At 38.6% G+C, this 72,089-nt stretch overlaps 1 long non-coding RNA gene across 1 annotated transcript; it reads right to left on the bottom strand.

The window, feature by feature from the left end:
* Positions 1 to 37,081: 37,081 nt before the first annotated feature.
* On the bottom strand, positions 37,082 to 59,548 carry LOC122205303. Its single transcript, XR_006195993.1, has 4 exons — positions 59,510 to 59,548; positions 42,958 to 43,203; positions 39,362 to 39,536; positions 37,082 to 37,572 (listed from the first exon to the last, which is right to left on the bottom strand). It is a non-coding gene; the product is annotated as an uncharacterized LOC122205303 (long non-coding RNA).
* Between the last annotated feature and the right edge of the window lie 12,541 nt (positions 59,549 to 72,089).

The following is a 72,089-nucleotide window of genomic DNA, read 5'->3' as shown; positions in this document are numbered from 1 at the left end:
TTCTGAAGGTCAGTCTTCTGGGGATGGTACTGGCTAGGGCTGTGATCATCTGACTGGGACTGGAATCCACTTCCATGATAGCTCACTCTCATGGCTGTGGGTGGGAAGTCTCAGCTCCTCACCACACAGGCCTCTTCAAAGGACTGAGTGTCCTCACAATGTGATGGTTGGCTTTCTCCAGAGAGTGATTTGAGAGAGAGGACAAGTCTGCAGTGCCTTTCATTACCTAGTATTGGAAGTCAGACAGTGTCACTGCCACATTCTGTGCAAAAAAGGAAGTCATTCACACTCCAGTCATACAGAAAGATAGGGATTAATAAGATCAATTTCTCCAAGGGAGGAATATCAAAGTATTTGTGGACATACTTAAAATCACCATAAATTTTATAGAAAGCCTACTATAAACAAAAGTACTTGCAACATATATGAAGCAGAAGACTATTAGAAACAAGGACAAAGACCCAATATGCATACCGACAAAGGACATAAAACACATTCTAGGGAAGATATAAAAGAAACTATCAAGAAAAATTGCTAATAAAAAAAATCTGGGGGCGCCTGGGTGGCTTCAGTCAGTCGAGTGGCCGGCTCTTGGTTTTGGCTCAGGTTATGATCTCATGGTTCCTGGGTTTGAGGCCCACATCGGGCTCTGTGCTGATAGTGTGGAGCCTGCTTGGGATTCTCTCACTCCCTCTCTGTTCTACCCCCACTTGCACATACATGTGCATGCATGCTCTCTATCTCAAATAAATAAACTTAAAAAAATTTAGAGTCTCTTGTGGTTTGTTTACTTCTGTCCTTGATTCGCCTCCCTTCCCATATGTTCATCTTTTCTTTCTTAAATTCCACATATGAGTGAAATCATATGGTATTTGTCTTTTTCTGATTGACTTATTTCGGTTAGCACAATACATTCTAGCTCCATCCATGTTGTTGCAAATGGCAAGATTTTATTCTTTTTTTTTAAAAATTTTTTAACGTTTATTTATTTTTGAGACAGAGAGAGACAGAGCATGAACAGGGGAGGGGCAGAGAGAGAGGGAGACACAGAATCTGAAACAGGCTTCAGGCTCTGAGCTGTCAGCACAGCACAGAGCCTGACGCGGGGCTCGAACTCATAGACTGTGAGATCATGACCTGAGCCGAAGTCGGATGCTTAACTGACCAAGCCACCCAGGTGCCTCAAGATTTTATTCTTTTTGATAACTGAGTAAAAGATTCCATAGTGTGTGTGTATACACACACACACACACACACACACACACACACACACTACATCTTCTTTATCTATAAGTTGATGAACCTTTGGGCTCTCTCCATATTTTGTTTATTGTTGATAATGCTGTTATAAACATTGGGGTTCATATACCCCTTCGAATCTGTATTTTTGTATCCCTTGGATAAATACCTAATAGTGTAATTTCTGAATCATAGGGTAGTTCTATATTTGGTTTCTTGAGGAACCTCCATACTGTTTTCCAGAGTGGGTGCACCAGTTTGCATTCCCACCAACAGTGCAAAAGGGTTCCCCTTTCTCTGAATCCTCACCAACATCTGTTGTTTCTTGTGTTAATTTTAGCCATTCTGACAGGTGTGAGGTGATATCTCATGGTTGTTTTGATTTGTGTTTCCCTGACAATGAGTGATGTTGAGCATCTTTTAATGTGCCTGTTAGCCATCTGGATGTCTTCTTTTGAAAAGTGTCTATTCATGTCTCCTGCCAGTTTCTTAACTGGGTTGTTTGTTTTCTGGGTGTTGAGTTTGATAAATTCTTTATAGATTTTGGATATGAACCCTTTATCCGATATATCATTTGCAATTATCTTCTATTCTGTAGGCTGCCTTTTAGTTTTGTTGTTTCTTTCACTTTCACATCTTTATCTTGATGAAGTCCCAATAGTTCATGTTTGCTTTTGTTTCCCTTGCCTTTGGCAACTTGTCTAGTAAGAAGTTGCTATGGCTGAGGTCAGGAGATGCTGCAAGTCCTCTCCTCTAGTACCTTGAATGTTTCCTGTCTCATATTTAGGCCTTTCATCCATTTTGAATTTATTTTTGTGTATGGTGTAAGAAAGTGGCCTAGTTTCATTCTTCTGGATGTTGCTGTCCAGTTTTCCCAGCATCATTTGTGGAAGTGACTGTCTTTTTTCCATTGGATACTCTTTCTTGCTTTGTCAAAGATGAGTTGGCCATATAGTTGTGGGTCCATTTCTGGATTTTCTTTTCTGTTCTGTTGATCTTTGTGTCTATTTTTGTGCCAGTACCATCCTGTCTTGATGACTACAGCTTTGTAGTATAGCTTGAAATCCAGAATCGTGATGCCTCCAGTTTTGTTTTTCTTTTTCAGGATTGCTTTGGCTATTCAGGGTCTTTTGCGGTACCATAAAAGTTTTAGGATTGTTTATTCTAGCTCTGTGAAAAATGCTGGTGGTATTCTGATAGGGATTGAATTCAATGTATAGATTGTTTGGGGGTAGTACAGACATTTTAACAATGTTTGTTCTTCCAATCCGTGAGCATGGAATGCTTTTCTATTTCTTTGTGTCCTCTTAAATTTCTTTCGTAAGTGATCTATAGTTTTCAGAGTACAGATCTTTTACCTCTTTGGTTAGGTTTGTTCCTAGGTATCTAATTGCTTTTGGTGAAATTGCAAATTGGATCTATTCTTTGATTTCTTTTTCTGCTGCTTAATTATTGGTGTATACAAATGCAACAGATTTCTGTACATTGATTTTATATCTTGTGACTTTGCTGAATTCATGTATTCTTGCAGGTTTTTTTTGGTAGGGATTTTCAGGTTTTATACATAAGCTTTCATGTCATCTGAATAGTGAAAGTTTGAATTCTTCCTTGCTGATTTGGATGCCTTTAATTTCTTTTTGTCTGATTCCTGAGGCTAAGATTTCCAGTACCGTGTTAAAAAGTAATGGTGAGAGTGGAAATCTGTGTCTTGTTCCTGACCATAGGGGAAAAGCTCTCAGTTTCAGTTTTTCCCTGTTGAGGATTATATGAGCTGTGGGTCTTTCGTATATGGTGTTTTTGATGTTGAGGTATGTTCCATCTATCTCTCCTTTGTTTGTTTTTAATCAATAATGGAGCTGTATTTCTCAAATGCTTTTTCTGTATCCAGCGACAGAATCATATATATGGTTCTTATCCTTTCTTTTATTAATGTAGTGTATCACGTTGATTGATTTGTGAATACTGAACCATCCCTGCAGCCCAGAAATAAGTCCCACTTAATCATGGTGAATAGTTCTTTTAATGTACTGTTGAATTTGATGTGCTAGTATCCTGTTGAGAATTTTTGCATCCATGTTCATTAGGAATATTGGCCTGTAATTCTCCTTTTTAGTGGGGTCTTTGGTTTTGGAATCAAGGTAATGTTTGCCATATAGAATGAATTTGAAATTTCTATTTTTTGGAACAGTTTGAAAAGAATAGGTATTAACTCTTCTTTAAATATCTGGTAGGGGAGCCTGGGTGGCTCAGTCGGTTAAGTCTCCAACTCTTGGTTTTGGCTCAGGTCATGATCTAACAGTTCATGGAATCAAGCCCTGAGTCAGGCTCTGTGCTGACAGTGCAGAGCTGGCTTGGGATTCTCTCCCACTCTCTCCCTCCCCCACACATTCTCTTTCTCTCTCTCTCAAAATGAATAAATACACAATAGATATATAGATATATATAGATATAGATATATAGATACATATAGATATAGATATATAAATATATAGATATATCTGGTAGAATTCCCCTGGGAAGCCATCTAGCCCAGGACTCTTTGTGGGAGTTTTTTGATGATGGATTCAATTTCTTTGTTGGTTATAGGTCTGTTCAGATTTGTTTCTTCCTGTTTCAGTTTTGACAGTGCATCAGTTTCTAGGAATTTGTGCATTTATTCCAGATTGCCCAGTTTGTTGGCATATAGTTTTTCATAGTATTCTCTTATAATTGTATTTCTGTGGGATTGATTGTAATCTATCCTCTTTTGTGATTTTATCTATTTGTGTCTTTTCTCTTTTCTTTTTGATAAGTCTGGCTAAGGGTTTATCAATTTGTTTATTCCTTCAAAGAACCAGTTCTTAGTTTCATTGATCTTTTCTACTGTTTGTTGTTGTTGTTTGTATATCATTATTTCTGCTCTAATCTTTATTATTTCCATTCTTCTTCTGGCTTTAGGCTTTATTTGCTTTTCCTGTTCTAGCTCCTTTAGGTGTAAGGTTAGGTTGTGTACTGGGGACTTTTTTGCTTCTTGATATAGGCCTGCATTGCAATATACTTGCCTCTTAGGACTGCCTTTGATGCATGCCAAAGGATTTGGATTGTCATGTTTTGTTTTCATGTGCTTCCATGTATTTTTTTAATTCCTTTTTAATTTCCTGGTTAACCCATTCATTCTTTAATAGAATGTTCTTTAACCTCTCGACAGTGTTGATAGTACACATCTGTGTCTTACTCCTGACCATAGAGGAAAAGCTCTCACTTATACCCTACTGAGGATGATATTAACTTTGGGTTTTTCATATATGGCCTTTATGATGTTGAGGTATGTTTCCCTCTATCTGTACTTTGTTGAGGATTTTTATCAAGAATGGATGCCATATTTTGTCAAATGCTATTTCTGCATCTGTTGACAAGATCATATGATTCTTATCCTTTATTTTATTAATGTGGTGTATCATGTTTGATTTGCAAATATTGAATCACTATTGCAACCCAGGAATAAATCCCACTTGATCATGGTGAATGATTCTTTTTTTTAAGTTTATTTTATTTTGAGAGAGAGAGGGAGAGTAGGGGAGGGGAGGGGAGAGAGAGAGAAAGAGAGAAAGAGAGAGAGAGAGAATATATCTCAAGCAGACTCCACACAGTCAGCACAAAGCCCAACGTGAACTCACAAACCTTGAGATCATGACCTGAGCCAAAATCAAGAGTCAGACACTTAACTACTGAGCCACCCAGGGTCCTCATGGTGAATGATTCTTTTAATGTATGGTTGGATTTGATATCCTAGTATTTTGTTGAGATTTTTTTGTGTCCATGTTCATCAGGGATATTGGTCTGTAGTTTTCTTTTTTACTTGAGTCTTTATCTGGTTTTGGAATCAGGGTAATGCTAGTCTTATACAATGACTTTGGAAGTTTTCCTTCCATTTCTATATTTTGGAATAGTTTGAGAAGAATAGGTATTAACTCTTCTTTAAATGTTTGGTCGAATTCCCCTGTGAAGCCACCTGGCCCTGGACTTTTGTTTTTTGGGAGGCTTTTTAATTAATGATTCAGTTTCATTGTTGATTATCAGTCTGTTAAGTTTTTCTATTTCTTCCTGTTTCAGTTTTGGTAGTTTATATGTTTCTAGGAATTTATCCATTTCTTCCAGATTTTCCAATTTTTTGCCATATAATTTTTCATAATATTTTCTTATATTTGTTTGTATTTCTGTGGTGTTGGTTGTGATTTCTCTCACATTTGTGATTTTATTTTCCAGTTCCTTTCTCTTTTTGGTAAGTCTGGCCAGAAATTTATAAATTTTACTAATTTATAAACAGCTTTGGTTTCACTGCTCTGTTTTATTGTTTTCTGGGTTTTGTTGTTGTTGTCGTTGTTTCTATATCATTTATTTCTGCTCTAATTATTTACCTTCTCCTGATGGCTTTAGGCTTCATTTGTTGTTCTTTTTCTAACTCCTTTATGTGTAAAGTTAGGTTGTGTATTTGAGATTTTTCTTGCTACTTGAGGTAGGCCTATATTGCTATATATTTCTCTCTTCTGACCATTTTTGCTGCATCTCAAAGGTTTTGGACTGTCATGTTTTCATTTCCATTGATTTCCATGTAATTTTCAATTTCTTCTTTAATTTCTATTTATTCTTTAGTAGAATGTTCTTTCTTTTTTTTTTATTGAGGAGAGACAGGATGCAAGTGAATGAGGGAAGAGAGAGAGAGTCTAACGAAGGTCAGAGAGAGAGAGAGAGAAGCGGAGTTCACCCAATGCAGGGCTCCTGTGCACCCGATATGGAGCTCAGGTCACCCAAAGCAGGAGCTCACCTGATGTGGGACTTGAACTCACAAACCATGAGATCATGACCTGAGCCAAAGTCAGGTGTTTAACCAACTGAGCCACCCTAGTAGAATGTTCTTTAACCTCCAGGTATTTGTGGTCTTTTCTAATTTTTCTTGTGGCTGAATTCAAGTTTCATAACATTGTGTTCTGAAAATATGCATAGTATAATCTCAATCTTTTTGTATTTGTTGAGGCCTGATTTGTGACCTAGTATGTGATCTGTTGTGGAGAATGTCCCATATGCACTTGAAAAGAATGTGCATCCTGCTGCTTTAGGACGAAATGTTCTGAATATATCTGTTAAGTCCATCTGGTCCAGTGTGTCATTTAAAGCCACTGTTTCCTTGTTGATTTTCTGCTTAGATGATCTGTCCATTGTTGTAAGTGGGGTGTTAAAGTCTCCTAATATCATTGTATTATTACCAATAAGTTTCTTTAAGTTTGCAATTAATCGTTTTATATATTTAGGTTCTTTCAAGTTGGGGGCATATATATTTACAATTGCTAGATCTTGTTGGAAAGACCTCTTTATTATGATATAATGCCCCTTTTCAGCTCTTGTTATTGTCTTTGATTTAAAATCCTGTTTGTCTGATGTAACTATGGCTACTTTGGCTTTCCTCTGATATCCTTTTGCATGGTAAATGTTTCTCCATCCCCTCATTTTCAGTCTGCAGGTGTATTTGTGTCTAAAGTGAATTAAACAATTCTCTTATAGGCAGCATTTAGATGGGTCTTTTAAAAAATCTATTCTGACATCCTATGTCTTTTTTTAAGTTTTATTTATTTATTTTGAGAGAGAGAGAGAGGAAGAGAGAATCTCAATCAGGCTATGTGCTATCAGCATAGAGCCATTTGCAGAGCTCAATCTCACCATGAGGTCATGACCTGAGCTGAAACCAAGACTCAGGTGCTTAACCAACTGAGCCACAAAGGCGCCCTCACCTTGTGTCTTCTGATTGGAGCATTAAGTCCATTTACATTCAGAGTAATTATCGATAGATATATATTTAGTGCCATTTTATTACTTGTTTCGTCATTGTTTCTGGAGATTTTCTCCCTTCCTTTCTAATCTTTGTCACTTTTGGTCTTTCCCACTGAAAGAGACCCCTTTAATATTTTTTGCAGGTGGGTTTAATAGTCATGAACTCCTTTAATTTGTGTTTGTCTGGGAAACTCTTTATCTCTCCTCTATTATGAATAATAGCCTTGCTGGATAGAGTATTCTTGGTTGCAGATTTTTCCCATTCAGCACATTTTCTATATCATGCCACTCCCTTCTGGCTTGCCAAGTTTCTGTGGAGAGATCTACTGCTAAACTTACAGGTTTTTCCTTGTAAGTTAAGGACTTCTTTTGTCTTGCTGTGTTTAGGATTTTTTCTTTATATTCTGCAAATTTAACTACAATATGTCTTTTGTTTATTAGCCTGATTTTGTTGATTTTTCTGAGTTCTCTGTGCCTCCTGGATTTGGATATCTGTTTCCTTTCCAAAATTAGGAAAGTTTTCAGCTATAATTTCCTCAAATAAACCTTCTCCCCCCTTTTCTCTCTCTCCTCCTGGGAATCCTATGATCTGAATGCTATTACATTTGATGGAGTCACTGAGTTCCCTAAGTATATTTTTGTGATCCCAAGATTTTTCTTTCCCTTTTTTGCTCAGCTTCATCATTTTCCATAATTCTATTTTCTGTATCATTCATTCCTCTCCTTCTTCTGCCCTCATGGTCTTTCCATCCAGTCAGTTTCAAATGTTGGTTATTTTTTATTTCATTCTGATTGGTTTTAAGCTCTTTTATCTCTGCAGTAAGGGAATCCCTGATGACTTCTATGCTTTTCTCAAGCCCAGCTAGTATCCTTATAATTGTTGCTTTAAATTCTGGATCAGGCATATTACTTATATCTGTTTCAGTTAGATCCCTGGCTGTGACCTTTTCTTGTTTTTTTCTTTTAGGATGGATTCCTCCATTTTGGCATTTTGTTTAGGTCTCTGCCTTCTTCTCTGTGTTAGGAAAGCCTGTTATGTTTCCTGCTCCTGAGTAATAGCTTTATGAAGAAGAGGTCATATACTATCCAGAGCCTGGAACTTCAGGGAGTGTCTCTGGTGTGTGCTACATGCACTCTGCTGATATTACAGCTGCTCTTTTCCACAGGCCAGTGGCTCTGCAGAGTTTCTTCTTGTCTGCAATGCAGAGCGTTTGGACCTTGGACTCATGGTGGTGAGTTTTAATTAGGTGTGCTTTGAGCTGCTTTCAAAGAGACCTGATGCTCTTCCAGTAGAACTGAAGCTTTGCAGAACTCTGTGACCAGTAGACATGGTGTTGTGCAGGGGTTTGTGCTGGTCTTCTAGGAAAGAGGCCTGCTGCACTCGTCCTAAGGTACACCTGCCAGAGAAAAGCAGCACTAGCAGAGCACAGGGGGGGTGGGACTTGGTGTAATCAGGCAGCCAGTGTTGGCTTTGTGCTGTTTACTGAAGTTTGTCTATGTGGGGTAGTGGGTAGGGGGAGGATGGGAGGGAAATGGCGCCAGCCATCTCCTTTGTCCCTGGAGAGGGGAGTTCATGCTTACTGTGGTCAGGGAGGCCCTCCCAGAAGAGTGAATAATTTCCCCTTGTTCTTCCTAGACATTTTTAAGATTGCTCTTTTCACATTGTGTCCAGTTTGCTTGCCTGCCTGAAGCAGCTCAGTGCACCTTGGGCTCTATCCCAACCAGGCCAGCTAACTTTAAAAACTCCAAACTTTAGGGACCTAGTATGGTGGGGACCTGTGCTGGTCTTCTGGGAAAGGGTCTCACTCAGCTGGGACTGATACAGTCTGATCAAACTGATCAGACTGATAAAGACCCAGAAGATCTGTTGCATCAGAGCACAGAGGCATGGGATTTGGAGCAAGCAGCCAGTGTCCAGGTTAGCCCCTCTCAGCAGGTGTCTCTGCACCTATACTGAGGGTTGGGGAAGGGAAATGGCACCCACTGACTCTTTTGTCCCCAAAGAGGCAATGCTATCTCTCTCAGATGTGCTGTAAGAAGGAACAATCTCTCCCAGTGTATCTTAAGTGATCCTGATTGTGCCATCTGTCCCTGGGTTACTTACCTGCCTCCTCTGCTGGAGCACTGCAGCACCCTCAGGGCTATATGCCAGCCACACTGCAGGCCTCTTAAACTCCAGTCTTTGAGCCCTGCTAGTTGCAAAAACTCATGAAAATAAGCCCCTCTCATTTTCCCAGTTAATGACTTTGGTGAAGTGTTCTCCTTGTATGTTCCCCTATATGTTCTCTCTCTCACCTTTCTCTGTGATCAGGGCTCCTTCCCCCCCACAGCACCAGTGATCCATTTCTTCCCCAAACCACGCCTCCACACCTACCTTCCACAATGTGGCCTCTTCTCTCCCTTTAGTTGTGCAGTTTGCTCCATAAGTCCTCAGCTTGATTTCTTGGGTATTCAGAATGATTGGATATTTATCTAGCTGTGTTTAAGGGATGAGGAAAGACTAGGGTCCTCCTATTCCTGTACCATCTTTTCTCCTCTTCCAGGATATGCCTGAACTTTAATGACCAAGGTAAGGAGTACCTTGTGGATATTCTCAGAATCTCCAAAGTTCACATGCTGTGATTGGTTGAATATAATATCTAATAAACTTTAACACAATGTGCTTTGCAAGGAACCTTATTTTGTGACAGACACCATACTGAGTGTTGACTGTATGTTATTGTCTTCATGAAATTTATTATATTAGTTATTTATTTATGAACTGGATAATTCATGGATTATGCATATTTGCTTTATAATCTTTATAATCTGTGATAATCTTTCCTCTCAGAGCAAAAATTGTGTCAAAGCAGCCTTGGTTACATTAGATTCCTGTAGAAATACTCAATAATGATAATCCTCTATCAGATGGGAGTATTCTCACTAACTCCTATTGTGAAATATTCACATTTTATATCAATATAAAGTGTGTGTGTATGTGTGTGTGAGAGAGAGAGACAGAGACAGAGACAGAGAGAGAAAGACAAACAGGGAGGGAGAGGGAGAGAGAAATTGGCTTTCAACTTCCGCAAGTGACCTAGGTTTGTTTTCATGTGCTTATTTTGTATTATAGAACTCTGAGTCATTGTAAAATATTTTATTTTAAAGTGAAAATAAGATGATAGTGATTATGAGGCTCAAGATGATTCAGGGATGATGTTTTACCAAATACCTTTTACATTAACAGGTTTGGAAAATTGCTCCATGTAAATTTATGTCAGTCTTCAATTTTCCCTACAAATGTAGAGCTTTGAATTCCAGTATACAAGATAATTTATTAAATTCTCTTTTTTCATATTTGAATAATCACAGAGGTTGGTAGTGTCATATTTTTGAAGCCCTGACATTAATGTAAGAAACTGAGCTGAAAGGATATTCATTATGTTTACTGTGTCAGGAAATTTCAGGCAAAGTGACACCCACAATTAAGATTTAATTTATCACTTGTTTGCATTCTGCCCAGATAGAGAAACTCTCCACATGGCCCTTCATTGGTGGTTATAGTAAAGCAATTTATTTGAATTTGATGCCATAAAGTCAGTGAACAGTTTATACAAACTTTAAGTATTGGTCATTTGAAAGAATCCTCTTGTTTCTGAGTATTGCTCCTTTTTGTTTTGTATTTCTGATGATACTTATAACTCCCCACCCACGTAGTTATTTTTATTTTTGAAGGTTCTAAAGTATGTAATAGAGTATGGGATAGGCATATGGTATGAAGTTTGTTATTTAACTTTCTTCATTAAAGTGCATTTGTATACACTTCTTAGCAATTATTCTGAATCAGAGTGTTTCATTTGTACACTGCCTTTGCCATTATTTTGGAAATGCACTCTGTCTTATTGCCATTATTATCCCTGAAATTCTTCAAGAATTTATATTCTTTCTTAGGTTTAGCTGTTCATATTTTGTTTTTATAATTTTATGTGGGCAGAAAAGCCACTTTTATTCCTGTCATGAAATTTACCCAGCCCACAGATATATAAATTTTCATGAGATTTTTTTTCAAAGAAAAAAGCTAATAATACACATCTTTCCTTTTTTTCCCCAGAAGTTCCTGAGCCATGACCATTCCATTTTGAAGGAGGATTAGTATACTGAAGAAGAGAGTAATGATGATGACAGGTGTTTTCCTTGCTAAACTTGAGAGAAAAAAAATAAAGGAATGAAGAACAGGTTAGTGAGGTGAGATTGTATTTTTGTATGTTATTTCCATAGTACTGAATCTCAATATTAAAAATACTTGGCATTAAAGCATTATATTCCTTATGGGAGGGATTATACTATCCTTGTGAATGTTTTATTGTACCTTTAATATTAAATTTTTAATGTTTATTCTTTTTTTTTTTTTTTTTGAGAGAGAGAGAGAGAGAGAGAGAGAGAGAGAACGAACGAGTTGGGGAGGGATAGAGAGAGAGGGAGACACAGACTGAAGCAGGCTCCAGGCTCTGAGCTTGTCAGCACAGAACCCAATGCAGGGCTCAAACTCACTAATTGTGAGACCATGACCTGAGTTGAAGTTTGACGCTCAACGACACCCAGGTGCCCCTTTATTGTACCTTTGGAACTATAGATCTGAGATTATAATTTCCCTGTCATGATAGGAATTACTTATCTCTACTTTTGTCTGAATCTCCCACTTTGCTACCATGTTTCTTATTTTCCATTAATTTTCAGGAGTTGTTTATATATACTTGCAAAGAGCCCTTTGTGACTTAATATGTGTTATTAATATTTCTTACAGTGTGGACTGCTGATAACCTTCTTATGGTGGTTTTTGGTACACATAGTATTTAAGTACTTCAAATATCAATATTATACTTAAAACTTAGAACTATTCATTCATTTTTTGGTGACATATTACAATTTTTCTTTTCTCTTTTTTCATTCATATATATATATATATATATATATATATATATATATCATTCCATTATATATATATATTTATATATATATAAAATTTAAATTCAAGTTAGTTAATATACAGGCATCAGGATTAGAACCCAGTGATTCTTCACTTACATATGACACCCAGTGCTCATCCCTAATGATGAGCATTTAGGGCATCCCTAAAAAGTGCCCTCCTTAATGCCTATCACCCATGTATCCCACCCCTTACCCACACCCCTCCAGCAACCCTCAGTTTGTTCTTTATATTTAAGAGTCTCTTATGGTTTGCCTCCCTCTCTGTTTTTATCTTATTTTTCCTTCACTTCCCCTATGTTTCTCAAATTCCACGTATGAGTGAAATCATATATTTGTCTTTTTCTGACTTATTTCACTTAGCATAATACACTCTAGCCCATCTACGTTGTTGTAAATGGCAAGATATCATTCTTTTTCATTGCCGAGTAGCATTCCATTGTATATATCTACCACATCTTTATCCATTCATTAGTCAATGGACATTTGGGCTGTTTCCATAGTTTGGCTATTGTTGACAGTGCTACTATAAACACTGGCATCAATGTGCCCCTTCAAATCAGCATTTTTATATCCTTTGGATAAATACCAAGTAGTTCAATTCCTGTGTCATAGCGTAGTTCTATTTTTAATTTTTTGATGAATCTCCATACTGTTTTCCAGAGTGGCTGCACCAGTTTGCATTCCCAATGGTGCAAAAGGGTTCTCCTTTCTCTGCATCCTCACCAGCATCTGTTGTTTCCTGAGTTAATTTTAGCCATTTTGACAGGTGTGAGGTGGTATCTCATGGTGGTTTTGATTTGTATTTCCCTGATGATGAATGATGTTGAATATCTTTTCATGTGTCTGTTAGCCATCTGGATGTCTTCTTTGGAAAAGTGTCTATTCATGTCTTCTGCCCATTTCTTCACTGGATTATTTGTTTTTTGAGTGTTGGATTTGGTAAGTTCTTTATAGATTTTGGATATGAACCCTTTATCCAATATGCCATTTGCAAGTATCTTCTCCCATTTAGTTGACTGTTTCCTTCACTGTGCAGAAGTTTTTTTATCTTGATGAGGTCCCAATAGTTCATTTTTGCTTTTGTTTCCCTTGCCTCTAGCGACATATCAAGTAAGAAGTTGCTATAGCCTAGATCAAAGAGGTTGCTGCCTCTTTTCTCCTGTAGGATTTTGATAGTTTCCTGTCTCACATTTAGGTCTTTCATCCATTTTGAATTTATTTTTGAGTATGGTGTAAGAGTGTGGTCCAGTTTCATTCTTCTGCATGCCACTGTCCAGATCTCCCAGCACCATTTGCTAAAGAGATGGTCTTCTTTCCATTGGATGTTATTTCCTGATTTGTCAAAGATTAGTTGGCCATATATTTGTGGGTCCTTCTCTGGGTTCTTTATTCCATTGATCAATTTGTCTGCTTTTGTGTGCCAATACCATACTGTCTTGATTACATCTTTGTAATACAGCTTGAAGTCCAGGATTGTGATGCCTCCAGCTTTGGTTTTCTTTTTCAACATTACTTTGGCTATTCAGGTATTTTGTGGTTCCATACAAATTTTATGATTGTTTGTTCTAATTCTGTGAAGAGTGCTGGTGTTATTTTGATAGGGATTGCATTGAATGTGTAGATTACTTTTAGTAGTATCAACATTTTAACAATATTTGTTCTTCCAATTCATGAGCATGGAATGTTTTTCCATTTCTTTCAGTCTTCTTCAATTTCTTTCATAAGCTTTCTGTAGTTTTCAGTGTACAGATTTTTCACTGGTTTAGTGGTTAGGTTTATTCCTAGGTATGTTATGGGTTTTGGTGCATTTGTAAATAGAATCAATTTCTTGATGTCTCTTTCTGTTGCTTCATTACTGGTGTATATAAATGCAATGGATTTCTGTACATTGATTTTATATCCTGTGACTTTACTGAATTCATGTATCAGCTCTAGCAGTTTATTGGTAGAGTCTTTTGGGTTTTCCATGTAGAGTATCATATCATCTATGAAGAGTGAAAGTTTGACTTCCTCATTGCCGATTGGATGCCTTTTCTTTTTGTTTTCTGATTGCTGAGGCTAGCTAGGACTTTATGTTGAACAACAGTGGTGAGAGTGGACATCTCTGTCATGTTCCTGACCTTAGGGGGAAAACTCTCAGGTTTTCCTCATTGAGGATGATATTAGTTGTGGGTCTTTCATATATAGCCTTTATGATTTTGAGATATGTTTATTCTATTCCTAATTTTGAGGGTTTTAATTAAGAAAAGATTCTGTATTTTGTCAAATTCTTTTTCTTCATCTATTGACAGGATCATATGGCTCTTATACTTTCTTTTATGAATGTGGTGTATCATGTTGATTGATTTGTGAATATTGAACCATCCCTGCAGCCCAGAAATAAATCCCACTTCATCATGGTGAATAATTATTCTAATGTATTGTTGAATTTGATGTGTTAGTATCCTGTTGAGAATGTTTGCATCCATGTTCATCAGGGTTATTGGCCTGGTTTTGGAATCAAGGTAATGTTGGCTTCATAGAATAAGTTTGGAAGCTTTCCTTCCATTTCTTTCCTTTTTTTTTTTTTTTTTTTTTTGGAACAGTTTGAGAAGAATAGGTATTAACTCTCCTTTAAATAACTGGTAGAATTCCCCTGAGAAATCATCTGGCCCAAGACTCTTGTTTGTTGGGAGATTTTTAATAACCAGTTCAATTTCTTTGTTGATTATGGGCCTGTTCAAATTTTATATTTATTCTTGTTTAAGTTTTGGTAGTATGTGAGTGTCTAGAAATTTGTTCATTTCTTCCAGTTTGTTGGCATATAATTTTTCATAGTACTCTCAAAATTATTTATATTTCTGTGGTGTTGGTTGTAATCTCTCCTCTTTCATTTGTTATTGTATCTATTTGGTTCCTCACTTATTTTTGAGAAGTCTGGTAAGAGGTTTATCAATTTTGTTTATTCTTTCAAAAAGCAATCACTTTGTTTCTTTTTTTTTATTCTATATCACTTACTTCTGCTCTAATCTTTATTATTTCCCTTCTTCTGCTGGCTTTGGGTTTTATTTTCTGCTCCCTTTTTAGCTCCTTAAGGTGTAAAGTTAGGTTGTGTATTTGGGACTTTCTTGGTTCTTGAGATAGGCCTGAATTGCAATGTATCTTCCTCTTAGGACTGACTTTGCTGCATCACAAAAGGTTTGGGCTGTCGTGTTTTCATTTTCATTTGCTTCCATGTATTTTGAAATTTACTCAATTTCCTGATTAATCCATTAATTCTTTAGTAGGATATTCTTTAACTTCCATGTATTTGAAGGCTTTCCAAATTTCTTCTTGTGGTTGATTTCAAGTTTCATAACATTGTGGTTTGACAATATGGTATGATCTCAATTTTTTTGCACCGGTTGAGGCCTGACTTGTGACCCAATATGTGATCTATTTTGGAGAATGTTCCATGTGCACTTGAGAATGTGTATTCTGCTATTTTAGCATGTAATGTTCTGAATATATCTGTTATGTCCATCTGGTAAAGTGTGTCATTCAGAGCCATTGTTTTCTTGTTGATTTTTTGCTTAGATGATCTGTCCGTTTCTATAAGTGAAGTATTAAAGTCTCCTACAATAATGGTATTATCAATAAGTTTGCTTATGTTTGTGATTAATTGATTTATATATTTGGATGCTCTCAAGTTGGGGGCATAAACATTTCCAATCGTTATCTCTTTTTGATGCATAGACCCCTTCATTATGACATAATGCCCTTCTTCATCTCTTATTATAGTCTTTGTTTTAAAATCTAGTTTGTTAGATATAAGTATGGCTACTCCAGCTTTCTTTTGACATCCAGTAGTATGATGCGATGGTTCTCTATCCCCTCACTTTCAATCTGCTGGTATCCTCAGGTCTAAAATGAGTCTCTTGTAGGCAGCACATACATGGATCTCGTTTTTTATCCATTCTGATACCCTATGTCTTTTGATTGGAGAGTCTAGTCCATTTACATTCAGAGTGGTTACTGAAAGATATGAATTTAGTGCCACTGTGTTACCTGAAGATTTTGTGTTTCTGACAATGTTCTCTGCTCCTTGTAGTTTTGCTGCTTTCCACTCAGAGTCCCCCCTTAAAATTTCTTGCAGGGTTGGCTTAGTGGTCACGAAATGCTTTAGTTCTGGTTTGTCTGGGAAAGTCTTTATCTCACCTTCTATTCTAAATGGCAGCCTCACTGGTTAAAGGATATTGGGCTGCATATTTTTCGTATTTAGTATATTGAATATTTCCTGCCATCCCCTTCTGTTCTGCCAGGTTTCAGTGGACAGGTCTACTACTAACCTACATGTCTACCCTTGTAGATTAAGGACCTTTAGTCCCTAGCTGCTTTCAGAATTCTCTCTTTATCTTTGTATTTTGCAAGTTTCACTTTGATATGTCTTGGTGTTGACCTGTTTTTGTTGATTTTAAAGGGAGTTCTCTGTGTCCCTTGGACTTGGATGCCTATTTCTTTCCCCAGATTAAGGAAGTTCTCAGCTATAATTTGTTCTAATAAACCATCTGCCCCTTTTTCTTGCTCTTCTTCTGGACCTCCTATAATACAGATATTGTTTTGTTTCATACCATCGCTTAGTTCTTTAATTCTCCCCTTGTGATCTAGTAAATCCTTTTCCCTTTTTTTTCAGCTTCATCACTTTCCATAATTTTATCTTCTGTTTCATCTGTTCTCTCCCCTGCTTCTTCTATCCTCGCTGTCACTGTATCTAGTTAATTTTGCATCTCAGTTACCGCGTTTTTAAATTAATCCTGACTAGTTCTTACATCTTGGATCTCTGCAGCAAGGGTTTCTCTGGGGTCTTCTATGCTTTTTTCAAGCCTGGCTGTTAGTCTTATAACTGTTGTTCTAAATTCTTGTTCAGATATATTGTTTATATCTGTTTTGGGCAATTCCCTGGCTATGATTTTTTTTCTCGACCTTTCTTTTGGAGAGAATTCCTCCATCTTGTCATTTTGACGAAGTTTCTGTCTTTTGCATATTTCAAAAGCTTGTTATGTGTCCTGCACCTGAGAGTACTACTTTGTTAAAAAGGTGTCATACAGTGTCCGGGGCCTGGTGCTCCAGAAATTGTTTCTGTTGTATGTTGCATGCACTCTGCTTTTGCATTTGGCTGCTCAATCGCACTGCAGTCTTCTGCAGAGTTCCTCCTTGCTTGCAATGGTGGAGTGTTTGGACCTTTATCTAGGTGTGCTTTGATTTGTTGAAGTAACCCTAGAAAAAAAAAGGTGGGGGGGGGGATGGGAAGCCTGATCCCATAAAAAGAGAAAAAGGAATGGGAGAAAAGAAAACCAGAGAATCAAAAAACTGTAAGGCTAATTAAAAGGAAAGAAAAAGAAGAATAAAAGCAGAAGAAAAAAGATTGAACGTGAATAGAAGTAAAAAGCCTGATCAAAAAAAAATTACATGTATATATATATATAACAAAAAAATCAGAAACTATGAGCCTGATTAAAAGAAAAAAAAGAAAAGGGAAGAAAGAAAGAAAAGAGGAAAAAAATTGTCTGTTGGTGCCTGGGGATTGGTGGTTGTGCTGGTCAGGAGAAGCCAGCTGCCTTGGGTCAGTCAGTCTTGCTCTAGTAAATAAGCACTTGCTTGGCATGGAGGGGTGGGGTTTGATATAAATGGGTCCCACCTTCACTGGGGGCCGCTGTGCTGCTCTCTGAAGGCCCACTGTGTTGGTGATGGGAGGAAAAATGACCATCACTCCAATCTCTCCTCCCTGGACTGGGACTCTCAACCCACGTTGTTCAGGAAGCCTTCACAGAATAGTGAGGGCGGTCAGCTTGCCCCATGCTACAGTTCTCCTGAGATTTCCTTTTGGTGCTTGACTAGGATTCAATACCAGATGTCTTAATAGACCCAGCACCACATGGATCTGCTCCTGTCTTCCGGAGTAGAACCTTTACACTGTGCTGATGAAATGCTTTTGGCTGGCACCTGCAGGGTCTTTTGTCCTTGGGGAGGCAATAACTTCTCTTCCCAAAGTACTCTGGGAAGAGGACTGTTCTCTCCCAGTGTGTCCTGGAGATTGCTACACCACGCTATGCACTCTGGGGCCAGCTCCCTCTTCCCGGGAGTGCATGCCATGGCTCTGCTCCAGACAAAGTTGCCCACTTCCAAAACCTCCAAGTTTCAGCTCCCAAGGCTGTTTACAAAAAAGAACTGGCAATCTCTGTACTTCTCGTTCCCCAGTATGTGGTCCAGAGAGGTTTTCTTCTTGTGCTAGCTCGATGCTGCACTTTCACAACCCCTCTCTTTCTCTTCTGTCTCTTCACAGAAACGGTTCCTTCCCTCTGTGGCTATGCCATATCATCTCCCCCAATTCACATACATACACCTCTATCCTGCCAAGCTATCTCCCTTCAACTGTGGAGATCCTTATGCTGCTCCACACATCACTTTCCTGGATATTCCAAGTGATCTGGCCTCAAAACAGCTGTGTTTGAGGGATCAGGAAAATTCTGGTCCCACTACTTCTCCACCGTCTTAACTTAGGATTGATATATTTCAGTGTTATTTCACTTTCCTTTAAAAACTGAGGTGAAATACACGCATACACTCATGCACACACAATCATCTTTATCAGTTTATCTATTTGTCTATTGATGGACATTAGATTGTAACCATATTTTGTCTATTGTAAATAATGCTGTAGTAAGCATAAGGGTGCATATATCCTTTCAAATTAATGTTTTCATTTTCTTTTTTTAATTTTTTAAATGTTTATTTATTTTTGAAGGAAAGAGAGACAGCGTGAGCAGGGGAGGGGCAGAGACAGAGGGAGACACAGAATCCGAAACAGGCTCCAGGCTCCAGGCTCCAAGCTGTCAGCGCAGAGCCCACCTCGGGGCTCGAACTCACAAACTGTGAAATCATGACCTGAGCCGAAGTTGGTCATTTAACCGACTGAGCCACCCAGGCGCCCCGATGTTTTCATTTTCTTTAGGTAAGTGCCAAGTAGTGGGATTATTGGATTATATGGTATTTCTATTTTTAATTTTTTGAGGAATATCAGTGCTATTTTACACAATGGCTGTATCAAATTACATTCTGACAGTGCACTAAGTGCACTAAGATTCCCTTTTCTCCACATCCTTGCCAACATTTGTTATTTTTTGTCTTTTGACACGAGCCATTCTGACAGGTGTGAGATATCTCATTGTGGTTTTGATTTGCATTTCCTTGATGATGAGTGATGTTGAGCATATTTTCATGAGCCTGTTGGAGAAATAGCTATTTCAGGTCCTCTACCCATTTTGAATCATATGATGGTGATGTTGGTGATGATGATGTTGATGATGATGAGTTTGCTAATGAGTTGTATTCTGGATACTAACCCTTATCAGATATATCATTTGCAAACGTCTTCCCCAATTCCAAGGTTGTCTTTTTATTTTGTTGGCTTCCCTCACTATGCAAAAGCTTTTTATTTTGATGTAGTCCCAATAGTTCATTTTTGCTTTTGTTTATCTCACTAACTATAGCCAATGTCTGAGAAATTACTATGTTCTCCTCTAGGACTTTTATGGTTTCAGGTCTCACATTTAGGTTTTTAATCCATTTTAAGTTTATTTTTGTGTATGATGTTAGCAAATTGTTTAATTCTTTTGCATGTAGCTGTCCAGATTCCCGAACCATTTGTAAAAGAGACTGTCTTTTCCCCATTGTATATTCTTGCCTCTTTTGTGATAGATTAATTGACCATATAAGTGTGGGTTTATGTCTGGGATTTTTATTCTGTTCCATTGATCTACATGTTTGTTTTTATGCCAATACCATACAGCTTTGATTACTACAGTTCTGTAGTATATCTTGAAACCTGGGGCTGTGATACCTCCAGCTTTGTTTTTAATTAAGATTGCTTTGGTTATTCAGGGTCTTTTGTGCTTCCATGCAAATTTTAGGATTATTTCCAGTTCTGAGAAAAAAATACTATTGGTAGTTTGATAGGGATTGCATTGAATCTGTATATTGCTTTGGATAGCGTGGAATTTCAACAATATTAATTCTTCCAATCTTTGAGCATGGAATATCTTTCCATTTCTTTGTGTCAGCTTCAATTTATTTCATATATATATGTTGTATTTTTCAGAATACAAGTCTTTTAATTCTTTGGTCAAATTTATTCCTAGGTATTCTTTTTGGTACAAATGTAAATGGATTTTTAGAAATTTTTCTTTCTGATTTGTTATTAGTGTACATATTTCTGGATATTAATTTTGCATCCTGCAAGTTTACTGGATGTATTTATTCTAGAAGTTTTTTGGTGGAATGTTTAGGGTTTTCTGTGTATAGCATCATGATGTATGCAAATAATGACATTTTAACATCTTCTTTATCAATAATAATGTGTCTTATTTCTTTTTCTTGTCTGATTTCTGAGTGTAAGATGTCCAGTACTATGTTGACTAAAAGTGGCAAGAGTGGACATCTTTGTCTTCTTCCTGATCCTAAAGAAAACCTCTGTTTTTACAGAGTACATATGGTGTTAGCTATGTTTTTTTTTAATGTTGATTTATTTGGAGAGAGCACAAGTAAGGGAGAGGCAGAGAGAGGGGCAGAGGATCCGAAGGAGGCTCTGTGCCAACAGCTTTGGTGCTTATGGCAGTGAGCCTGATATGAGGCTTGAACTCATGATCCATGAGACCATGACCTGAGCCAAAGTCAGACACTCAACCGACTAAGCCACCCAAGCACCCCAATGGGTTTTTCATATATGGCCTTAATATGTTATGTTCCCTTAAGCCCACTTTGTCATTATCATGGATGTTGAATTTTGTCAAATTCTTTTTCTGCATTTATTGAGATTATATATACTTTTCCTTTGTTTTATTGATGTAGTGTATCATGTTGATTGAGGGGCAAATCACTATCATCCTTGCATTCCCAGAATACATCCTACTTGATCATGGTGAAGTATCCTTTTAGTATATTCTTTTTTTTCTGACTAACATTCTCTTTTTTTCTTCCAACATATTACTTAAATTCACTTAGTTCACATATAGTGTAGTACTGAATTCAGAAGTAGAATTTAGTGATTCATCACTTACATATAACACTCAGTGCTCATCACAAGTGCTCTCCTTAGTGCCCATCACTCATTTAGCCCATCCCCCCACCCACCTCTCCTCTAGCAACCCTCAGTTTGTTCTCTATAGTTAAGAGTTTGTTATGGTTTCTCTCCTTCTCTGTTTTTATCTTATTTTTCCTTCCCTTCAACAGTGTTCATCTGTTTTGTTTCTCGAATTCCACATGGGTGAAATCATATATTTGTCTTTTTCTGCCTGACTTACTTTGCTTTGCATAATACACTCTAGTTCCATCCCCATCACCGCAAATGACAAGATTTCATTCTTTTTGATGGCTGAGTAATATTCCATTGTAAATATACACCACATCTTTATTCATTAATCAGTCGATGGACATTTGGGCTTTCTCCACAGTATGGCTATTTTTAAATGTTTATTTATTTATTTATTTATTTATTTATTTATTTATTTATTTTTGAGAGAGAGAGCACAAGTGGGGGAGGGGAGGAGAGAGAGATGGAGACACAGAATCCAAAGAAGGCTCCAGGCTCTGAGCTGTCAGCACAGAGCCTGACGCAGGGCTCAAACCCACAAACCATGAGATCATGACTTGAGCCAAAGTTGGACACTTAACTGACTCAGCCACCCATGCTCCCCTGGCTATTGTTGATAATGCTGCTATAAACATCGAGGTGTATGTGTCCCTTCAAATCTTTATTTTTCTATCATTCGGTAAATACTTAGTAATGCAATTGCTGGGTTGTAGGGTAGCTCTATTTTTAATTTTTTGAGGAACCTCCATATTCTCCAGAGTGGCTGCACCAGTTTGCATTACCATCAAAAGTGTAAGAGAGTTTCCTTTTTCCACATCCTTGCCAATATCTATTGTTTAATGAGTTGTTCATTTTTGCCATTCTGACAGGTTTGAGGTGTTATCTCATTGTGGTTTTGATGTGTATTTCCCTGATGATGAGTGATGAGCATTTTTTCATGCCAGCCATTTGTATGTCTTCTTCGGAGAAATGTCTGTTCACGTCTGTTGCCTATTTCTTAACTGGATTACTTATTTTTGGGGTGTTGAGTTTGATAAGTTCCTTACAGATTTTATCAGATACATAATTTGAAAGTATCTTCTCCCATTCTGTAGGCTGCCTTTTAGTTTTGTTGATTGTTCCCTTCACTGTTAAGAAGTTTTTCATATTGATGAGGTCCAAATAGTTCATGTTTGCTTTTGCTTCCCCTGCCTCTGGAGACGTGTCTACTAAGACATTGCTCTGGCCAAAGTCAAAGAGGTTACTGCCTGTGTTGTCTTCCAGGATTTTGATGGTTTCCTGTCTCACATTTAGGCCTTTCATCCATTTTGAATTTATTTTTGTGTATGGTGTAAGAAAGTGGCCTAGTTTCATTCTTCTGCATGTTGCTGTCCAGTTTTCCTAGCATCATTTGTGGAAGAGACTTTTTTCCATTGGATACTCTTTCTTGCTTTGTCAAAGATGAGTTGACCATATAGTTGTGGGTCCATTTCTGGATTTTCTATGCTGTTCCGTTGATCTATCTGTTTTTGTGCCAGTACCATGCTGTCTTGATTACTACAACTTTGTTGTATAGCTTGAAATCCAGAATCATGATGCTTCCAGTTTTGTTTTGTTTTTTCAGGATTGCTTTGGCTATTCAGGATCCTTCATGGTACCATAAAAGTTTTAGGGTTGTTTATTCTAGCTCTGTGAAAAACGCTGGTGGTATTTTGGTAGGAATTGCATTAAGTGTGTAGGTTATTTTGGGTAGAACAGACATTTTGACAATGTTTTTTCTTCCAATCCATGAGCATAGAATGCTTTTCCATTTCTTTGTGTCATCTTCTATAAGTTTTCAGAGTACAGATTTTTTCCTTTTGGTTGGGTTTATTCCTAGGTATCTAATTGCTTTTGGTGCAGTTATAAATGGGATCTATTCCTTGATTTTTTTTCTATTGCTTCATTACTGATTTATAGAAATGCACGAGATTTCTGTACATTGATTTTATATCCTGCGACTTTGCTAAATTCATGTATTAGTTGTAGCAATTTTTTGGTGGAGTCTTTTGGGTTTTATAAAATATCATGTCATATGCACATAGTGAAGGTTTGACTTCTTCTTTGCTGATTTAGATGCCTTTTATTTCTTTTGTTGTCTGCTAAGGCTAGTATTTCTAGTGCTATGTTAAATAGTAATGGTGAGAGTAGACATCTGTGTCTTGTTTCTGACCATAGGGGAAAAGCTTTGTTTTTCCCCATTGAGGATATTAGCTGTGGGTCTTTTGTATATAGCCTTTTTGATGTTGAGGTATGTTCTATCTATTCCTACTTTGTTGAGGGTTTTAATAAGAATGGATCCTGTATTCTGTCAAATACTTTTTCTGCTTCCATTGAGAGGATCATATAATTCTTATTCGTTCTTTTAGTAGGGTGATGTATCACAATGATTTGCAAATCACCCTTGCAGCCCAGAAATAAATCCCACTTGATTTTGGTGAATCATTCTTTTAATGTACTGTTGGAGTCGTTTTGCACTTGTTGACAACTTTTGCATCTGTGTATATCAGGGATATTGGCCTGTAATTCTCCTTTTCAGTGGGGTATTTGCTTTTGGAATCAAGGTAATGCTGGCCTCGTACAATGAGTTTGGAAGTTTTCATTTCTATTTTTTGGAAAAGTTTGAGGATAGGTATTAACTCTTTTTTAAATTGAAGGGCACCTGGGTGGCTCAGTTGGTTGGGCATCTGACTTTGGCTCAGGTCATGATCTCATGGTCCATGGAATTGAGTCCTGCGTTGGGCTCTGTGCTGACAGCTCAGAGTCTGGAGCCTGCTTCAGGTTCTGTGTCTCCTTCTATCTGCCCCTCCCCACTCACACTCTGTCTCTCAAAAATAAATAAATGTTAAAAAGAAAAAATTTATTTATTTTTTTTTTTATTTTATTTTATTTTTTTAATATATGAAATTTACTGTCAAATTGGTTTCCATACAACACCCAGTGCTCATCCCAAAAGGTGCCCTCCTCAATACCCATCACCCACCCTGCCCTCCCTCCCACCCCCCATCAACCCTCAGTTTGTTCTCAGTTTTTAACAGTCTCTTATGCTTTGGCTCTCTCCCACTCTAACCTCTTTTTTTTTTTTTTTTTTTTTCCTTCCCCTCCCCCATGGGTTTCTGTTATGTTTCTCAGGATCCACATAAGAGTGAAACCATATGGTATCTGTCTTTCTCTGTATGGCTTATTTCACTTAGCATCACACTCTCCAGTTCCATCCACGTTGCTACAAAAGGCCGTATTTCATTTTTTCTCATTGCCACGTAGTATTCCATTGTGTATATAAACCACAATTTCTTTATCCATTCATCAGTTGATGGACATTTAGGCTCTTTCCATAATTTGGCTATTGTTGAGAGTGCCGCTATAAACATTGGGGTACAGGTGCCCCTATGCATCAGTACTCCTGTATCCCTTGGATAAATTCCTAGCAGTGCTATTGCTGGGTCATAGGGTAGGTCTATTTTTAATTTTCTGAGGAACCTCCACACTGCTTTCCAGAAAAAAGAAAAAATTTAAATGTCTGGTAGTATTCCCCTAGGAAGCCATCTGTCCCTAGATTGTTTGTCCCAACAAACAAAAATTTGATTTTTGATTACTGTTTCAATTTCTTTGCTGCTTATGGTCTATTCAAATTTTCTATTTCTTCCTCTTTCAGTTTTGGTAGTTTGTTTCTAGAAATTTATCCATGTCCTCCAGGTTGCCCTTTTTGTGGGCATATAGTTTTTCCTGATATTCTTGTAATTGTATTTCTGAAGTGTTGGTTTTGATCTCTCCTCTTTCATTTGTGATTTTTGAGTCATTTTTCTTTTTGATAAGTCTGGTTAAGAGTTTATCAATTTTATTAATTCTTTCAAGAACCAGCTCCCAGTTTCATTGATCTATTCTTGTCTGTTTCTGCATTGTTTATTTCTGTTCCAGTCTTTATTATTTCCCTTCTGCTGGCTTTACGCTTTATTTGCTGTTCCTTTTCTAGCTCCTTTAGGTGTAAGGGCAGATTGTGTTTTTGAGAACTTTCTTGCTTCTTGAGATAGGCCTGTATTTCAATATACTTCCCTCCTAGGACTGTCTTTTCTGCCTCCCCAAAGTCTCAACTGTTGTGTTTTCATTTTCATTGGCTTCCATGTACTTTTTCTTAATTTCCTGGTTAACTGATTGGTTCTTTAGTAAGTTGTTTTTAACCTCCATGTATTTGTGATCTTTCCAAATTTTTTTCTTGTGGTTTACTTCAATTCTCATAGTGTTGTGATCCAAATATATGCATGCTATGATCTCAATCTTTTTGTAGATGTTGAGGCCTGATTTGTGACCCTGTATATAATTTATTCTGGAGATCATGTGCACTCAAAAAGAGTGTGTATTTTGCTGATTGAGGATGGAATGTTCTGAATATATCTGTTAAGTCCATCAGGTCCAGTGTCATTCAAAACCATTGTTTCCTTGTGGATTTTCTGCTTATTTAATTTGTAAGGGGGTGTTAAATTCCCCTCATATTATTATCAATGATTTTCTTTGTTAGTAATGATTTATATATTTGAGTGCTTTCATGTTGGGGGTATAAATATTTATAATTGGTAGATCTTGTTGAGGGACAGAGCCCTTAAGTATGATATATAATGCCCTTCTTAATCTCTTGTTATAGCCTTTGTTTCTAAATTTTTTTTAACACTTATTCACTCTTGAGAGAGAGACACAAAGTGTGAGTGGGGAGGGGCAGAGAGAGAGGGAGACACAGAATCTGAAGCAGGCTCCTGGCCTTGAGCTGTCAGCACAGAGCCCGATGCAAAGCTCGAACCCATGAACAGCGAGATCATGACCTGAGCCCAAATCGGATGCTTAACCAACTGAGACACCCAAGCACCCTTATAGTCTTTCTTTTAAAACCTAGTTTATCTAATATAATAAGTATAGCTACTCTTTCTTTGGCATCCATTAGCATGAAATCTGGTTCTGCATCCCCTCACTTTCAATCTGCTGATGTCTTTAGTTCTAAAATGAGTCTCCTGGGGGTGCCTGGGTGGCTCAGTCGGTTAAGCGTCTGACTGGCTCAGGTCATGATCTCACGGTCCGTGAGTTCGAGCCCCGTGTCGGGCTCTGTGCTGACAGCTCAGAGCCTGCAGTCTGCTTCCTATTCTGTGTCTCCCTCTCTCTCTGACCCTCCCCCGTTCCTGCTCTGTCTCTGTCTCAAAAATAAATAAACATTAAAAAAATTTTTTAAATGAGTCCCTTATATGCAGCATATAGATGGGTCTTGTGGGTTTTTTTTAATTTTTTTAAAAATTTACATCCAAATTAGCATATAGTGCAACAATGATTTCAGTAGATTCCTTAGTGCCCCTTACCCATTTACCCATCCCCCCTCCCACAACCCCTCCAGTAAACCCTGTTTGTTCTCCATATTAATGAGTCTCTTCTGTTTTGTCCCCCTCCCTGTTTTTATATTATTTTTGTTTTCCTTCCCTAACGTTCATGTTTTCCCTTACAGTCCTCATATGAGTGAAGTCATATGATATTTGTCTTTCTCTAATTTCACGTAGCATAATACCCTCCAGTCCCATCCATGTAGTTGCAAATGGCAAGATTTTATTCTTTTTGATTGCTGGGTAATACTCCATTGTGTGTGTGTGTGTGTATAGCACATCTTCTTTATCCATTCATCCATCAATGGACATTTGGGCTCCTTCCATACTTTGGCTATTGTTGACAGTGCTGCTATAAACATGGGGGTGCAGTGTCCCTTCGAAACAGCACACCTGTATCCCGTGGATAAATGCCTAGTAGTGCAATTGCTGAGTCATAGGGCAGTTCTACTTTTAGTTTTTTGAGGAAACTCCATACTGTTTTCCAGAGTGGCTGTACCAGCTTGCATTCCCAGGGTCTTGTGGTTTTTTTAATCTGATATCCTGTGTATTTTGGTTGGAACATTTAGTCCAGTTACATTCAGAGTGATTACTGAAAGATATGACTTTAGTGCCATTGTGTTATGTCTAAAGTTGGTATTTCTGGTGATGTTCTCTGTTCCCTTCTAGTTTTTGTTGCTTTTAGGGTTTTTTTTTTTTTTGTCCCACTCTAAGAGTCCCCCTTACTATTTCTTGAAGAGCTGGTTTAGTGCTCACTAAATTCTTTTAGTTTTTGTCAGAGAAACTCTTATCTCTCCTCTTAGGAATGACAGCCTTGCTGGATAAAGTATTCTGGCTGTGTATTTTTCCCATTTAGAATGTTGAATATATCCTGCCCCTCCCTTCAGGCATGCTAAGTTTCTGTGGACAGATCTGTGAATCTTCTCTTCCCTTTTAGATTAAGGACTTTTTTCCTTTGCTGCGTTTAGGGTTCTTTCCTTGTCTGTGTATTTTGTGAATTTGACTGATATGCCTTGGTGATGACCAGCTTTTCTTAAATTTAATGGGACATCTCTGTGCTTTTCGGATTTTGATGTCTATCTTTCCCCAGATTAGGGAAGTTTTTAGGTACGGTTTGTTCAAATAAACCTTCTGCCCCTGTTTCTCTCTCTTCATCCTCTGGGATTCTTATGATCAAATGTTATTCCACTTTAATAAGTTGCTGAGTTTCCTAAGTCTACCTTCATGATGCCTTTTGTTTCCTCCTTATTTTCAGTTTATTTTCCATAATTTTATCTTCCATATCACTAATTGTTCCTCTGCTTCATCCATCCTCACTGTTGTGGCACCCATTCAGGTTTGCAGCTCAGTTATACATTTATAATTTGTGCCTGACTAGACTTTGCTTTTATTTGTACAGGAAAGGATTCTCTAGGTTCTTCTATGCTTTTTTGAAGCCCACTAGAATCCTTGTAATTGTTTTAAATACTACTTCAGACAACTTACTTGTATCTGTAATGATTAAATCCCTGGCCATGATTCCTTCCTATTCTTTCTTCTGGGATGAATTCCTCTGTTTTGTCGTTTTGGAGACAAAAAAATAATAAAATTTAAAAAGCTAAAAACATAAATAAATAAAGGAAGCTAGATTCTAGGTTTTAGTCTGCTTGATAGAAAAAGGAAGAAAAAGATAAAGTAAAATTAAACAAAGAAAATAAAAATTCGCTCTTTCTGTATCCAGGAAAAAAAAAAATCCAGAGACATAAAAACAAACCCAAAGGAAGCTAGATACTGTTTCCCCTAAAACTGATGCTTTGCAGCACTCTATGACTATAGACTTGGTAAAAAGTCAAATTTTAAGTGAAATGGTAAGGTTCTTGTCTTTCTCTGACTTAGTTCACTTAACACAATACTCTCTAGGTCCGTCCATATTGTCACAAATGGCAGAGTCTCATTCTTTATATAGCAATGTGTATATATACACCACATCTTTTTTATCCATTCATCTATTGATGTAGGTTGCTTAACATATCTTGGCTATTGTACATAACACTGCAGTTCTCCCATCACCATTTGCTAAAGAAACACTGTTACACGGAACCCGCACTACTGGGAACACATAACCTTGGATTGGCCAAAGACGTTCAGATGTGAGCCAGATAGAGGCAGCCTCCATCATTGTGTCCTGTGTCCCTATGCATCTGCAAATCCTCGGCATCATCCAGCTAGCTTGCTTGCTTTTTTTTTTTTGGCCAGCCTAATAGTGCAAAGCGATAGGTCATTATTGTTTTATTTTGTTGTGATTACTAATGATTTTGAGCACTTTATCCTGTACTTTAGGATTTGGTTTCTTCTGCAAATTGTTTCCTCTTTGCTCAATTTAGGGGTTGCTGTCAACAGCATGTCTTAATTTTGGTTATGGTGTCACTTGTACAAAAGATTTAAATCTTTATATAGACTATTTTGCTGTAAGTTTTGCTTTTGTATTATTTAATCCTGCTTTAAAAGCCTACTCTTTTCTAATTTTTTCCCTATAACTTAAAAAAAAGTTTAGATCCTTCACACATAAAAAACTTATTTTTGTGCACAGTATGAGGAAAGAATCTGCTTCATTCCATGTGGATAGCCGGTCCTTCCAAGATCACTTACTGAAGCATCATTTCTCCATTATGATTTGAAATGTCACCTATTGTATACCAAATTTCAAAATATACATAGGTCTGTTTCTTGATCCTCTATTGTCTATTCATGCACTGATGCTGCTGGTCTCAATGATAAAATTTAACTTTGTCTTCATAATTCACAGGGCAGGTCTACCCCTTCCTCTGCCTTTTTGTTTCTGCAAGATTGTCTTGACTACTCTTGTACTTGTACAGATGCATATAAGCCAGATAATCATCTTTTTACATTCTATTTTTTAAACGGTAGCAATTTTATCAGTATTGCTTTCAATATATGGCCTCTTAAAAGTAGTAATTCTTCTATCATGAACATGGGTTATCTCTCTATTCTTTATTCCTTTAGAAAAGCTGTGTTTTTTCTTCATAAAGTTTTTTCATTTTAGATTATTCCAAGGTATCATAGTTGCCAGTGTTGTGGCAAATGGGATAATTTTCCTATCATATTTTCTAATTATTATTACACTGATCTCAATGTTACACTGACTTCAAATATTATTTTCAAATCATGCTGATTTGCTAATTCTAATGCTTTTCTTAGGTTTCTAAGGGAGAAGGTACTGTTTGGAAATTACAACAAACATATCCATTTCTAATATTTTTAGAATTTTTAAAAAATTTTACAATTAATCAGCACCTCCAGGGCAATACTTTTTTTTTTTTTTTAATACAATTTATTGTCAAGTTACCTAACATATAGTGTATGCTCTCAGCTTCAGGAGTAGATTCCCATGATTCATTGTTTACATACAACAACCAGTGCCCATCTCAACAAGTGCCCTCCTCAATGTCCATCACCCATTTTCCCCTCTCCCTTGCCCCCCCCCCCCATCAACCCTCAGTTTGTTCTCTGTATTTATTTTTTTATATATATATGAAATTTATTGTCAAGTTGGTTTCCATACAACACCCAGTGCTTATTCCAAAAGGTGCCCTCCTCAATACCCATCCCCCACCCTTCCCTCCCTCCCACCCCCCATCAACCCTCAGTTTGTTCTCAGTTTTTAACAGTCTCTTATGCTTTGGCTCTCTCCCACTCTAACCTTTTTTTTTTTTCTTTTCCTTCCCCTCCCCCATGGGTTTCTGTTAAGTTTCTCAGGATCCACATAAGAGTGAAACCATATGGTATCTGTCTTTCTCTGTATGGTTATTTCACTTAGCATCACACTCTCCAGTTCCATCCATGTTGCTACAAAAGGCCATATTTCATTCTTTCTCATTGCCACGTAGTATTCCATTGTGTATATAAACCACAATTTCTTTATCCATTCATCAGTTGATGGACATTTAGGCTCTTTCCATAATTTGGCTATTGTTGAGAGTGCTGCTATAAACATTGGGGTACAAGTGCCCCTATGCATCAGTACTCCTGTATCCCTTGGGTAAATTCCTAGCAGTGCTATTGCTGGGTCATAGGGTAGGTCTATTTTTAATTTTCTGAGGAACCTCCACACTGCTTTCCAGAGCGGCTGCACCAATTTGCATATCCGCCAACAATGCAAGAGGGTTCCCATTTCTCCACATCCTCTCCAGCATCTATAGTCTCCTGATTTGTTCATTTTGGCCACTCTGACTGGCGTGAGGTGATATCTGAGTGTGGTCCCTGATAAGGAGCGACGTTGAACATCTCTTCATGTGCCTGTTGGCCATCCGGATGTCTTCTTTAGAGAAGTGTCTACTCATGTTTTCTGCCCATTTCTTCACTGGGTTATTTGTTTATCGGGTGTGGAGTTTGGTGAGCTCTTTATAGATTTTGGATACTAGCCCTTTGCCCAATATGTCATTTGCAAATATCTTTTCCCATTCCGTTGGTTGCCTTTTAGTTTTGTTGGTTGTTTCCTTTGCTGTGCAGAAGCTTTTTATCTTCATAAGGTCTCAGTAATTCATTTTTGCTTTTAATTCCCTTGCCTTTGGGGATGTGTCGAGTAAGAGATTGCTACGGCTGAGGTCAGAGAGGTCTTTTCCTGCTTTCTCCTCTAGGGTTTTGATGGTTTCCTGTCTCACATTCAGGTCCTTTATCCATTTTGAGTTTATATTTGTGAATGGTGTGAGAAAGTGGTCTAGTTTCATTCTTCTGCATGTTGCTGTCCAGTTCTCCCAGCACCATTTGTTAAAGAGACTGTCTTTTTTCCATTGGATGTTCTTTCCTGCTTTGTCAAAGATGAGTTGGCCATACGTTTGTGGGTCTAGTTCTGGGGTTTCTATTCTATTCCATTGGTCTATGTGTCTGTTTTTATGCCAATACCATGCTGTCTTGATGATGACAGCTTTGTAGTAGAGGCTAAAGTCTGGGATTGTGATGCCTCCTGCTTTGGTCTTCTTCTTCAAAATTACTTTGGCTATTCGGGGCCTTTTGTGGTTCCATATGAATTTTAGGATTGCTTGTTCTAGTTTCGAGAAGAATGCTGGTGCAATTTTGATTGGGATTGCATTGAATGTGTAGATAGCTTTGGGTGTTCTCTGTATTTAAGAGTCTCCTATGGTTTACTTCCCTCTCTGTTTGAAACTATTTTCCCCTTTCCCTTCCCCCATGGTCTTCTGTTAAGTTTCTCAAATTCCATATATGAGTGAAAATATATGATATGTCTCTCTGACTGACTTATTTCACTTACCATAATACCCTCCAGTTCCATCCATGTTGTTGCTAATGGCAAGACTGCGTTCTTTCTCATTGTCAAGTAGTATTCCGTTGTACATATAAATCACATCTTCTTAGCCATTCTTCAGTTGATGGACATTTGGGCTCTTTCCATACTTTGATTATTGTTGATAGTGCTGCTATAAACAATGGAGTACATGTGCCCCTATGAATCAGCACTCCTGCATCCTTTGAATAAATTCCTAGTAGTGCTATTGCTGGGTCATAGGATAATTCTATTGTTAATTTTTGAAGAACCTCCATACTGTTTCCAGAGTGGCTGCACCAGTTTGCATTCCCACCAACAGTGCAAGAGGGTTCCCATTTCTCCACATCCTCGCATCTGTTCATTCCTGAGTTGTTAATTTTAGCCATTCTGACAGATATGAGGTGGTATCTCATGCTGGTTTTGATTTGTATTTCCCTGATGATGTGATGTTGAGCATCTTTTCGTGGCCATGTGGATGTCTTCTTTGGAAAAGTGTCTATTCATGTCTTCTGCCCATTTCTTCACTGCATTATTTGTTTTTCAGGTGTTGAATTTGGTAAGTTCTCTATAGATTTTGATGTCATTTGCAAGTATCTTTTCCCATTCTGTCAGTTGCCTTTTAGTTTTGTTGATTGTTTCCTTTGCTGTGCAGAAGGTTTTTGTCTTGATGATGTCCCAATAGTTCATTTTTGCTTTTAATTCCCTTGCCTTTGGAGATGTGTCAAGCAAGAAATTGCTGTGGCTGAGGTCAAAGAGGTTGTTTCCTGGGGTTTTGATGGCTTCCTGGCTCACATTTAGGTCTTTCATCCATTTTGAGTTTTTGTGTACGGTGTAAGAAAGTGGTCCAGTATCATTATTCTGTATGTTGCTATCCAGTTCTCCCAGCACCATTTGCTAAAGAGACTGTCTATTTTCCAATGGATACTCTTTCCTGCTTTGTGAAAGATTAGTTGGCCAGACATTTGTGGGTCCAATTCTTGGTTCTCTATTCTATTCCATTGGTCTATGTGTCTGTTTTTGTGCCAATATCATACTATCTTGATGATTACAGTTTGTAGTAGAGGCTAGTCTGGGATTGTGATGCCTCCCACTTTGGTTTTCTCTTTCAATATTACTCTGGCTATTTGGGGTCTTTTGTGTTTCCATACAAATTTTAAGATTGTTTGTTCTAGCTTTGAGAAGATAGCTGGTGCAATTGGCATTGCAGTGAATGTGTAGAGTGCTTTGGTTAGTATTGACATTTTAACAATATTTGTTCTTCCAATCCATGAGCATGGAACGTTTTTCCATTTCTTTGTGTCTTCTTCAATTTTCTCGCAAGTTTTCTATAGTTTTCAGCATACAGATCTTTTACATCTTTCGTTAGGTTTATTATTATTTGGCTGGTTAGGTTTGCTTTCTCTTTCTGTTGCTTCATTATGGGTGCATAGAAACACAACCGGTATCTGTACATTGATTTTGTATCCTAGGGTTTTGCTGAATTCATGGATCAGTTCTAGCAGCTTTTTGGTGGAGTCAGGTTTTCCATGTATTTTGTCATCTGCGAAAAGTTAAAGTTTGACTTCTTTGTCGATTTTGATACCTTTGATTTCATTTTGTTGTCTGAATTCTAATGCTAGGACTTCTAACACTATGTTAAACAACACTGGTGAGAGTGGACATGCCGGTCGTGTTCCTGATCTCAGGAGGAAAGCTCTTAGTTTTTCTCCATTGAGGAGATAATAGCTGTGGACTTTTCATATATGGCTTTTTTGATGTTAAGGTATGTTCCTTCTATACTGACTTTCTTGAGGGCTTTTATTAAGAAATGATGCTGTATTTTATCAAATGATTTTTCTGCATCTATTGACAGGTTCATATGTTTCTTATCCTTTCTTCTATTAACGTGATATATCACACTGATTGATTTGCAAATGTTGAACCAGCTCTGCAGCCCAGGAATGAATCTCACTTGATCATGGTTAGTAATTCTTTTTATATGCTGTTGAATTCGATTTGCTAGTATGTCACTGGGAATTTTCACATCCATGTTCATCAGGGATATTGGCCTGCAATTCTCCTTTTTAGTGCTGTCTCTGTCTGGTTTGGGAATTAAAGTAACGCTGGCTTCATAGAATCCAGAAGCTTTCCTTCCATTTCTATTTTTTGGAACAGCTTGAGAAGGATAGGTATTAACTCTGCAGTAAATGTCTGGTAGAATTCCCCAGGGAAGCCATCTGGTCCTGGACTCTTATTTGTTGGGAGATTTTTGAGAACTGATTTAATTTCTTCACTGGCAATGGTCTGTTCAAATTTTCTATTTCTTCCCATTTGAGTTTTGGTAGTGTGTGAGTGTCTAGGAATTTTTCCATTTCTTCCAAGTTGTCCAGTTGGTTGGCATATAATTTTTCATAGTATTCTCTGACAATTGTTTGTATTTCTCACGGGTTCATTGTGATATGTCCAATTTCATTCATCATTTTATCTATTTGGTTCCTCTTTCTTTTTTTTTTTTTTTTTGAGAAGTTTGGTTAGGGGGTCATCAATTTTATTTTTTTAAAAAACTGAGCTCTTGGTTTCATTGATGTGTTCTACTGGTTTTTTTAATTCTATATTCTTTATTTCTGCTCTAATCTTTATTATTTCTCTCCTTCTCTGGCCTTTAGGTTTCTTTGCTGTTCTGCTTCTTACACAGGTTAATGATTACTATCTGTTTTCTTCACATTCACGCAGTAAGATCTTGAGAGATCAATAAATATGGGGGTGAAACCCCTGTTTGGGGCTCTTATCTCCTCCCAGACATTAGCTTCTCTTGTATTCAATTCTGCATCCTCTGGGTCCTCTGGGACCTCTGCCTATGGGAGAGGCCATACAGCCTCTACAAAATGCCCTTCTAGCACAGGAACTGCTCCCCATGTGGCTTGTGGACCCCTCAGACCTCGCTGCCTGCTCCTGGAGGATTCATCCTTCCCACCGGAGCACTGCCAGGTATTGAGCTGCAGAATTTCTGACTCTGCCTTCCCCTGTTTATAGAGTCCGAATGGTATTGAAACCCTCTCCTATCTCCCTTTCTTGTTCACTTGTGGGTGTTTCCACTCTTTCTCTCCACCTACTTTCCCTGGGAATGCTTTTCCTGTACTCTACCCCTTTTCTCTGTCCTCTCTCTGCAAAAACACGTCCCTACCCTCTGTGGCTTCTTTCTCCTCCACTTCACCTCTGTTCCATGTACCTGTCAAGTTATGCAGATAATCCTCAGACCAATTTTATAGGTGTGCACAATGGTTTGGTGCTGACCTAGTTGTATTTCAGAGACAAGAGAGGCAGAGAACTTCCATGCTGTTCTGCCTTCCTAGCCTCCCAAGATTTTTGTTTCTTGAGGTAGGCCTGTATCACTCTAAACTTTCCTCTTATAACTACTTTTGCTATGTGCCAAAGATTTTGGACCATCGTGTTTTGATTTTCAAGTGTTTCCATGTATATTGAAATTTGCTCTTTGATTTCTTCACTGACCCATTAGTTGTTTGGTAGCATGTTGTTTAGTCTCCATGTGTTTGTGTTTTTCCTATTTTTTTTCCTTATGATTGAATTGCAGTTTCATATCATTGTGGTCTGAAAAGATGCTTCCTGATACAATGCTAACCTTAAATTTGAGACTTGTTTTGAGGCTTAACATGATCTATCCTGGATAAGGTTTCATATGCACTTGAATGTATATTTTGTTTTGGGGGGATGGAATGTGTATATGTATTATCTGTTAAGCCCCTCTGTTCTAATATGTAACTTGTGGCCACTGTTTCCTTATTTTCTGTCTGATCTGTCCATTCGTGTTAAATTTTCCTACTATTATTTTACTGTCAATTTCTCTATGTCTGTTAGTATTTTATGTATTTAGATGCTCCTATTTTGGGTGGATAAGTGTTTATAATTGTTGTATCATTTAGTTTGACCTCTATCATTACGTGGTTAATTCCCTTCTCTGTTTCTTGCTACCATCTTTGTTATAAAGTCTACCTTGTCTGATAAATAAGCATTGCTACCATGGGTTTTTCCCCCACTTCCATGGAATCTTTTTTCCATCCTTTTGCTTTCGGTATGTGTCTTTACATCTGTAGTGACTCTCTTTTAGGTAGCATGTAGATGAGTCTTTTCTATCCATTTAGTCACTGTAAGTCTTTTTTTTTTTTTTTAACGTTTATTTATTTTTGAGACAGAGAGAGGCAGAGCATGAACAGGGGAGGGTCAGAGAGAGGGAGACACAGCATCCGAAGCAGGCTCCAGGCTCTGAGCTGTCAGCACAGAGCCCGACGCAGGGCTCGAACTCACGGACCGTGAGATCATGACCTGAGCTGAAGTCGGCCACTTAACCCACTGAGCCACCCAGGCGCCCCTAGTCACTTTAAGTCTTGATTGGAGCATGTGGCATGTAATCCATTTCCATTTAATTATTGATAGGTATGTACTTACTGCCATCGGAATTGTGTGTGTGTGTGTGTGTTGTAGTTCTCTGTTCCTTTCTTCTGCTTTCCTGCTTTTAGCATTATGCTTGGATTTGTCTTTATTGGGCATCTAGTATAGATTTAGATTTGTGGTTACCATGGGGTTCATATATATCCTATATGATTAGCAGTCTAGATTAAGTTGATGATCACTTAAGCTTAAATACATTTTAAAAGCACTGAAGTTTTACTCCCTGTTTTATGTGTATGTTTTATATCTTTTTAATGTATCCTTTGACTAGTTTTTGTAGATGTTAATTGATTTTACATTTTTACTACTTTTGTTTTAATCTCCATACCAGCTGTTATAATGTAAACCAATGATTTTTTGATTTTATGATTCTATTTCACATTTGGCAGAAAACAGCCTTAGACTGATGTTTTAGTCCACTTACAGTAATTGTAACTACTCACAACATAGGATTTCTGCCATATTTCTGTGTTTCCTCCATATTCTATTGCCTTTTTATCTATCTTTTAAGTATTTTGCAATACATATTTTAATTATCTCATGCTGTAGACTCTAAGTCTAAAGTTCTCTCTTGGCCAGCAAGAGAGCAGATGCAGGATTAAAAGCGAGAGACGGCTAATGTCTGGGAAAAGACAAGACCCCCAAGTAAGGGTCCTTACCCCATATTTATTAAAATCAGAAGGCTTACAAATGTGATGGGAGTGCACAAAGAGACAATGAATTGGTAAACATGAACTCATGGGCATGAGGGAAAGGGGGTTTTGAGGATATACGGTTGGGGTTTGGGTCAATATAAAACAATCCTGGCACCAGGCAGATGGTTGTTAACAGCAGACAGGAGGTGCCGTGTCTGTTTATCTTAGCTAGCCTAGGGGATAAGACAGAGCAAGTAACCTCAGGGTTAACAATGCACCTTTTCTTTTGCTAATCAGCTCTGCTCTGCAGTTTCATCTGCAGTGCAGTGGTCTACAGCCCTATTTACCTGTTTGCCTAATTTGGTCCGTCCTTCCTGTGAAAGCAGCTTTCTGCTATAGTACTAAATTGGGGGGGGGGGCACTTTTGCCCTGAATACCTAAGCTTGCTTACCTCATATACCTTTGTACTGGGGGCCTTTGCGCCCCCTCCTCTATTCTGGGGGCAATCCTGTTTCCCAAGCGTGGATGTGAGCATCCTATGGCTTTGTAATTCTTTATGCCTTGTTAACCCATCAGTGCAGACTCGGAATTCCTAAGCTTATTCTCCACAGTGCCCCCTTTTTGTTTTTCTTGGTTCTTTTAGTTTTGTGTTTGAGGACCATCATGACAAGCTCCTGGTCCTTCTTTTGCTTTTGGATGGCTTGGAGGGTGATTCTGCAAAGACATAAAAAGAGACACGGTAAAAGCATTCCACTTTCCAGAGTTATCCAGAATTTGAGATGGGTGCTAGCTGTGAGAAAGGATTTACATTGTGCCACATTTCCCAGGAATCAGCCCATTTTTAAGCTGATCTTCTACATATTGTAGCTGTTGGCACAATGTCATATCTAAATTTTCTGTATTGTCAGAGAGTTAGGAAGAAAAGACACTGCGAAGGTGTGCCTGGACAGCATCCCAAGCCTAGGGGTGATTATAAGGAATGCCAGTCATGCAGATATGCTGGTAGTTAGGGTCACAGGGCAGTTTAGAGTGGAGGAACAAGCCTTCCTGTTGCTTTCCAATAAATTCCACTGCAGCCTCAAGAGCTTCGAGGCAGGCTGAAACATGTTTATCAATGGAAGTCTGGCTTATAAATTCTTTGGTAGTGTTGACCATATTTATTAAGGACATGGGCTAACTGGATAGTATGATGCAGGCTGACTCCAGCTACAGTGGCAGAGGCGATAACACCTACTGCTGCTAGGATGCCCATGATCAGCAGGCCAGCAAATCTTTTTTGCCTTACAGCAGAATGCCAGTGTTAAACAGGCTTGGAAAGCGCACCTAACTCCTGATAGATGTATATAGGGTTCTAGAGCTATTAACAGGAACCCAGGCTGAGACATGCTAACTACTAAGAAGGAGGAGATATTTAATTGGGTGATGTTATCAGTACTTACGCAGGATATAAACCAACTCTGGGAGGTAGAGATATGATAATTACTTCCTAGTTGTTGGATCTGTAAAGTGGACGTAGCAAAGAAAACATAGGGAGAAGGGACACAACTAGTGGTCCATGCAAATTGATTGTTGTGCAGGGAGGCCCAAGTTAGGTTAGTATGCTGATTTACATAAATTTCACCGTGGCTAATGGTACGAATGAAGAAGGGAAGACCTAGCTTCCAAAGGTTAACAAGACAACGTCCTTTTAATTTCCCTTTATGTGCAGAAATTATAGGTCCAGACAAACCTCCATCTTTCCAAAAAAATACTCTCCCTACTAAACTGGTCAAAGGATATGGTCTTTTTTGAATATTTTGTTTCAAGATGTCCTCTAGGACCCCTGTCAATAATAGTCCAATTACCCCAGTGAAGGTTATGCTCAGTCTCTCCATTACAGGTTGTCCAAGGAATATTATTCCAGGGGTTGTCTGAATATTTGAGACTAGAGCAAGCTGTAACAGGAATGTGAGATATGCCTTTTTTTTTTTTTTTAAGTATATCGAAGCTTATGGCTGAGAAAAAAAGTAAAATTGGCCTTGTAGAGGGTTTGGGCTGTACATGCAAAAGCCAGTTGATTTTTAAGACAAGCAGATAAATTGCTGAACTTAGTAACACACATAGGAGGCGCTGAAGTAAGCCATCACTGCGGTCTTGGCATATAAAGCTAATGTTTTTGTTCCGTTTGGAAGGGCGGGTTAAGACTGGCTCCTTCCATGAACTCTGTCATTATTGCTAATAGGAATATCTCAGGCTAGGAGTGTTAAGGTATCAAATATAGATGGCTTAAGGAGATGATCCCAATATGAATATTGACCTTGGCCTGGACAAATGAGGGCAAGGAGAAGAATCAGGGTTACACAAATCGAATTTTTGTTAACGACAGAAATCATGGCCATCAAATGTGAATCAGGGGTATATATATAATATCACTGTGTTATAAGAGGATGCCGGCCTGGTTAGACAGGCATTTAAGGCTTCCCCATGTTATATGAGGGGCAAAGACTTGCATTTGTGGACTGACTTCAGGATGAGGAGTCCGTGAAGAGGCTTCCTCCATCTTGAAAAAGAGGGGCGGTGGCCGCTCACTCAGTCATTCTCCGGAAGTCTTGATTCATTGGAAGATATCCTACGGGTCTCCACCATGCCATGGTAAGGCTTCACCTTACCCCGAGAGGGGATCCACAGAGGTCCGGAATCTGAAAGAACACGAGTATATCCTCGACCCCAGGTGAGAAGTTTAGTGAGCCCAGTTCGTGTGGGCCCCTTTCAGGGGTTTTGCATAGCACCTTAGGGTGACAGGGTTTATATTATTTTGAAGAATGTCACTCAGCTACAGTTAGTCCTTGAGGATTAAGATTTAAAAAGCTAAGAGTAATCATAGTATGATTAAGAAGGAGCTGAGGTTGTAATGCAGACAACCAGGGGTATCTCCCCCTTTTTGTTTTTTTTTTAACATGTTTTTGAGAGTAATATATGCTTATTTTACAACTGTTTCACCTGTGGATCATAAGGAATGGGTAATTCCAACCAAGGCTTAAGTAAAACAACTTAAAAGGGTGTGTTGTCCTGTTGTTTTACCCTTTTTTGTTAAAATTATTTATTTACTTATTTATTACCATTAACAAAAATATATCTTTCTGTGGTTGTCGTAGGATGCACTAATTTTATTTTGGCTCAGCAGTAACTTATATATTGATCATCCATCGGCCATTGGGGGAGGGGGCTAAATGACCAAAGTCAGGGTCTGTTCCCCTGCCTTTTTTAGCAATGCCCATATAAATATGTTTCAGCCATGTGGATACCCATTTGTGGCATACAGTGGGCTATGTTTAGTAAAATGGCTTCCACGTATCTTAGTAAAAGTCCTTCATATATTATCCATTCTTCATACGGTAGAGGCATCCATTCCTCTGCTAAACAGGAACAACACAAATGTGGAGGATTTGGAGGCTGGCACCAAGAGTATTGCCATCATTTTCCCAGACTTTGGATCAAAGGAGGGGGAATCTTAATCTTAACCCTGTGTGTTTTTAAAATGCATTTATTTTAACCTTAGTCTGTTCTGAGCACATGTAAAATTTCTTTTTAAAGATTTTTCTTCACGAAACTTCTACAACTTTTTTTGCATTTAGATTTTGTCCCAAGGCATTTCTTTTCAAATAACCAGTCTTATTTAGGACAAAATTACTTTCTTTTACCTTCAACAAAATTATATTTCCATTTCTTATGTCTTTTTTTCATATCTACTTTTCTACATACAGAGTTGCTTTTCTTATTTTTATCAGTTTTAACTACATTTATTGATAAATTTTAATTCTTAGAAACTTCAATCTCCAGTGAAAACTAAGTAGTAACCAACTGTGAATTGTCTGTTATATGAGAAAATTCTTTAGGTGGTAGACTTATGAATCCATTAAGCATAAAGCATGTTTTTTTAATGGATTTATCTTTTTTTTTTTTTTTTTTTTTTTTTTTTTTTTAGCATTTATTCATTTTTGAAAGGCAGAGAGAGACAGAGCGTGAATGGCGGAGGGGCAGAGAGAGAGGGAGACACAGAATCTGAAGCAGGCTCCAGGCTCCGAGCTGTCAGCACAGAGTCCAACATGGGGCTCAAACTCACTAACTCTGAGATCATGACCTGAGCCGAAGTTGGCCGCCCAACCGACTGAGCCACCCAGGCACCCCTTTAATGGATTTAAATATTCTTAGTTTTTTTTGTTTTTTTTTTTTGACTTAAGTCAGAAACATAAACCTATGTTAAGTACAAAATACTTCAACATTCCATTTGATTTAGAAGAGGCCTAAATGTCTGAAGAACTTAATTTATCATTTAAGCAAAACGTTCAAGTCTTAGGTTACCAAAGACCCTGAAAGCTATCTTAACAATTACCCATGAAAACAGCAAAAAGGCAAAAAAAGTTAACCATTAAGTCATCCTTTATGTTAACAAATTGGAACAGAGATAACATGAGCTTATTTGACCTTTAATAGACCTTAATAGAATAAGGATCTATAATTTAAAAGATATGCCTATCTTAACATTTCATCTGTGTCCCCTTAAAAGTTTACCATTGTTAATTTTTTTCCTGTGGAACCAGTGAGGAAATCTGAAGTTTAAGGGGGTGTTTTTTCCTTTTTGACAGTGTGGGGAGGAGGAGCTGATGCTACATGAGACACTGAAGAGCCAGATTTGAAGGCTGCACCCAAGGTAATGCAGAAACAGGAGGAATGGGAAGGGAAGGCAGAAAAAGTGAGGTGCCTCCAAGAGGCCTGAAGGCAGACAAAGGCACAGAGGGCAGAGAAAAGAGTTCACGTGGTCCTAAAGCCTGTCAGCTCAGACAGGTGAGCAGATACCAATTTTTGTTTTGTTTTGTATTATTTGTTTTGTTTTCCACTAGTGGAATTAGGCAGTCTATGTCAGGCCAGAAAAGACAGGGAAGTTCCCCGAAACAAAAGGAGTTTCGGCAGCTGCTTGGGAATATTCCTTAAAATCTCTATCCAGAGATAGACTAGCCAGAGACAATTAGCTCTAGTCATCATACTCATTAATCCAGGAAATGAATGAGGGAGAAGCCCTCACATGTAGTTAAAAGTAACTAGCATGTATAGGGAGAAACAGTAAGAGAGTTAGAGTCTCCTATATTGGGGATAACCTGTGTAAAATACACTGCACTATTTTAGTGGACTGTTTTACTGACAATGATAGGAAGCTGGGCTTGCTGCCTTGGATGGGAATATTGCCCTGTGCCAGACAGTTGTTAAAAAGACCCCAGAACAACAGCAGCAAAGTTCTGCATAGCACGAGTCATGCAAGCACATGAAACTCTGGGGCACAGATAGCATACCGGGCTAGGGTCAGAATGATGTCCATAGGAGAGCCCCAGTCCCAGACACACATGGAATAAGCACCACAAATATTTTCTAAAATGCCAATTGTAAAAGGGCTGTGATGGTCATACAGCTGAACTGATTTTTGCAATTCTTTTACTATTGGAAAGAGCAGGCCTTCATGGATGTAGTGCCCATTTTTCCTGATAATGGGAAACAGCTGGAATTTACTGGCCTCATGGGCTTTTTAAATGTACTTTTTCATTGGGCTAAGGACTTTATCAGAGCCGGCTGGTGAGGTTTTTAGAGGCTCGATATCGCCCCACCCTTTTGGGGGAGGAGGTGTATCTTTTGGCTGTACAGGCACCAGAGGCACAGCCTGATTATAGGGGGACGGAGGTTTTTCCTCCCTTTTAGATAACTCTGTGTCTTCATATACATTGTCCAAGCTCAAGGGGAGAAAAGCAGTGTGGATGATGGACCAGGTGAGGATTACCTCAGGGGGGACATTAGCCTTTTCAGAATGCCAGGCCTTCAGTGTTTTCTTTATTTGTTCCCATACTTCAAGATCTTAAGTTCCTTGTTCTGGGGACCAAGGGCAATTTTGTTGGACAGTCAGCAATAATCTAAGGAGAGCCTTATAATTTAGAGTAGTCCATGCTGTATCTCCTAGGGACTGATGAATTCGAATATAGCACTTTTGTTTAGGGGCTAGGGAGCCTCCCATGGTAGAGCTCTCAAAACATCCTGTGGCAGCAAATCCTAATATAGTTCCACTTTATCCCTTACCTCGTCAGATAGAGACTGTATCCGGTGCGATTGTTTTCTTGGAGCCCCTTAATTGTCTGCAGCATCATGCAGTCCTCATGTCGCACCACCTCTTGGCCATGTTGGCTCCTTGCCCACGTTGGTCCATAGTACCCCTTTCCTTCTTTCACCTCAGGGTCACCATCTGTTGTAGACTCTAAAGTCTAAAGTTCTCTCTTGGCCAGCAAGACAGCAGATGCAGCATTAAAAGTGAGAGATGGCTAATGTCTGGGAAAAGACAAGAGCCCCAAATAAGGGTCCTTACCCCGTATTTATTAAGATCAGAAGGCTTACAAACGTGATAGGAGTGCACAAAGAGACAATGAATCGGTGAACATGAACTCATGGGCATGAGGGAAAGGGGGTTTTGAAGATATACGGTGCTTGGGGTTTGGGTCAATATGAAACATGGGGCGCCTGGGTGGCTCAGTCGGTTAAGTGTCCAGCTTCAGCTCAGGTCATGATCTCACGGTCCGTGAGTTCAAGCCCCGCGTCAGGCTCTGTGCTGACAGCTCAGAGCCTGGAGCCTGTTTCAGATTCTGTGTCTCCCTCTCTCTCTGCCCCTCCCCTGTTCATGCTCTCTGTTAAAAATACAATAAAAAATAAAAATAAAATAAATAAACGTTAAAAAAAATATGAAACAAATTCCTGGCTCTGGGCAGATGGTTGTTAACAGCAGACAGGAGGTGCCCTATCTGTTTATCTTAGCCAGCCTAGGGGATAAGACAGAGCAAGTAACCTCAGGGTTAACAATGCACCTTTTCTTTTGCTAATCAGCTCTGCTCTGGACAGTTTCATCTACAGTGCAGTGGTCTATAGCCCTATTTACTTGTTTGCCTAATTTGGTCCTTCCTTCCTGTGAAAGTAGCTTTCTACTACAGTACTAAATTGGGGGGGGGGCACTTTTGTCCTGAATACCTAATCTTGTTTACCTCATATACCTTTGTATTGGGGGCCTTTGCCCCCCCCCCCCCACCATTCTGGGGGCACTCTTGTTTCCCAAGCGTGGATGTGAGCATCCTATGGCTTTGTAATTCTTTATACCTTGTTAACCCATCAGTGCAGGCTCAGGGAATTCCTAAGCTTATTCCCCACAATCTTGTCATTTATTTCACTCTACATCTCTTCGTTGTTTTCTTTTTGGTTTCCCAGGGAATTACTAATAATATAACAACCTAGCTTGCATTAACACCAAATTCTTTTAATAGTATCCAAAATACTTGTTCATATACGGTTTTTGTTGTTGTGCCTTCCTTTGTGCTGTTACGTCACACAAAATCTCTTGTATATTTTGTGCCAACAACACAGATTGGTGCTTTATGCAGTTCTTTTAAATCAAGTAGGTTAAAAACAACAAATACATTTGTAGTGTCTTTTATATTTACCTCTCTGTAGTTAATACTTGCTGATGCTCTTTATTTCATCATGTGAGTCAAGTTTTCTCCATGTTTTTTCATTTAGTATTAATGACCTATATTTTTTTTAATTTGAATTTTTTTAAATTCTGTATTAAAAAATTTTTTTTGATGTTTATTTTTAGAGAGAAAGAAGAAAGAGAGAAGTGAGAAAGAGAGAAAGAAGAGAGAGAAGTGAGTGGAGGAGGGGCAGAGAGAGAGGGAGACACAGAATCTGAAGCAGGCTCCAGGCTCTGAGCTGTCAGCACAGAGCCCGACGTGGGGCTCAAACCCAAGAACTGTGAGATCACGACCCGAGCTGAAGTTGGACGCCCAACCGACTGCGCCACCCAGGCGCCCCTTAAATTCTGTATTTTTGAGAGAGAACACATGCAAGCAGGGGAGGGGCACAGAGAGAGGAACATGAAGTGGGCTCTGCACAGACAGCAGCTTCAGTTCAGCGAGCCTGATGTGGGGTCTGAACTCATGAACCGTGAGATGATGACCAGAGACAAAGTCAGATGCTCAACCAACTGAGCCACCTAGGCACCCCAAGCATCCGACTCTTGATTTTGGCTCAGATCATGATCCCAGGTTTGTGGGATCAAGCCCCATGTCGGGCTCCACACTGAGTGTGAAACCTGCTTAATATTCTCTCTCCCTCTGCCTCTCTCCTCTGCTTGTGTGAACTCTCAAAAAATAAAAGATTTAAAATATTTTTATTCAAGGGTACCTGGGTGGCTCAGTCAGTAGAGCATCCAACATTGGCTCAGGTTATGATCTCAGGTTTGTGAGTTTTTGTTTTTAATTATTTTTAATTTGCATCCAAGTTAGCATACAGTGCAACAATTATTTCAGGAGTGTATTCCTTAACTCCCCTTACCCATTTAGCCCCCCCTCCCACAACTCCTCCAGCAACCCTCTGTTTTTTCTGTATATTTAAGAGTCTCTTACATTTTGTCCCCCTCCATGTTTTTATATTATTTTTGCTTCCCTTCCCTTATAGTCATCTGTTTTGTATCTTAAATTCCTCATGAGTGAATTCATGTGGTATTTGTCTTTCTCTAATTTTGCTTAGCATAATACCCTCTAGTTTCATCCACGTAGTTGCAAATGGCAAGATTTCATTCTTTTTGATTGCCGAGTAATACTCCATTGTGTATATGTACCACATCTTCTTTATCCATTCATCCGTTGATGGAAGTTTGGGCTCTTTCCATACTTTGGCTATTGTCAATAGCACTGCTATAAACATTGGGGTGCATGTGCCCCTTCAAAACAGCACACCTATATCCACTGGATAAATACCTAGTAGTGCAATTGCTGGGTAGTAGGGCAGTTCTATTTTTAAACTTTGAGGAACCACCATACTATTTTCCAGAGTGGCTGCACCAGTTTGCATTCCCATCAGCAGTGCAAAAGAGATCCTCTTTCTCTGCATGCTTGCCAACATCTGTTGTTGCCTGAGTTGTTAATGTTAGCCATTCTTACAGATGTGAGGTGGTATCTCATTGTGGTTTTGATTTGTATTTCACTGATGATGAGTGATGTTGAACATTTTTTCATGTATCAGTTGGCCATCTGGATGTCTTCTTTGGAGAAGTATCCACTCATGTATTTTCCCCATTTCTTCATTGGATTATTTGTTTTTTGGGTGTTTGAGTTTGATAAATTCTTTATAGATTTTGGATACTAACCCATTTGCAAATATCTTCTTCCATTCCATCAGTTGCCTTTTAGTTTTACTGATTGTTTCTTTCACTGTGCAGAAGCTTTTTATTTTGATGAGGTCCCAATAGTTCATTTTTGCTTTTAATTCCCTTGCCTCTGGAGACATGTTGAGTAAGAAGTTGCTGCGGCCAAGGTCAAAAAGGTTTTTGCCTGCTTTCTCCTCTAGGATTTTGATGGCTTCCTGTCTTACATTGAGGTCTTTCATCCATTTTGAGTTTATTGTCTTTGATGTAAGAATGTGGTGGAGGTTCATTTTGCTGCATGTCGCTGTCCCGTTTCCCCAGCACCATTTGCTGAAGATACTGTCTTTATTCCATTGGATATTCTTTCCTGCTTTGTCAAAGATTAGTTGGCCATACGTTTGTGAGTCTATTTCTGGGTTCTCTATTCTGTTCCATTGATCTGAGTGTCTGTTTTTGTGCTAGTACCATACTGTCTTGATGACTACAGCTTTGTAATACATCTTGAAGTATGGGATTGTGATGCCTCCAGCTTTGGTTTTCTTCTTCAAGATTGCTTTGGCTACTCAAGGTCTTTTCTGATTCCATACAAATTTTAGGATTGTTTATTCTAGCTCTGTGAAGAATGCTGGTGTTATTTTGGTAGGGATTGCATTGAATATGTAGATTGGTTTTGGTAGTATCGACATTTAACAATATTTGCTCTTCCAATCCAGGAGCATCAAATAGTTTTCTTTTCTGTTTATCTTCAATTTATTTCATAAGTTTTCTATAGTTTTCAGTATATAGGTTTTTCACCTCTTTAGTTAGATTTATTCCTAGATATTTTATGGGTTTTGGTTCAATTGTAAATGGGATCAATTCCTCGATTTCTTTTTCTGTTGCTTCATCATTGGTGTATAAGAATGCAACAATTTTCTGTGCATTGATTTTATATCCTGCAACTTTGCTGAATTCATGGATCAGTTCCTGCAGTTTTTTGATGGAATCATTTGGGTTTTCCATATAGAGTATCAGGTCGTCTGCAGAGAGTGAAAGTTTGACTTCCTCCTGGCCTATTTGTATGCCTTTTTTCCTTAGTGCTTCCTGACTGCTGAGGCTAAAACTTCCAATACTATGATGAATAACAGTGGTGAGAGTGGACACCCCTGTCGTGTTCCTGACCTCAGGGGGAAAGCTCTCAGTTTTTCCCCATTGAGGATATTAGTGGTGGGTCTTTCATACATAGCTTTTATGATCTCGAGGTATGATCCTTCTATCCCTACTTTCTAAAGCGTTTTTACCAAGAAAGGATGCTGTATTTGTCAAATGTTTTCTCTGAATCTATTGAGAGGATGATGTAGTTCTTGTCCTTTCTCTTACTGATATGATGTATCACATTGATTGTTTTGCAGATATTGAACCAGCCCTGCATCTCAGGTGTAAGTCCCACTTGGTCATGGTGAAGAATTCTTTTAATGTATGGTTGGATCCAGCAGGCTAGTGTCTTGTTGAGGATTCTTGCATCCATGTTCATCAGGGTAATTGGTCTGTAGTTCTCCTTTTTGGTGGGGTCTTTGGTTTTGGAATCAAGGTAATGCTGGCTTCATACAATGAGTTTGGAAGTTTTCTTTCCATTTCTATTTTCTGGAACAGCTTCAAAAGAACAGCTGTTAACTTCTCTTTAAATGTTTGGTAGAATTCCCCTGGAAATCCATCCAGCCCTGGACTCTTGTTTTGGGGGAGATTTTTTATTACTAATTTCTTTACTGGTTATGGGCCTGTTCAAATTTTCTATTTCTTCCTGTTTCAGTTTCAGTAGTTTATATGTTTCTAGGAATTTCCCATTTCTTCCAGATTGCCCATTTTATTGGTGTACAGTTGCTCATAATATTCTATTATTGTATTTCTGCTGTGTGGTTGTGATCTCTCCTCCTTCATTCTTGATTTTATTTATTTTGGTTCTTTCCTTTTTCTTTTTGATCAAACGGTCTAGGGGGTTTATCAGTTTTGTTAATTCTTTCAAAGAACCAGCTCCTGGTTTCATTCATCTGGTCTACTGTTCTTTTGTTGTTGCTGTTTGTGGTTTTGCTTTTTGTTTCCAGAACACTAATTTCTGCTCTAATATTTATTATTTCCTGTCTTCTGCTGATTTGGGTTTTATTTACTGTTCTTTTTCCAGCTCTTTAAGGTGTAAGGTTAGATTGTATATCTGAGATCTTTCTTCCTTCTTTAGGAAGGCCTGGATTGCTATTTACTTCCCTCTTATGACCACCTTTGCTGTTTCCCAGAGGTTTTGGGTTGTGGTATTATCATTTTCATTGGCTTCTATGTACTTTTTAATTTCCTCTTTAACTTCTTGGTTAGCCCATTCATTCTTTAGCAGGATGCTCTTTAATCTCCAAGTATTTATCTTTCCAAAGTTTTTCTTGTGGTTTATTTTGAGTTTGATAGCATTGTGGTCTGAAAATATGTGGTATGATCATGATCTTTTATGTACCTGTTGAGGGATGATTTGTGTTCCAGTATGTGATCTATTCTGGAGAATGTTCCATGTGCACTGGAGAAGAACGTGTACTCCGCTGCTTTAGAATGAAATGTTCTGTATATATGTTAAGTCCATACGGTCCAGTGTGTCATTCAAAGCCATTGTTTCCTTGATGATTTTCTGTTTAGATGATCTGTCCATTGCTGTAAGTGGGGTGTTGAAGTCCCCTACTATCATGGTATTATTATCAATGAGTTTATGTTTGTGATTGATTTATATATTTGAATGCTTCCACATTTGGAGCATAAATGTTTACAACTGTTAAAACTTCTTGGTGGATAGACCCCCTTAATTATGATATAATGCCCTTCTTCATCTCTGGTTACAGTCTGTATTTTAAAATCTAGACTGTCTGATATAAATATGGCTACTCTGGCTTTCTTTTGGCAACCATTAGCATGATAGATGGTTCCCCATCCCTTTACTTTCCATCTAAAGGTGTCTTCAGGTCTAAAATGGGTTTCTTATAAACAGCATATAGATGAATGTTGTTTTCTTATCCATTCTGTTACCATATATCTTTTGATTGGTACATTTACTCCATCCACATTTAGAGTGAGTACTGGAAGATACGAATTTAGTGCCATTATGTTTCTTGTAGAGTTGGAGTTTCTGGTGGTCTCTGGTCCTTGCTATTCTTTGTTCCTTTTTGTCTTTTTAGTGTTTTGTTTGTTTTCGACTTTTCTCCCCTCAGTACACCTTAAAATTTCCTGCAGGGCTGGTTTAGTGGTCACAAACTCATTTAATTTTTGTTTGGGAGACTTTTAATCTCTCCTTCTATTTTGAATGACAGCCTTGCTGTATAAAGAATTCTTGGCTGCATATTTTTCCAATTCACCACATTGAATGTATCCTGCTACTCCTTTCTGGTCTGCCAAGTTTCTGTGGATAGTTCTGCTGCAAACCTGATCTGTCTTCTCTTGTAGGTTAAGGACTTTTTTTTCCCCTGCTGCTTTCATGACTCTTTCCTTGCCTGAGTATTTTGTGAATTTGACTATGATATGCCTTGTTGATGGTCAGCTTTTGTTGAATCTAATGGGAGTTCTCTGTGTTTCTTGGATTTTGATATCTGTGTCATTCCCCAGGTTAGGAAAGTTTTCCAGTATGATTTGTTCACATAAACCTTCTACTCCTTTCTCTCTCTCTCCATCTTCTGGGACCCCTATGATTCTGATGTTATTCCTTTTTAATGAGTCACTGAGTTCTCTAATTCTTACACCATACTCTTTTGCCTTTTTTTTCTGCTTCATTATTCTCTGTAAGTTTGTCCTCTATATCGCTGATTCACTGCTCTTGCTTCATCCATCCTTGCTGCCGTGGCATCCTTCAAGATTGCAGCTCAGTTGTAGCATTTTTTATTTCATCCTGACTAGCTTTTACTTATCTCTGCAGAAAGGGATTCTAATCTTTTTTCAACTCCAGATAGTATTATTATCTTGACTCTAAATTCTAGTTCAGACCTCTTGCCTGTATGTGTGTTGATTCTTACTCTTGTTCCATTCTGGTGATCATTACATGCAGTCAGTTTCAAAACTCTTATTGCACTTTTCATTTTGGCCTGATTTATTTTTAGGTCTTTTATCTCTCTGGTAAGGGTCTCTCTGATGTGTTCTATGGTTTCTCAAGTGTAAGGGTCTCTCTGCTGTGTTCTATGGTTTCTCAAGCCCAGCTAGTATCCTTATGATTGTTGCCTTAAATTCTGGATCAGCCATATTACTTTTATTTGTTTTTATTAGATGCCTGGCTGTGACCTTTTGTTGTTCTTTCTTTTGGGATGAATTCCCCCATCTTGGCATTTTGTCTAGGTCTGTCTTCTTCTGTGTTAAGAAAGCCTGTTAATTTCCAGCTTCTGAGAGTAATGGCTTTACAAAGAAGAGGTCATAAAATGTCCAGAGCCTCATGCTCCAGGAAGTGTCCTGCATACACTCTGCTGCTGTGTTTTGGTGCTGTATCCCTCAGGTAAGTTGCCCACAGAGTTTCTTCTTACCTGAAGTTGTCAGTATTTGGACCTTGGCCAGAGTGTGGCAAGTTTTAACTAGGTGTGCTCTGCTCTGCTCGTTAAGAGAGACCTGATGCTACTTACACTAGAATTGAAGCTTTGAAGAACTATGGTCTGTAAACATGTACAGGGGTGTGTGCTGGTATTCTGGGGGAGGGGTCTGCTACACTGTTCTTTAGGCACACTTGCCTGAGAAAGTACCAGAAGAGTGCAGGGGGGTGGGACTTGGTGTAAGCAGGTCAGGCAGCCAGTATTGGTGCTGTGCTCTTTGCTGAAGTTGGTTTATGCTTAGGGATGTGGGAGGGAAATGGCACCAGCCAGCTTCTCTCTGGAGAGAGGAGTACATGCTGGCTGCTCTCAGGGAGGCAGTTTCAGAGGAATTAATAAATTCCCCTTGTACATTTTTCAGATCCCTAATTTCAGTCTCTGGGCTGCTTGCCTTCCTGGAGCAGCTCAGTGCACCGTGGGCTCTATCCCAGCCAGGCCAGCTGACTTTTAAAATTCCAGATTTCCAGGACCTAGTATGGTGGGTATCTATACTGATCCTCTGGTAAAGGGTCTCACCATGCTGGGACTGATGCAGGTTTGACCCAGAAGGGCAACTGTGCCAGAGCACAGTGGCATGCAATATGGAGCAGAGCAAGTGTCTGGGTTGGCTGCCCTCAGCAGGTGTCTGTGCACCTATGCTGAGGGCCAGGGTAGGGAAATGGCACCCATCAGTTCTTTTGTCCCCAGAGAGGTAATGCTACCTCTCATAGCTGTGCTCTAAAGAGAATGAACAGGCTCTCCCTCTGCCACTTAGGTGTTCCTTAGATTGCACAGTGTGCCCTGGAGGTGTTTACCTGCCTCTGTCTCTTGAGTAAGGCAATGTCCTCAGGGTTCTATCCCAGCCAAGCTAGGGAAACTCTGATACTCTAATCTTTGAGCCCTGCTGCTTGCAAAAACTCATGAAAATCAGCCCTTGTCATTTTCCCAGCCAATGGCTTTAGGGGAAGTGCTCTCCTTGTGCTTATCCTTGTGCTCTCTACTCTCTCTCGCCTTTCTCTGTGACCAGAGCTCCCTCCTCTCTGCAGCACCATGATCCATTTCTTCCCCAAACCGTGTCTCTGCATTTCCTGTCTTCCTCAAAGCGGCCTCTTCTCTCCCTTTAGTTGTGAAGTTTGTTCTATCCAACTCAGGTTGATTTGTTGAATAGTCAAAATGATTTGATAGTTATCTAGCTGTGTTTGAGGGATGAGGCAAGCCTAGGGTCCTCCTGTTATGCTGCCATCTTAGCTTCCTTCTGATTATAGTGATTTTTTATTTATCTGTGTAGTTATCTTTATCAGTGTTATTTCTTCATATGGCTTTGAGTTACTGTCTAGTGTCCTTTCATGTAAACCTGAAGGACACCCTTAAGAATTTATTTTGAGGGAGAGAGGGTTTGAGTGGAAGAGGGGCACAGTGGGAGAGAGAATCCTAAGAAGGCTCTGCTCAGTGCTACCCCAGCTGATGCAGGGCTCAACTCCATGAACTTTGAGATCATGACCTGAGCCAAAATCAAGAGTCAGATACTTAACCAATGGAGCCACGCAGGTGCCCCTAAACATTTCTTACAGGGCATATCCAACAGCCACACTCTCCCTTAGTTTTTGTTTATCTTGTGATGCCTTAATTTTTCCTTTACTTTTGAGACAGTTTCACCAGATACAAAATTATTTGTTGACAGGTTTTTTTTTCTTTCAGCAATTATTAAATATATTATCATCCTACCTCTTGCTAAAGCAATCTTCTGAGAAAATGGCTTAATTTTATTGAAGATCCCTTTTATATGATGTTACTCTGACTGGTTTCAATATTCTTTTTTTTAGCTTTTGATGCTTTATGTTTTGGTGCAGGACCCTGAGGTTTACACACTTGGGAGTTAACTGAGCTTTTTAGATTTAAAGATGCATGATTTTTTTTTTTATCACTTTGGGGAAGTTTTGGCCATGATTTATTCATAGATTCTTCCTGCCCCTTTCTTGCTCTTATTTCTGGGAGTCCTATGATGCATATGTTTGTATTCCTTTTTTTAAAGTTTATTTTATATTTTATTTTAAACTTTATTTGAGAGGGGGAGAGAGAAAATCCCAAGTAGGCTCCATGCTGTTGGCATGGAGCCCAAACTAGGGCTTGATCCCATGAACCACGAGGTCATGAACTGGGCCAAAATCAAGAATCGGCCACTTAACTGGCCACCAAGGCACCCCCATATGTTTGTATTCTTGATGGTATTCTACAGGTCTCTTCTCTGTTCACTTTTCTTTTTTCTTTCTGCTCCTCAGACTTGATCATTTCAGTTGTCTTACCAAGTTTATTGACTCTTCTGTTCAAATCATCTTTAAAAACTCTAGCGAATTTTTCATTTGTTATTGTATTTTTCAGTTCTAGAATGTTATAATTTCTTTATATAATCCTTTATGTTGAGAAACTTTTTCCTGGTTTTGTTTAGCTCTTTTGAGCATATTAAAGATAGCTGATTTAAAGTTTTTGTATAGCAAGCTCAATTTCTGTGCTTCTGGAGCTCAGTTTCTCTTAATTTTTCCTCTTTGTGAGCTATATTTTCTTGTTCCTTTGCATGCTTTGTCATTTTTCTTGTTGAGAACTGTATGTTTTAAATACTATAATTTGGTAACTCTGGACCCCAGATTCTTCCCCCTCTTTAAAGTTTGCTTTTGTTACTTAGTGTTGGTTGTAGTAGTTTGTTTAGTGACTTGAGTAAAGTTTCCATTTGTGGGATAGTCTCTAAAGTCTCTGTTTCTTTAATGTATGGTCAGTTGAATTCCTAAGGAAGGAAGCAAAGGAAAGGAGGAACGAAGGAAGGAGGGGCAAACACAAAAGGAAAGGAGGAGGGAAAGGAAATGAAGGAAGGAAACAAAGAGGAAAGGAAGGAATAAAAGAGGAAAAAAATACTTCTTCAGTCTTTTACAGATTGGCTCTGTGTTGGAGCACTCACTCATCGTTTATTAGGCTTTTATAACACAGAACATGGAACAAGAATTTAAGGAAACCAGGAGAATAGTGTCCTAACAAATATACAGTATCAATAAAGAGAAATTATGAAAAAGAATGTAAATTCTAGATTTTAAAAATATAACTGAAGTGAAAAATTCTATGCAGAAGTTCAATAATAAGCTTAAGCTGGCAGAAGAATGAATCAAAAAATTTGAAGATATGTCAACTGAGATTATTCAGTTTGAGAAACTGATTGAAAAAAAAAAAACTAACAAGAACATAGCCTGAGCTACCTGTGGAATGCCATCAAGCATGCCAAAATGTACATAAATAGATATACAGAAGGACAGGACAGATATAAAGAGGCAGAAACAGCATTTGAAGAAATAGTGATTGCAAACTTCTCAGATTTGATTAAAAACATTAAAAAGTGGGGGAGAAAGGGAAATGGCAGAGTAGTAAGGTCCTGAGCTTACTTCATCCCACGGACACACCGAGGGAACAACAAAGATGTATTGTATTTCACTCTGAAAATGACCTGAAAACTGACAGATCTTCCACAGCGACTCACAGAGGGAAGGCGACATCAGAAATGGCAGGAGGGGCAGAGAAGTGGTTGGGAACCAGGTCCCCAGGGTGAATGACTGCAACAAAAGGGACATCACAAGCTTGGAGTGAGGGAATCAGATCCCACAATGGGCACCACTACCCTTAGGACATTAACTGGGAAGATGAGTCCTCATATGTCTAGTTTTGAAAATCAGTCTGGCCTAACTCTAAAAGTGTCTGAAAACTACAGGAAATCTAGCTTCCACCATGTTTAGCCAGCATGCTAAACAACTATGCCAAGACAACCACAGAAGCAGCAGTTTCAAAAGTGCCTCAAGTACATGGGGTAGAAGGGAAGGGATCTCCAGACTTCTCCAGGAACAAAAGTATTGGCAGGTACCATTTTTCTTACCCTTCCCCAGCCTAGATAACTGGACCTTGTAGGAGCTAGTTCTAACATTCTCCATCTACATTGCTAGCACCACATGCCCTGCCCATGTGTTCCTCTGATGACCAACCCCACCCAACTCATCCCAGCACATGCCCCTCCAAAGCAGTTACTATCCTGCCACATCCAGCAGGCAACCCCACTGGTACCAACACCCCTGCAAAACAACTCTTGCCCTGAGTATGTAGGTAGCTAACCCCATACACTAACATGGCTGTAGCTCCTGCAGGTAGGGCTCTTACCTGGATGTGCAGTGAGCCAGCCCTGCCTTTTGTTGCCCCTGGTGTCATAGCAGGTAACTGCAGACAACCAGACTAAGCGCTGGTCATGCCCAAGAGCAAGCTTATGGTGGATGCAGCCAGTCCTCTCAGAAGCACAGGGAGAAACTCTTCCCACCAGTGAGCCTGCAGCAGCTGCACTGGACCTCTCAGCCACTAGTGTATGGAGTAAAACCTGTCCACAATGCACCTTCAGCATCCAGAGGAGATCATTACAGCCAGTTCTTCCCACCAGTATGCCCACAGCAATTAACAATTAAGGCTCAATGTCAGCAAAATATTAGCAACCCAAATTCAACACTACAGAAAAGGATCGTTCACCATAATCAAGTGGAATGTATTCCAGGAATGCAAAGATAGTTCAATATTCACAAATCAATCCGTGCAATACATCACATTAACAAGAGGAAGGATAAAAACCGTACAGTCATCTCAATAGATGGGAGAAAGAGCATTTGACAAAATAAACACTGGTTCATGCTAATAACTCTCAACAAAGTGCATTCAGAGGGAGCATATCACAACATAATAAAGCCCATATACAAAAATCCCACAGCTAACATCAGACTCAATAGTGAAAAACTGAAAGCTTTTTCTCTAAGATCAGGAATAAGATAAAGTGTCTACTTACCACTTTTACTCAATACATTACTAGAAGTTCTAGCTATAGCAATCAGACAAGAAAAAGAAGGAAATGGCATCTGAATTGGTAAAGAAGAAGTTAAATTGTCAGTATTTGCATATGACATGATACTACAACTTGAAAGGCTCCACAAACATTATTAGCACTAACAAACTCATTAATGTTGCAGGATACATAGTTAATATACAGAAATTTTGTGTTCCTATATGCTATGAATAGTGTAGGAGAAAGAAATTAAAACTGCCATTTGTAAATGCACCAAGAAGAATAAAATTCCCTACAATAAATTTAACCAAGGAGGTGAAAGACCTACACTCTACAGGACACTGATGAAAGAAACTGAATATAAACAAATGGAAAGATATACCACGCTCAAGGACTGGGAAAATTAATATTGTTAAAATGTGCATACTACCCAAAGCAATCTTCAGATTGAATGCACTTCCTATCAAAATACAAATGGTGTTTTTTTAGAACTAGAAAATAAGCCTAAAATTTATACAGAGACACAAAAGACCCCAAACAGCCAAAGCAATCTTGAGAAAGAACAAAGAAGGTATCACAATACCAGATTTCAAGAGATACTACAAATCTGTAGTAATCAAAAACAGTGTGGTACTGGCACACAAAGAGACATATACTTCAGTAAAATATACAGAACAGAAATAACAAGTTTATATGGTCAATTAATCTCCAACAAAGGAGGCAAAAACACACAACGGTTAACAGGCACTCTCCTCAGTACATGGTGCTGAGAAAATCAGCTGATGCAGAAGAGTAAAATTGGATCACTTTCTTACACTATACACAAAAATAAATTAAAAATGGCTGACTTCTGGGGAAAATGGTAGAGTAGGAGGATACTAGGATCACCTTATCCCATGGATACACCTAGAGAACACCTGGCAGACTGGCAGAACAGACTCCCTAAAGCTAAATGTAGAGAAGAAGCCACATCAAAGAGGGTTGGAAGGGTAGAAACAGAGTCCAGAGTTAAATAGACCCATGGGACTATCCCTAGTAGGGAGGAACACCTTATACATGAAGAGGGAAGAGAAACAGACTCTCACACCAAGCACCCCAGGCATGGGGGGACCTGCATAAGACGAGTCTGTGTAATATTTGGCTGTGAAAACCAGAGGAGCCTAATATTTTGAGTTTGTATAATTTGTGGGGCTTAACACTGGAAGTTTAAAAATCAGTGGGCTCCACTCTGGAAGAGTGGCTATCTGATGGGCAATAGGAAAATGAGTCCCTGCCCTTAAAGAGACAGAAAAAATGGCACCATGGTGATACAGCATAGAAGGAGCAATTTGAAAACCATTAGGGGTGTACAGGAGGGACACTTGTTTACTAATCTCATGTGTGTGCTGGAGGGGCAGGGATCTCTGGGGGGCTTCTCCAGGAACAAAGAAGCTGCCAGATGCCATTTCCCTCCCCTGCCCCCCCAAGCCTTGACACACGGACCCCCTCTGGGAACCAGTGTAGTGCAAACACTTTTGGCCTAGCGTGTTAACAGCACCCACACCCTGTGTTCTCTTGTGGACCCAGCCCTCCAATATACCCTAGGCCCAAGCCCATGCAAAGTGGTGCCACAAACCTGGCAGTGTGCAAGCAGCCTTGACAGGAGGCAGCACCACTCCAAAGTGACTCCTGTCCAGGGTAGAGGGGGAAGATGACCACACACAACAGTCCAAATGTGAACCCAGCTGTGCACTAGGGTCAGACATCTGTGGGAATGGCCAGGCCCACCAACAAAAGCTTCTCAGGGGACAACACAGAGAAATCACCCTGCAGTTTGGTGCTACTGTATCTCTGGCAAATACCTGGTCTGACTCAACTCAAGCTCACAGTGGCCCAACACTGGCCCACTAACAACAACAGGGACCAAACCCTGCCCGTGACAAAGAAAGCCACTGATGACTGAAGACAAAAGTGGCTCAGCCATAACAAGAGGGCTCACACAACACATATAGACACCCCTGAAGCACCAGTCTCTGGTGAGTGGGAGACTTTGCACAGGAAGATCCAACAGAGCCTATTCTTCATAAGGCCACAACTTTCGAGAGTGGGAGATATACAGACACAGAGAAGTAGACAAAATGAGGATACAGAGGAATATGTCCCAAAGAAAGAACAAGACAAAATCACAGCAAGAGAGCTAAACAAAATGGTCATAAGTAATATGCCCGCTAGAGAATTTAAAGTAATGATCATAAAGGTATTCACTGGGTTTGAAAAAAAGAGTACAGGACCTCAGTGAGACTCTTAATAGACTGAAAACATAAAGAACCTATCAGAGATGAAAAACTGAAATTTAAAATACAGTAAAGAAAATAAATAGACCAAAGGAAGCAGAAGAATTGGTTGAGTGATCTGGAGAAGACAGGAATAAGTAATAAGTAATGAGTGATCTGGAGGAGACAGGAGGAGACAGGAGTGATCTGGAGGAGAACAGAAGAGTGAAAAATAATAACAAATGAGAGTTAGGGAACTCAGAAATACTATAAAGAGTAATAACAGCTGCATTATAGGGATCCCAGAACAAGAAAAGAGAGGAAGGAGGCAGAAAATGCACTTGAAGAAATAATAGCTGAAAACTTCCAGAATTTGGGGAAGGAAACCAATCAGGATCCAGGAGACACTGAAAGCCTCCAACAAAAATCAACCCAAGGAGGTCTACACCAAGACACCTGGTAATTAAAATAGCAAAAAATACTGATAGACACAGAAATGTAAAGGTTGCAAGAGACAAAGATTACATACAAAGGAAACCCCAAAAGGCTATCAGGTGATTTTTCAACAGAAACTCTGTAAGGCAGAAGGGAGTGGCACGATGTATTTATTCCAAGTGCTGAAAGGGAAAAATCTCCAGCCAAGAATATTATATCTAGCAAGGCTATATCATTCAGAATAGGAGAGATCCAAAGTTTCCAAGACAAAAGTTAAAAGAATTTGTGACCACCAAACTAGCCCTACAAGAAATTTTAAGGGGGACTCTGAGTGTAAAACAAAAACCATGAGTAAGAAAAGTAGGAAGCACAAAAGCAAAATAAATAAATTATATCTGTAAAAATCAGTCAAGAAAAGCACAAAATAAAGACATAAAATATGATACTGAATATCTGAATAGTGGTGGGGAATAAAGAATGAGTTCAAAATTAAGCAACCATCAGTTTAATATAAACTGCTACATGCAGATGTTATATATACATCTAATGGTAATCATAAATAAAAAGATACGCAAAATATAAGAGTAAGAAATCCTTCACTAAAGAAAACCTGCAAACCATGAAAGATTGAAAGTATCAGAGAAAAATTACAAAACCCACAGGGCCAGTAACAAAATAGTAGTAAGTGCATAATTATCAATAACTACTTTGAATGTAAATAAAGTTCCAGGTTTTTTTTTTTTCACAGACTGAAAAAAAAATACATAGATTGACAGAATGGATTAAAAAAAAATAAAAACCAAGATCCATCTATATGCTGCCTACAAGAAAATCATATCAGACCTAAAGACACATGCAGGTTGAGAGTGAGAGGATGGAAATGGGGAGCCAAGGAGGCTCAGTCAGTTAAGCATCTGACTTTGGCTCAAACCATGATCTCATGATTTGTGAGTTCAAGTCCTGCATCAGGCTCTGTGCTGACAGCTCAGAGCCTGGAGCCTGCTTCAGATTCTGTGTCTCCTCCTCTCTCTGCTCCTCGTCCACCCCCCCTCAAAAATAAACAAATATTTAAAAAAATTAGAAAGTGAAGTAAGGGGATGGAGAAACATTTACCACAGAAATGGATGTCAAAAGAAAGCAAGGGCGGCAAAACTGATATCAAAATAGATTTTAAAATAGTGACTGTAAAAAGAAACACACTATACAAAAATAAAGGGGACAAACAATGAGATACAGCAAGTATAAAAATACATGTACCCAACATGGAAGCACCCAAATAAAAGCAGCTAATAATAAATATAAAGGAAGTATCTGACAATAATACAATAATAATAGAGAACATTAATGTCCCACTTACATCAATGGACAGGTTATCTAAACAGAAAATAAATAAGGAAACGGTGGCTTTGAATGACACACTGGAGCAGATGGATGTAACAGATATATTCAGAACATTCCATTCTAAAACAGAATATGCATTGTTTTCAAGTGCACATGGAACTTTCTCCAGAATAAATCACTTGTTAGGTCACAAAACAAGTCTCAACAAATTAAAAAAGATCGAAGTCATACCATGCATCTTTTCTGACTACAACACTATGAAATTAGAAATCAACCACAAGAAAAAATCTGGGAAGAATGCAAATCATGGAGGTTAAATAACATGCTACTAAACAATAAGTGGGTCAACCAAGAAATCAAAGAAATAAAAAAGTACATGGAAACAAATGAAAATGAAAACCTACCTACCTCAAGAAGAAAAATCTCAAAAAAACCTAACTTTACACCTAAAGGAGCTAGAAAAAAGAGCAACAAGCAAAACCCAAAACCAACATAAGGAAGGAAATAATAAAGATTCGAGCATATATATATATATGCATATATATAGAAACAAAATGCATGTATATGTATATATGCATAATATAGAAACAAAAATAAACATCAATAGATCAAGAAAACCAGTTGATTCTTTGAAAAGATCAACAAAGTTGATAACCTCTATCCAGACTCATCAAAAAGGAAGGAAGGAAGGAAGGAAGGAAGGAAGGAAGGAAGGAAGGAAGGAAGGAAGAAAAAGGACCCAAACCAAATCACCAGTAAAAGAGGAGAAATAACAAACACCACCACAGAAATACAAACTATAAGAAAATATGAAAAACTATATGCCAACAAATTTGACAACCTGGAAAAAATGCATAAATCTCTGGAAACATATATATTAACCAAAATTTAAACATGACAAAATAGAAAACTTGAACAGACCAATAAGCAGCTCAGAAATTTAATCAGTAATCAACAAGTAATCAACTCCCAACAAACAAAAGTCCAAGATCAGATGGCTTCAACAGGCAAATTCTACCAAACATTTAAAGAGTTAATACCTATTCTTCTCAAACTATTCCAAAAAATAAAAAAGGAAGGAAGACTTTCAAATTAATTTTCTGAGGCCAGCATTACCCTGTGATGCCAAAACCAGATAAAGACTCCACTAAAAAAGAAAACTAAGTCAACATCCCTGATGAACATGGATGCAAAAATTCTCAATAAAATATTGGGAAATCGAATTCAATACATTTAAAAAATCATCACCACTATCAAATGGGATTTATTCCTCCTAGGCTGTGGGGGTGGTTCAATATTCACAAATCAAGTGATACACATTAAAATAGAACCATATGATCGTTTCAATAGACACAGAAAAAGCATTTGAAAAGTACACCATCCATTCATGATAGAATCCTCAACAAAGTAGGGAGAGAGGGAACATACCTTGACCTAATAAAGGCCATATATGAAGACCCTACAACAAACATTATATTCATTTGGGGAAAACTGAAAGCTTTCCTCCTAAGGTCAGGAACAAGACAACATGTCCACTCTATTATTCAACATAGTACTGGAAGTCCTAGCTACTGCAATCATATAAGAAAAAAAAGGTATCCAAACTGGTAAAGAAGTAAATCTTTTAACTATTTGCAGATGATATAATACTACATAGATAAAACCCTAAAAACTCCATCAAAAAAAAAAAAACTACTAAAAGTGATAAACTCCAGAATGTCACAGGATATAAATTCAATGTACAGAAGTCTGTTGCATTTCTATACATGAAAAATGAACTAGAAGAAAGAGAGATTAAGAAAATTCCATTTACAACTGCTCAGAAAATAATAAAATTAGGAATAAAATTAACCAAGGAGGTGAAAAATCTGTACTCTGAACACTGTCAAAAACTGATGAACAAACTGAAAATGACACAAAGAAATGGAAAGACATTCCATGCTCACGGATTAGAAAAACAAATACTGTTAGTATATCTATACTACTCAAATCCATCTACAGATTTAATGCAATGCCTATCAAAATACCAATAGCATTTTTCACAGAGCTAGAACAAACAATCCTAAAATTTGTATGGAACCACAAAAGATCCCGAATAGCCAAAGCAACTTTGAAAAAGAAAAGAAAAGCTGGAGGCATCACAATTCCAGACTTCAAATTATATTATAAAACTGTAGTAATCAAAACAGTATGGTACTGGCACAGAAAGAGACACATAGATCAATGGAATAGAATAGAGAACCCAGAAATGGACCTACAAATATATGGCCAAAGCAGGAAAGAATATCTAACAAATGGTGTTGGGAAAACTGGACAGCAACATGCAAAATGAAACTGGACCACTTTCTTACACCATACACAAAAATAAATTCAAAATTCATGAAAGATCTAAATGCAAGACAGGAAACCATCAAAGTCATAGAGGAGAACACAGGCAGGAACTTCCTTGACATCAGTCATAACAATTTCTTTCTAGATATTTCTCCTGAAGCAAGGGAAACAAAAGCAAAAATAAACTACTATGGCTACATCAAAATAAAAAGCTTCTTTCTGTCACAGTGAAAGAAATAATCAACAAGACTGAAAAGGCAACCTACTGAATAGGAGAAGACATTTGCAAATAACATATCTGATAAAGGGTTAGTATCCAAAATATATAAAGAACCGATATAACTCTACATTCAAAAAATAAATAACCCAATTTAAAAAATGGGCAGAAGACATGAACAGACATTTCCCCAGAGGACATCCATATGGCCAACAGACACATAAAACGATGCTCAACATCACTCATTACCAGAAAAATGCATATAAAAACTACAATAAGATATCATCTCACACTTTCCAGAATGGCTAAAATCAACAACATAAGAAGGGATCAAGTGTTGGCAAGGATGTAGAAAAAAAGGAACCTTTTGGATTGTGGGTGGGAATGCAAACTGGTACAGCCACTGTGGAAAACAGTAGGGAGGTTCCTCAAAAACATAAAAATAGCACTACTCTACAATCCAATAATTGCACTACTGGGTATTTACCAAAACACACACACACACACACACACACACACACCCCAATTCAAAGGGATACATGCACCCCTACGTTTATAGCAGCATTATTTACAATATCCAAAGTATGGAAGCACCCCTACCATCCATCAATAAATAAATGGATAAAGAAGATGTGGTACACACACACACACACACACACACACGCACTGGGTTATTATTCATCTATAAAAAAGAACAAAATTTTGCCATTTACAACATGAATGGAGCTAGAGAGCATAATCCTAAGTGAAATAAGAGAAAGAGAAACACCATATGATTTAAGAAACAAACAAACAAAAATGAACAGAAAAACCAAGAAAGAGACTCTTAACTATAGAGAACAAGCTGATGGTTACCAGAGGGGAGGTGGGTGAGGGTATGGGAGAAAGAGGTGATGGGGATTAAGGAATGCACTTGTCTGATAAGCACAGGGTGATATATGGAACACCTGAAGCTAACATAACACTGTATGTTAACTATATTGGAATTTAAAATTAAATTAGGGGCACCTGGGTGGCTCAGCTGGCTAAGCACTGACTTCAGCTCAGGTCATGATCTCACAATTCATGAGTTCAAGCCCCACATCGGGCTCTGTGCTGATGGCTCAGAGCCTGGAGCCTGCTTTGGATTCTGTCTTCCTCTCTCTCTGACCCTCCCCCACTAATGTTCTCTCTCCCTCAAAAATAAATATAATAAAAATGTTTAAGGGGCACCCGGGTGGCTCAGTTGGTTGAGTGTCTGACTTCAGCTCAGGTCATGATCTCATGGTTCATGAGTTCAAGCTCCACGTCAGGCTCTGTGCTGACAGCTCAGAGCCTGGAGCCTGCTTTGGATTCTGTCTCCCTCTCTCTCTGACCCTCCCCCACTAATGTTCTCTCTACCTATCAAAAATAAACATAATAAAAATTTTTAAGGGGCACCCGGGTGGCTCAGTTGGTTCAGGTCATGATCTCATGGTTTGTGAGTTTGAGCCTGGCATTGGGCTTTGTGCTGACAGCTCAGAGCCTGGAGCCTGCTTCGGATTCTGTGTCTCCCTCTCTCTCTGCCCCTACCCCCTTCGTTTGTTCTCTCTCTCTCTCTCTCTCTCTCAAAAATAAACATTAAAAACAATTTAAAAAAAATTTTTAAAGAAACTAAAGACACAAATAAATTGAAAGAAATTCCATGCTCCTAGCTAAGAATTACTATGTTTAAATATTCACACTACAAGCAATCTACAGATTAAGTGCCACCTATATCAAAATTCCAATGGCCTTTTCACAGAAATAGAACAAACAATCCTAAAATTTATATGGAACCACAAAATACCCCAAATAACCAAAGCACTTTTGAGAAAGAACAACAAATGATTTCAAATGATCTTACAAAGCTGTAGTAATTAAAACAGTATGGTATTGGTATAAAAACAGACACATAGATCAATGGAGCAGAACAAAGGGCCCAGAAATAAACTCATGCACATATTGTCAATTAATTTATGACAAGAGAACCAAGAATATTCAACAGGGAAAGGACACTCTCTTCAATAAATGGTTTTGGGAAAACCGGATAACTATTCCATACACAAAAATTAACTTAAAATGGATTAAAGATATGAATATAAGACCTGAAATCCTAAAAAGTCCTACAAGAAAACATAGGGTGTAAGCTCCCTGACATCAATCTTTGTGATGCTTTTTTGGATTTGAACCAAAAACAAAGACAACAAAAGCAAAAATAACCAAATGGAACTGCATAAAACTAAAAAGCTTATGAACAGTAAAGGAAATCATCAAGAAGATGAAAAGGCAACTACAGAATGAGAGAAGATATTTGCAAATCATATATCTGATGAGGGGCTAACATCCAAAGTTTATAAAAACTCATATAACTCAATAGCAAAACCAAACAATCCAATGGAAAAATGGGCAGAGGATCTGAATAGACATGTTTCCAAAGAAGACATACAGATGGCCAACAGATACATAAAAAGAAGCTCAACGTTATTAATCAGCAGGAATTGTAGATCAAAACTATAATGAGACATCACCTCACAGCAGTTAGAATGGCTATTACCAGGAAGACTAAGTAAGTGGTGGCAAAGGGTATGCTTGCATCCTCTTGATAGGAATGTACATTGGTGCAGTCACTATGGAAAACAGTATGGAGATTGCTCAAAAAATTAGAAATATAACTACCATATAATTCAGCAATCCCATTTCTTGTTATTTATCTGAAGGAAATGAACTCACTATCTCAAATAGATATAAGCACTACCACGTTCATTACAGCACTATTTACAACAGTCAAGATATGGAAACAACCTAAGGATGCATTGTTATATAAATGGATAACTATGTTGTCAGATATATATAGATACACGCATACATATACACATAATGGAATATTATGCACCCATAAAAAGAAGAAAGTTCAGGTATTTGTGACAACATGGAACAGACTCTTAACTATAGAGAACAGATAGTTACTATAGGGGAGGTGGGTGGAGGGATGGGTGAGTTAGGTGAAGGGGGATTAAGAGTACACATATCTTGGGGCGCCTGGGTGGCTCAGTCGGTTAAGCGTCCGACTTCGGCTCAGGTCATGATCTCGCGGTCCGTGAGTTCGAGCCCCGCGTCGGGCTCTGTGCTGACAGCTCAGAGCCTGGAGCCTGTTTCAGATTCTGTGTCTCCCTCTCTCTCTGACCCTCCCCCGTTCATGCTCTGTCTCTCTCTGTCTCAAAAATAAATAAACGTTAAAAAAAAAAATTTAAAAAAAAGAGTACACATATCTTAATGAGCACTGAGTAACACATGGAATTGTTGAACCACTGTATTGTACACCTGAAACTAATATAACACTGTATGTTAACTATGTTAGAATTATTTTTTTAAGGCACAAACTTCCAGTTATAAGATAAATAAGTTCGGGAACGTAACGTGTGGCATGGGGACTACAGGTAACAATAGTGTACATTTGAAAGTTACTAAGAAAGTAGATCTTAAAAATTCTCATCTCAAGAAAAAAGAATAAAATCGTACCTGTGAGATGATGGATGTTAACTAAACTTATTTTGGTAATCATTTTACAATATATACATATATTAAATCATTATGCTGTTTACCTAAAGCTAATATTACATGTCAATTATATCTCAATTATAAAAACCGTACATATCCCACCTTACAGAAGATAGAAACAATAATGAAAAAACAGCAAGGAAGATAAGCTGGGAGGAAATTTCTTGGTGTGATCACACCACCACTTCCCAAGGTACCACCCCTGAAGCTACAAAAGCTGTACAAACATCTGCCCTAGATAGAGACAAGTGGAGCATGTGGTCCTACAGTGAAACACAGCAACATTCTCATAAATGGGCAAAAATGGGATGAATGTGTATACAACTGATGTCTATTTTTGAAATAACTTGGCCCACCTGTGAGGATCCCATGTGTGAGTACCCCATGATGAGGCTCTAATTTGGTACACAGCTAAAGTAACCTTTTTTCAAACCACCAAGAGCACCTGTGAAAGTCATGCCACACTCATGGAAGCACACTGATGCTCCTTACTCCTGACAATCAGGGGGAAGCTCAATCCCTAAGGCACAATAATCTGAGCAAAAAGGAATATACAACCGCTCACCAAACCAAACCTGTGTACAGCCTTAGCCACAGCAATATATACCTAAACAGACCTACTCGCATGCTGGACTTCATTCTGACAACTTGATTTTGGTGCACATAAGAATAATAGTTCTCCCATTGCCAAAGTCTCCTGTAAACTTCACTCATCGACGTGAACCTACTCCCCTCAACGAGAGCATTGAAATCCAGTGAATCTGCGTGAGGCTACCACAGAAATGTGTGGGCAATGGTGGGCTAAGCACAAAACCCATTTAGTTGACCCGGGTGCTGAGTGTGAAGTTAACATCCATGACCATTAGACCATAATTATATGGTCCTATTCACACCACTTGGAATCTCACTGAGCCACACAAACTCACCCCTCTCAGGAACATATAGCATACAGGGAGCAGAGGGAGTCTGGTGGACCTAAAAGAGTCAAACAGCCTCCCCATCATAAGCTTTCCCCCATCCAACACTGCAAAGTACTTTCTGTACTTGGATATGGCTTAAAATCCCATTAGATTTTTACTCAGCAAGGGAACCCCAAGTACTTGTGTTTACAAACCATGCCAGCCAAAATTCTCCAATGCCACAAATGAGTTCTCCCACCAGTCCCCTGGTGCTAACCACTCTAGAATCACCAATTCTGGGCACCAATTCTGAGGACACCAGGTGTGCAGGGCACCTCACAACAGGTAAAAGAAACAAACAGCTGTGTCCAAGGAATTATCCACAGAAACTAAATGGCCCAGGGACAGGAACTCTTGGCTGAACGTCCATGTACTTTAGGACCATAGTGTTACACAACTGCAAAGACTTAGATTTCTTACAAGCTATTAAAGAGGGGTGGGATCGTGCGCTTGCTCACACATCTTGCTGTATGTGGGTTGGTAATATTCATCAAGCTTTACAGATAGCCAGGGACATGTATCAATGGGACCAGAATGTCACTCTACTGACTAAACAGATCAAACAAGTCAAACTCTTCATTTCTGATCTATTCTCTGGGCTTTCCCTGCAGCTGGCTGTAAATGGGCTTTGAAATCTTGCTTTTGTAGGATAGGGGGTCCTTAGAATGCTTTGTCACTGGCTCCAAACTTGGGCATTATAAAATAACACACAATTTCAATTGTAAAACGAACACGGAGCCAACAGATGGAGTGTTAAGTGAACCAAAGACGCCCCATATATTGGCTCCTATGCTGTTTATTTCTTCACAGCAGGCTGAGACCTCCAGTTCATAACATACTATTATCAAACTCAAATTTTTACATTTATGCTTTAAATATAGTCCAAATAAGCCCATTTAGAGCCCACCTGCTTTGCATACCTTGTGAAACCGCACCTAACATCTGCTAGCTACAGATAAAGCAAACCTTGGGGCCATGAAAGACCCTACTATGCGGCTGCTCTTCAGAACATACGAATGTACCCAAATTCATATGCTGTCATCTTAACCCCCAGTACCACAGAATGGGATTTTATTAGCAGATAGGATCCTTAAGAACTAATTAAAGTAAAATAAAGTCATCAGGGTGGGCCCTAATCCGACCTGTGTCCTTATAAGAAGAGGAGATCACGACACAGACACACACGTGGACGACCCTGTGAGGACTCCCTAGAAGATAGTCACCTGCAAGCCAAGGAGAGACCTCCAGAAAAACTTTCACTGCCGATACCTTGACCCCAGATCTCCAGCCTCCAGAAATGAGAATAAATTTGTGTGTAAGCCATTTAATTTGTGGCACCTTGCTACAGCAGCCCAAGCAAACCAATGCACTTCCCATCCTGTTGCTGAAGAACACTGCCTAGACACCTAAGCCCCCGTCCAATACCCCTCTTTCCCAGGAGTTCCTTTGCCTTGTTCCCCCTTCTGGGCGGTAGTCCTGAGCCACGGCCTCTGGAAGGTTTTCTGTGAGGGACTCTGCCCCTCATGTAACCTATGAAAGCACCACCCTAATAAAGCTTACTGTGTGCTACTGCTGTCTGTGGTCATGTCTTTTCCTTGATCAGCCTTGGAATCCTCAAACTCACTACATTCTACCTTTAGATCTTTCTCATCTTTTTTGAATACACATATACACATTTCTGTTGCGTGTGCCTGTGATCTAGCTAAGCAGGTCATCTTATCTGAGCTTCAAGAGTAATGATACAGTCCATAATGCCATTTCTTAGCTCAGAAGCTCCAGTTGTTGCCTATTCCTAGAAATTCCATGTATTGAAAGCCTACGATGCGTTAGACGTTGTGCTAACATCTATCTATATATACAGTATCACAGGAAGACATCACAACTATCTTCCAACTGAAGTATGGTTATTCCCATTGTACAGTTGAAAACCGAGACAACTTAAGGTACACAGAGGGTATTCAAGTGTTAGCTAATTTACCTAGTATCAAATAGCAATATCTGGCAGAATCCATGTCTGTTTGACTGCAGAGGCTAAACAGGTAATAAAGACATGCAACTCAATCCCAAAGGCTTTCAAGAAGTAGGTTGCATTTGCTCTGCAGTCACCCAGAAAATACATCACAAGAGGCTGCTAAGAATATACATACTTGAATAACATTTACCTTTAAACGTGTGAGGGGCACCTGGGTGGCTCAGTTGGTTAAGAGTCCAACTTCGGCTCAGGTCATGATCTCCCAGTTCATGAGTTCGAGCCCTGCATCAGGCTCTGTGCTGACAGCTTGGCGCCTGGAGCCTGCTTTGGATTCTGTGTCTCCCTCTCTCTCTGTCCCTCCTCTGCTCATGCTCTGTCTCTGTCTCTCTCTCTTTAAAAAAAAAAAAAAAGATAAACATTGAAAAAAAATTTAAAACATGTGATTGGTAAGTCATGGATGAATAGAAAATGTATCCAAGCCTCTAAAGTCACGTAGGTATGCATTCTGATTGCTGGATCCTTTCTCTGTGCTGTAGACACCTTCTGAAGTAGTGCTGTGTTAAGTAGCTGACAGGTGGAAGAGGCTTTGGAGATGGTCCAGTCCAGTTCTCACATTACAACCTTGCAAAACCGAAGGCCTGAGGATGGAAACAGACTTGCCTAGAAACCTAGGATGTTAGTAAAAGAACTAGGAATAAAACCAGAGCTCTATTACACAGGAATAATTAAAACAGAATCAATTACAATACTAGCTATTACTATGTTGAGGGTGTCTGCAATATGCCCTGTATATACAGTATCTTATTTAACCCTTAAAGCAATCTTTTAATGGAGGTGTTATTTCCATCTTGAATGAGAGAAAGGAGTTTCTAAGTCCAGAATCACACAATACATGGCAAAGAAATTTGAATCAAGTTCTTTTATAGATTCAAGATTTTATGCTTTTCCTAATTTTTGCCTCAACTTTTATTCATGCTATTAAACTACAGGAAAATAATTAACAGTTGTATCAATGAGAAAAGAACAAAAGGCAAATATATGATGCATTCCACGATCAATATAAGAAAGATCTCTACAATAGCTAAGCTTTATTCTTGTCTCAAGGAAAGTTTGAATGGAAACAGCATATGCACTGCATGTTACCACTTCCAGTTGTAAAGTTATGGGAATTGTAGGATCATCTAGAAACAAGAAGGCCTTATTCTCTTTTTTGTAGGTGATATCTGTTGACTCCCTTATAGACATTCCACTTGGATCTTCCACTGTATAGTCTTTTTTCTCCACCTTGTCTCAGTGGTTCCTTGTACTGCTTTCTTGGGTCACACAGAGATAACATGGGACACAGATGTGTTTCGTATTGAGCCTTTTCCATAAGGTCTTCACCTATAGTGGCACTGGTCACCAGAAGGGCAGTCAAGGAAAATAGCCAGTTGTCTTGTGAAGCTTTCCCAAAAACTTCCTCAGGGCTGCTTTTTCTTTATCAATCTCCCTGAACCGGATATTTAAAGCCTTTTGGAGTTTCTGAATGTGGAGTCTAGTCCTCTTCTCCTCTCCAAGGTTGTTCACAAGGGCCTTCCTCAGGTACATGGGATCTCCTATTTTCAAGGTGCTCTTCTTTACTGGGTAGCCCATTCCACCCATTGTGAAACTTTGGCAGAGGAAGGTCAAGACAGGAGAGTGAGGCTTCCTGTAAATGTCTCAGTAAAATGAGTCTCCTACAGTTTGGAATATTAGAACCATTACACCATGGGAACAAGAGTCACAGAATCTTGGGGATGAGTGGCATCAGAGATCCATCTGCTTAACCTGAACTTTTGTGTCTGCCTATCAGAGGAAGTTTCTAAGTTTACATACACTCTTAGTTTAGAAACAGAGATGAGTGTTTCAACACACCAGAGTGGCATCAGGATGGCTACTGCTGTTTTGTGGTTACATGTAGGTTGAATGGTAAGTGCCTTTGGGCACCCATATGCAGGACAAGAATGTTTACAGATAGAGAAAAATAGAAAGTAGAGTCCATAATTCAGATTAGTTTTAGAAGCTTCATTCCTTATGTGTTCCCCCGAAGGTGCTAAATGTTTAGATTCTCTCATTTGTCTAGGTATTGGATTAGACTTAAAAGGCAAAAACTTCCTCATGAAGTATCTACTTTTCATAGAAGGAGGAACAGGAAACAAGAAAATATACATGTTATCTATCACATGTGCAAAAAAAAACCGTAAAGAAAATACAAACTAAAAACGAATGAGATGATAGAGCTGGGAAGGGACAAGGGGTTAAGACGAGGAAATGGAAACAGGGTTGAAGGAACAGAGAGAGGAGCACTTGGGTATATCTTTTGTCAGTTAAGTGTCTGACTCTCCATTTCAGCTCAGGTCATGATCTCGCTGTTCATGAGATCAAACCCCGTGTTGGGCTCTGTGCTAACAGTGCAGAGCCTGCTTGGGATTCTCTCTCTCTCTCTGCCTCTCCCCACACATGTGCTTGCACTGTCAAAATAAATAAATAAATAAATAATAAATAAACAAACAAACAAACATTAAAAAAAGAAACTACAAACAAAGCAAAGGAGGAAGGCTATAACGTACTCTGCTGCTGGAGTGGCATTGAAGATATCAGTAGGACATGGTTCTAGGAGTCCATGTGGATTCATGGTTCTATGAATCAGTACAAATTCATAGTTCTATGAATCAGATTAATCTACAGTTCTATAAATCAGTATGAATTCTTGTGGAGAGTGGACCATTAGAAACTCTGGTCTTCAAAGATGACTTAAAGACTCTGTAACTCTCCCCAACATGGTTTGGGCTCCATTTATTCCTGAACTCAAAATTCCTTCTGGAAAGGACAGATAACAGGTTTTATGGCTCTGTTTTTAGATTTTATCTAGGACTTTATTAATTTATTTTAAAGTTAGCTAACATACAGCATACCTGGCATCAGGAGTAGAACCCAGGATTCATCTCTCACATATGACACCCAATGCTCAACCCGAAAAGTGTCCTCCTTAATGCCATTGTCCATTTAACCCACCCTCCCTTTAAGTTTCTTAGATTCCACATGAGTGAAGTCATATGGTATCTGTCTTTCTCTGACTTATTTCACTTAGCATAATATCCTCCAGTTCCATCCACGTTGTTGCAAATTATAAGATTTCATTCTTTTTTCAGTGCCAAGTAGTATTCCATTGTATACATAAACCACATCTTCTTTATCCATTCATCAGTTGATGGACATTTGGGCTATTTCCATAATTTGGCTATTGTTGATAGAGCTGCTATAAACAAAATCTTTTATGATATTACTTTATTCCTTTTAGTCTCATTAAGAGCAGATACACATATATTTGTTCTAGTCCTCTTTAATAACGGGCAGGAAAACTGAGCAATGTGGAATACTTCTAATTAACAGGAAAGCACGTTTTTATTCTTTTTTTTTTTTTTTTTTTAAAGAGGGAACACTTCTTTTTTTTTTTTTTTTTTTTTTCAACGTTTTTTATTTATTCTTGGGACAGAGAGAGACAGAGCATGAACGGGGGAGGGGCAGAGAGAGAGGGAGA

The sequence above is a fragment of the Panthera leo genome, chromosome D4, assembly GCF_018350215.1.
Source record: "Panthera leo isolate Ple1 chromosome D4, P.leo_Ple1_pat1.1, whole genome shotgun sequence".
Lineage (NCBI taxonomy): Eukaryota > Metazoa > Chordata > Mammalia > Carnivora > Felidae > Panthera > Panthera leo.
Note: the sequence above shows the minus strand (reverse complement) of the source record. Positions and strands in the feature narration are given on the sequence as shown.